This window comes from Emydura macquarii, unplaced genomic scaffold (assembly GCF_026122565.2).
Source record: "Emydura macquarii macquarii isolate MOO-44397 ecotype Brisbane River unplaced genomic scaffold, CSIRO-AGI_Emac_v2 contig_1253, whole genome shotgun sequence".
NCBI classification, from domain to species: Eukaryota; Metazoa; Chordata; order Testudines; family Chelidae; genus Emydura; species Emydura macquarii.
Window position 1 is genome coordinate 62,053,174 of NW_027131390.1, and position 72,089 is coordinate 62,125,262.

Genomic DNA, 72,089 nt, shown 5'->3' on the forward strand with positions numbered 1-72,089 from the left:
CTGTCTGTGGGACAGCCTCAACACTTTAGTCTGTTTAAAACTGGACAAAACACGTGAAAATATCTTATATAGAACCATTCTGCACTGAAAGAGGGATGAACAAGCTCCTTTTCATCTATGATTTCTGCGATTCTGTCACAGAATTTTATATTAAGAGCTTGTGGAATGGAACATTTTATTGAATAAATCCCTTTAAAATGTGTCACTTTCACACATTCCCTGTTATGCTATACTTTCATGCTGTCAATTATTCCTTTAGCCTGAATATTACCTCATCCTAGGTGTTTTTATGTGACAATTATAATGATTAATGTAAATGAAGCAATGGGTGTAATTTACCTGCTATGTCTGTGGCTGATTCAAGCACACTACCAATTTAACTTCAGAAGGGCACACGGTAATAGGCCAAATGAGTGCACACAACTTTTGTAGTTTCACTGTTATAAGTGGAATTCAAAAAAGGCTGATGAAAAGGCTGTGAAAGAGGCAGGGAGAAAGATTCATTAACAGCAAAAAACAGAGATGTGTGAGAGGACATCTTTTCACTTCTGCAGTTCCTGAACTTAAATGGAATTAAACAGACTAAAGGGCAAGATCACAAACTGCAGCGAGAGAGAATCTATGGGAGAAGGTAATTTAGTTTGTAGGATGGAGAAAAGAAAGTAACTAAACAATGAGACTTCAGAAAAGGCAATTTATGGAACCATAAAAATGTTATGGAGCAAGTTATAGAGATGTGAGTCTTAAAGGAGCCAGGAGAGAAGTAATAGAAATGAATGAGGAGACAAAAATGGAAATGAAATAGAGAGGCAGGATATGTGTGCCTAATGGCTTTTTCCTAAACACTTACACACAGAGACACACACACATACATGCACAAAATACAGCAAATTCTATCATGCAGGTATAAGGCGGATTCAATAAAATGGGATATGTAGCTGAAAGTCTCTGGAATTTCAGCATACATAGGAGACATAATATTATGGTAGATCAAACAGATACAAAATACTGCAGATTTATTTCATTAATTTACCTTTGTGATTCACACTACGTTTAAATGTATATGACTTTAGTTATGTTCCTGTATGCATTCGACTTTTGGATCAAGGCCTGATCCAAAGGAGCATATCCACTGATTTCTGTGAGCTTCGATTAGGCCCCAAATCTTAATGCTTTACTTGTGTGAAGAGTCCAGTTGACTTTAGTTGGACTGCTTCCATGAGCAAGGACTTGGGCCATGAAAAAAGGGATAAAGTTAAGAGTGGGATAAGGATCTAAGAGGTGTAATTTGGAGGAAGGATTTGTTAGAGAAGTTAGAGGATATGTAAGGGTGATGTGACAGAGATATTAGAAAGGCAGAGTTGAATATGAGCAGTGTAAACCTGGTGTGAAAGGAGGCAATTAAGTGGATGAGATAGGAGATGCTGAAGAGGGTCTCAGCAATGGATCATTCAAAAATTAAGTTATTTAAATACACTTGTTTGACACAAGTTACAAGTTACTTTGGAAAGTAGTTCTATCCTGTGCCCACTCTGGGGAAGACCCAGTGGAAGTCTTCTCCTTTAGCATACACTACGCAAAGCATGGCATGCACTTTAATCTGAATCACAATGAGCATCTGAAAGTCCATCAATGATATCTCCGGCTCCATCTAGATGTGAAAGGCATACTCCACCACCATTCTGCAGCTACTCAGTCTGTATTTAAACTCCCTTTTTCTTGGGTTAGCAATGTTGGTGTGCGGTTTCATGAGCCATGGTAGGAAAGGGTATGCAGGGATTCCCAGAATAAATGTTGGCACAGAAACACTCTTCATAATCAATCATGTCATTTCAGGGGAATAAAGACACCCATCCCCAGCAGTACTACCCCAATCTTCTTAGTACCCTGTCCTCGTGGACTTTTCCCATGTGTGCAATATTTGTGTTATTGAACCAATCCTTGTGGTCCACCAAGCCTTGGAGATGCAGTGTGCCAGTTCTTCATTAGCTGTGAGGACAGCCATTTCACCGTGCCAGGCATCAATGCTTGGTGGGGATTGACATTTCCATATTTGTAGCATACATTTTTTTTTAGTGACCAAAGTTGCATGTTGGAACCGTGCCACATTGTTACCAGGTAACCTCCAGGTGTCACGAATATATCCAAGAATTAAACCTAAGAGGGAGGGCTTCAATTTAGCATCCAATATCAGATTGGTTCTTTGACACACCTCCTTACAGAAATTCTTAATACAGGAGGACTCTGAAAACATATGAACTAATGTAGCACCAAGGGAGTTACATTTCCAAAGGTGGTCAGCACTTAGGCTAATGGTAATGGACCCCATGTGTGGGGACCATCTTATTTAAAATTAGTGTCTTTTGGTTAATATGACAGGCTCAGGCCTCTAGTTGCTTTTTTAACATTAGATTCAATTGTATTCCATTGGGTTGGAGAAAGTTGTGTATCCAAACCTCTATTCCGAGCAATTCTCAAATTATCAATCTTCAGCAGAGATTTTTGGTTCAGAAAATCAAAAAGGGATACATCTGGGTGAGTAAATCCAGGATGTTTTCTCCAAAACAATAAAAATTCTAGAGGGTCTAGAGTTCCCAATAAGTAAACGCTTTAACTGGATATATTTAAATTCTCTGGAGCAGTGCAAGCCAAATTGTTGCTGAAAATCTACAGATGGTTTAAATTTATCATTGTCAATTAGCTGTGACACGGTCATAATTCCTGTCTCCATCCAGTCCCTACACATCAAAGTTTTGCCATTGATTTTAAGGACAGAATTGTTCCATTGGACCATCTCTATATGGAAGAATGGATGGAAGCAGAACTTTCTAGCCAAGTTTGACTAAACTTACCTCACAGTCATTATTGAGGAAGCTCTGGAGACATCAAATCTATAATAATTCAACCCTAATGTCTGAAATGGGGAGCGGGTTTACCAATTCTCTTTCAAACTGAACCCAAGGTAGGGCATTACAGTCATATCTAACAGTCCTAAAGATGGCTGATTTAAAAAAAAGGAGTTATGGTAAAATGAAATCCCCCCCTTCCCTGAGACGGGGGAGGTGTAATTTGTTCAGATCAAATCTAGTTTCCTATCTCCACCCCAAAGGAATGTTCTAAAAATAATGAATTTCTTAAGTTTGAGGATGAGAAATAGGGAGGCCACACAGAACATACAAAGTTCTGGGAAGGACAATCCTTTTCAGTATATTAATTTTACCCACATAGTGCGGATTAACAAACTCCATCTCCCCAAATCATTAGCTACTTGAGCAATAATTAATTCTATATTTATCTTAGGGATGTCCTGAGTTTTACTGATGTTTTTCAGTATCAGTTTGAATAGAGTAGACAATTTTACAATGAATCTATTAGGACTTTGATGTTCAGCTAAAAAGGATTTGGTATTTAAAACATCTGTAGAACATACAGGTTATTGCTAATTTATAAAAGAGTGTTAATATAAATACATTCACATTTATATGCAATATCTAGACACTGCATTCTTTGGGCATAATGAATGGCCCATCATCTTCGCTCTTTACTCATTGATTGGCATTTGATGATAAATTGATTGAGTTTTGATTTTCAGGGTGCAGTCATGGTAGATTATCTAAACAAAATGATAGATTAAAAAATTGTTGGGCACTAGTTTTAAGAAAGCCAAGTCTTGTGGAATTGCAATTACAGACTATGTAATTAGTTCACTATAATTTCTTTAATAATGTTATATGATTAATTACATACATAGAAAAGGATAAATGAAGGAATTAGATTGCCTCAGCCGTGGTATGAAAATAAAACAGAAAATTATCTTTTTATTAACACATCTGTTGGAAAAGATTAAATATTCCTGGTGATACTCAATTTAACATCTGGCATTCCATGTAAGAAAATGAAAGCCCAGGTATTTTGCTCAGGTGCTGAAGATAAGATTCTCAGCTGAGGAAAGCAATCTTTGGAATTTTTCTTCCTTGGACAATGGAATGCAGAAACATCACAAAGATAAAATTTGGGGATTCTGCAAGTTATTTCTTAAATATTGGCTGGACTTTTGTATAGTTTAGAGGGGAGGTGGTGATATTTTTTTTTTTCAAGAAAGGAAGAAAGAGAGATATTGTAATGGTTATCTCTATTTTCAAATATTTAGGAACCGCTCAGACACTACAGTGAGTTACACCATATAAGTACTTACATATTTTTATTTATTCTACCATCTACCTATGTATCTGGTTTTCATTTAAAATTGTCACATTTTCCAAAATTCTCTGGGAAAGTTTTTCTATTTTGTAATGAAAACATTTTCTTGATGTTCACACTTTTCTTTTGTGTGAATGTGTTTGTGTGTATGTGTGTGCATCCTCCCCTGCCCCCTTCTCTAACTTCTCCACTTTTTTCAAGTGGCAAAAAAGGAATAAAAGAGAGGGGGAAGCTGAAAAAAATGAACCAAATATTTTTCCACAAAAAAATAAAATAAAAGGGCATTTTTCATTGAAAAATATTTTTCAAATGAAAATGTCTGCCATTCTAATAGAGAGACAAGGTGGGTGAGGTAATATCGTTGATTTGACCAATTTCTCTTGGTGAGAGAGAAAAGCTTTCAAGCTTACACAGCTCTTCTTCAGATCCTTGTGTAAGCTTGAAAGCTTGTCTCACCAACGGAAACTGATCCAATCAAAATATTAACTCACCTCACCTTTTCTCTCAAATATCCTGGGACTGACACAGCTACAACACTGCATACACCCACTCTAATAGATAGATAAAACTGAAGAATCCTTAATTAACAAAGCAACTGAAGGTCTGGGAGAGTTCAGTGGGCATATAAGCTGCTGTAGCAGGGGTGAGATGAGATTTCTTTGCTAATTTCATTGCTAATATTCATGCTTGCCAGAATTCCTTGTCCCAAATTCTGTCTCTGTTGGTCTGTGTTTTCTGCCATTAACAATTGATTTTTCTTCCTTTCTGCCTTCTGCTACAACCACAGAGATGAGGGAGTGATGGGAAGGGAGTGGAATCTTTGGTCAATGAATGTGGTTAATTAGGGCCATAGCACTAGACCTGCCTCTTCACGGCCTTTTGTTGGGATGCAGTTTCATGCAAGGATCTATTGGAATTGGACTAGGCCCACAAGTATCCAGGAGTGAATCATTATGTTCGCTTCTTCTTACTTGAAGCTGGGGAGTGTTTGGTCACCATCGGTAAGAGATGGTCAGCCTGGGATAGTGGAGGACATTTCTCATGTTCCTTATGTGCACCAGCATCCAATACATTAGCTCCAGGGTGTAACCAGCCAAGTGTAGTGTGTTCTGGTTGTTTTTGTTTTTCAGTTCCAGATAAAATTTGAACTGAGGAGAAGAATTGATTGCTAATTCTGGTCATTGGTGCTCATCCAGAGATGTAACAAATGCCCTAAATATTGCCAACATATTCAACAACCCAGGCACTCTACTGTAGAAGAGGCAAAAGCTCTTCTTCTGAGTGTGGTGATCCAGATATTTGGCTGTTTGGGGTACAGAAAGGTATAGCCCATGGCCTCCAGTCCTGCAAAGTTACATGTAATTCAGAAAAATCTTCATGTGGCAATTCAGGGTTCTGCTTATAATGATTCATTTGTGTCTTTCTGATGCATTTTAAAATATGAGACAAGTATCCTGGGAATAAATAATAGTGCTTTTGCCCCAGTAGCTCCAAACTCTTCAATATCTCAGGTTGGGAAAATATTAGTATACTCAATCTAGAATACTTTGCTTTTAACCTCTGATACAGTAGGCGTTGCCCTTTGGGAGTCACCATTAAACAGCATTTTTATAATGCCTCTGCAACACTGAGTGAGCAAACTGTGTAGGTATTGTTTATTTCTCTCATTCTCCCTCATGAATTTTGAACTGAACTGGAAATAACTTTTTGAGAGGTTTTTGGGGGCTTTAACAGATTCTGAATGGCTACTGTCAGAGGTACTTTGGAGTTCAATAAGTTTGGTTCTGTTCCTTGAATTTTAACAGCACTTACATGCAAAGACTAATGTTGTACACACATAGTAAAAGGAGTAAGGGAGTGCATAGCTCATTTACTGAAACAATGAACTGCAGTAAAATGCATGCTGAAGAAAAATATCATTTTTCATAAAATACTTTTATGAATACCTCACAAGACATTTATATAGTCAAGGAAAGTTTTTTATATTTCCTGGAAGAAAAATATTGTGACATTACCCATAAAAATGAGTAGCCATTTAAAAACACATAACATAGATTGTATTTAACATGGAAGATAAGAGTATTACTCAGAATCTTTGCTTTTGTTATGACTGTGTTACTATGACACTGAAGTTTGTTCTTTCCCAGCATTTACATCTGCCTGTATTGCGACGACTAAGAAAAATTGTTTTCTGTAACCTTTAAGAGTGAGATCCAGTTTCTTTATTTTTCTCAATGTATAGAAAGTGGACTAAACCTTTTGCCAATCAAGTGGAATGGGACTTTTCTAAAGATACCCACCACAAAAAAATCCCCACACTTATGGCCATACTACTGTACATAACCAGTGTGGGAACTTCCCAAGATCAATGCTGTAAAGAAACATGTTTTTTTTTTACCAGGTTCCAGCAGAAGGCCCCTGTTCACCAGGAGCCTCTTCATTTCTGATTACAGTCAGTGAAGGAACTTTCATCATCAGCTACCACCATGGATAAGTTGGTGTGTAGCAATTAGGTAAATACCTCTGGCCCTATAGTAATGCAATTCAACTTGTTTCCTCACAGACTCTTTTATTCTCTTCAGTATCTTTTGTCATAGTTTTCTTGTATGTACCAATAGCTTTTTGCTTTGGTTTTGGATGAACCATGTCCTCAGTTGATTGATGCTGTCACAGTTCAGGGCAACTGCACATGTATTTCCCATCAGTGGTTCAGCCAGGTCACTCACCATCAGCTTGCAGTTCCCTAGCCATTGCTTTCTGGGTTGAGACCTGCATCTCTCTCCCTTCTGACCATGGTGTTCTCAGGCTGCACAGTTCATGTCTTCATTGATTATTTCTCAGCACAGACAGGTTGCCTAACCACATTGCTTATTTTCTATTCAGAGGTAGATAGATAGTCAAAAGTTATAAACACCACACAGTTCTTTCTATGCAAGTCTATTTTATTCTTAAAGTACAAAGTACTACAGAGAAAACTTATTAAAACAATAGAAGAACCTATATGCTTGCTAATAAGCTTACCAGAATTCACCCCATCACTAACATGGATTCTGGCAGGCCTAGTCCTTCCAATCGTACCCTAAGGATTAGGGTTGTTCATGGACCCAGTATCCTGTCTGTTTGCTGGTTTAGGAAGAATATAATGAGCCAATTTAATACCAGCTATTTACCAAAAACCCTTGCTTTCTGTGTTGGGTCCTGGAGAATCCAGTTTGAACTAGTATATGCATACTTTCCAGGGATGGTTTCTCTGGAGATGATACAACCTGAATGAATTTGCCTACACATCCCCTGCTATTTACCCTGCCTGTGGAAATGCACGAAATTCCACAATAATACATATACAAATGCATTTTCAATATAATGGACTCCCAAAGTATTGACCTAATTCAATAAAGTCAATTCAGGATATTGCAGGAAAATTTCAGTCTGTCATAGATCCCATAGAAGTTTTAGATGAATCATCTTCTTACTCAAGAAATGAACTGTCTATAACTATGTGTCTGTATGCAGTGATTAGCATAGTGGAAATCTATAGTAGACGCCTGCAGATGCTTCCCTAGTATAAATGAATAATCATAATCATTACCTGAAAAACAGATTTGCCATCTCAAAATAGGCTTGGAAACACTGCGCACTACAAAAAGAGCTCATGAGATTTGCAATATTCAAATTCCACCAGGTTCACAGGTGATGGTTAATGGCATTGGAAAGTGGTTAGCTGAAACTGACGTGTAAGGTAAAGGTTTTTGCTGACTGCCAAATTACAACAATGGGTGAAGATCATGCTGTCCTTCCTTTCCCTTCCAATGAATTTCATCCATCCATCTACAACTCCACACAACATTTTAGGACAGGTAGTGAAAAATCAGTTTAAAATTTCAGGGGTAATTTTAGGTAGACAGATTTTAGTTATTCATACTGAAATTTGGCAAGGTTCTCAAAGCTAACTCACTTCGTAAATAAGGTGCCTGCCATGGGGTGAACATACTCCTTACTGGTTTAGGCTGGGACAGTATTAATTTCTTGCACAGGGAGACAGGCAGAGAGCTTACTCCACCAACTGCGTATGCCAATCAAGGAAGTAGTTTTCACCTGGGCAGGAAATCCGTTGAAGAAGAAACAGCTTTTGCTCAAGGAAAAGTTCTATTTCCCCCCTCAGTGTGTGTGTGTGGAGGGGGGTGATATCACAGTTGAGCATTTCCCAGGACTAAGGCGGAGCAGTGTGAAAACCTCAGAGGTGAGCTTGCTTCAATCTATGGAGAAACTAGCTTTGAGGGAAGAAATGAGTGGGTGTTTTACACGTTGAAATAGAAGGTTGCTCTGATAGTTAGACCAGAAGCCCACAGTAGAGAGAAAGACATACACAACACTGGTGACCCTTGTGAAGGGTGAGCGGCTGCTCCTTCTAATAAGGGGTGATGGAATATTTGCCAAGTTCTGGCATCAAAGGGGCAGGGTTTGGCTATTGCTTTCTATGTGGACTCTTGTGTACCTTGGAAGGGCAAGATTCTTCAGTTTAGTTGGAAGGCTAAGCTACTTGACCAACTGAAAGAGAATGAAGCAGAGAGGAGAAACTGAGGTAAAACTACACCTACTGAAAGAGTTAAAATGACCCTCATGCCCCAGTATCTTGTATGAATATGTGCAGTTCATATCTTGGTTTATTACAAAGTGCACAACACCTCCAGTCCTACAGTGTTGCTTGACACCATGCTGAGACATCTATTTAGTGATTCATTTCTGAGGAAAATTTGTCATACCTTTTATAGTTCTAGTTTAAAAGTGACTGTTCTATCTTATTCAACTGGTCTGCAGCCCCTGTTTATTCAGAATCATGTTTTCTGTCTCTAGTAATAAAAATAAGTGTTTACTACTGTTGATCCTCTACAGATGTAGTATGAGAGAATGAGTTGATCTCTGTTCTTGTGTATCGTCAACATAAATTATTTCTTGTGCAGCTCTCTAAATCAGCTCTTAACAAAAGATACCTGTAAAGAACCACACAAAAAGCAGCCAGATTGCCTATGTATCATGGTGTAATTTGGTAACAAGGGGACTAAACAGGTAAATGAAGGCAGTATTTGACCTCTAAAATCACAGTTACTGGTGATGATGCACAAAAAGGTAAAATCTCAGCTTACCCTTGATGCCCAAGTTGAATTTGCAGAGCTAGTGGTTGGAAAAGGCTTCTTTGGGACACAAATCCTGCCCTATCATTCTCTTCCCTGCTCCCCCCAAAAAAACATTGCTGATGTGGACCCCACTACCCACGTGGTATCTCATTTAATTTCAATGCTTTTAGAACTAGATAACATCCGCTTAGTGCTGTGAAGTGTTGTGCATTACGATATAACTGCATGCACTTAAATAGTTGTTGGGTTCAACCTTCCGAATGAGTATGTTTCAGTGACGTGTATGTAATTTAACCAACTTTATACAGAAGTGTGGTGTTTTTTTCATATGATTCTACAGATGTAGATTCTGAAACTTAAAAGTCAGATCTGGGACTCATCTGTCCCTTGATACCTGCAGGCCTTTGTTCAAAGCTTTGTGGGGCCACCATTTTTCCCTGAAAAGCTTTAGATGATGCACCTCAAAGTCCACTGAAGGGAAACTTGAATGAAATTGTTTAATTAGATGTTCACAAGACATTTTCAAAACACTTAATTCCTTGTCTTTTCTGTATAATGATTGTTTAAACTAGTTGTTGTTTGGCATCTCTAAGTCCTCATTTGCATACTGCAAATCCTAGTCATTTGCTCTTATTCTTCTGAATCTGAGCCTGGATCCTGTAAACACTTGTCCATTGAATGAATTGCAACTATTCTTGTGTTAATTTACTTGCATGTCTCAATGCTGATGGGATCAAGTAAATAATTTACATCCTTGCACAAACTGCATTGCTTTTCTAGGACTATAATTTTTTAAATATTGTGTGGTGATTAAAACATTCCATCGATTCAGTGCACCATTGCTGAACTACAGGGTAGAAAGCTGAAGAAATGGAATGACAAAGAAATTACTTTATATAGATTATCAATGAGATGTCCACAAAGCAGAGTTTATTAAATTAAATTTATTTTCAAACCAGTTTTAAGACTTCATCTTAATGAAATAACATTAAAGTAAATTACTGGAAAAAATCACAGCACACCTTAATCTGTACAAAATGTGCTGTGTGTCCATCTCTTTTTTTTGCTAACCAAATGAAATGCCTCATTATAGCTTCACTTAAATTTTAGTGCAAATTGTTATACATGAAGGCCCTTTGTCACCGCTTGTTATTTATGGCATTATGCCTCTTTAGTTATTTCTTTTACAGATACAGTATGCCTCATCTGTTGTTCCCATCACTTACGATGGATCTGCAGGTACATTTACAATAAATAATTTAACTACCCTTGATACTGAGAATCAACCACTTCAAGCCTTTTTCTCATACATCATAAGCTTTAAAATGACTTACCAATGTACTTTACAGTTTTGAAGAAATGAGTATTTAGTAATTGTCAGATCATGATGATGTAATGTGAAAAGAAAACCTAGTGTTCAATACAGTAAATGTAGCTATATAAATCACTTGAGACAAATGATGCTGACATACTACAGTAGTGACGAGTGTAATTTTATTTCATTATCCTGACAGTTTTCACATGTAAAGCTAGAGTGGACAAAACACTAGTAAGTGAGCAATCCTATGCTGATGGGGAGATATGTGATATTATCTAACAGATAGTTTTCTTCTCTAGGGCATCTGGGTTAGACCCTGGCCTATGCTTCAGTCCCTTTGCACCCCTCCAGCATTACAAAAGAGCCACTTAACTATCCTTCATGCCAGGGTAATCATTAACTGCCCCCTTAAGGCAATTATTTGTGCTCCTTCCCTTCCTAGCCCACTGGCATAGGGAGCATGTCAGGGACTTGGGTAGAAAGCACTATACTACAGCAGTCTCCAGCTGCTGAACTGCTCCTCTTCCAGAAACATAAAGCTGGTACACAATGAACTATTTACTCCCTTTGTCTCTTTACCCCACCCCCAGGTTCTGGCCCAAGCAAGTGTTCAACACTCCCAAGAGTCCAGTATTTATTAAAGGTAAATCTTAATTGAAATGTTTGTACTTGTAACTGTCAACAGGGAAAAGAGAGTAGCTGTCCTCATATAACTTACTCCTTGAGGGTCAATATGTGTCAGGGAAGCAAAATGCTTTGGGTTATTTGTCTAAATGAACACTTTCAAAGATGAAAATAAAAAATTTCTAGCAGTTCTATCCTAATGCTATGAGATAAACAAGGGGAAAAGATACAAGTAGTGCTATAGGAAGCAGAACTATGACATAGTCAACATGGTGGAAACAAGTTACATGACTGGACGGTTATTGCTCATGTTTTTATTTTAACACTTTCCCCTCCTTCCTTTGTCCAAATTCTTATACTATATTTATCTAATTAAATTCTTCAGGGCAATGGCCATAAAATGTTATAATGCTATAAAAATGTCCTTAATAACTAACTTTATTAGTTGTTAATAAACACCAAAGTTCCCGAGGAATGGCTGTGGCACTTACTACAAACCTTTACAAGAGATAAAGTGCAACTAGCTGTTTTTAAATCTCCTCTGTTAATTCTAAAATGATTATATCCTTCAGTGTTAACTTTTAAGTCATGCAACAAATCCCACCATATTTCTATTATGCCAGCGAAGTCATTCTTCATCGTGTGGCATTACCTCTAGCGCATCCTGTTTACTTCCCTTGCTGAGGTCCTAGCATTACTAAACAAACACTAGGGAAAATTTTATTTTCACTTGTTCAGTGCTGTATATCTCCAAACAGATGATAACCCAAAGCAATTCTGCTTTGTGACATGGATAGAAGCTAAGGGAGTGAACAGAATTGCCCAATGTGTATGTTGCTAAAAATACAATATTGCAACTTGGGGAGCTTTGGAACAAACTGCTCCTTTGGCCACAAAACTAATTCTACTGTGATCTTAGGTGAGTACGTATTCAGTGTCTTGTGTTGCATGAAGGTCCTTAGATGTAATCTGAGCTGGCTTGATTCTTGCATTTACTAAAGCGCAACACTTTAGCAGCAGGTAGGTGATTATAAGGATAGCTCTGTGTGCAGAGCAGATACAGAGTCAGGCCGGAAGGATTCCGAGGTATACAAAAATAAAAATATGGGGAAACAACTAGACAAGATTGCTTGTCATCTGTCAAAACTTGTAGAAATAAATAAGGAAGAAGAAAAAGATTAAATGAGATTTCTCAGCCAAGAGAAACAAGAGGAACAAAAATAGATAAATGCATAGGGGCAAGAAGAACACAAGTTCAGGGTTTACAATTAGTCCATAAAGAATCTCTGATTAACGGGAAGTCTGTGAAGATTAATATAGGTAGGGTGGATTAGCCTATTCTCTGTTCCCATTAACATCTTTGGTAAAACTCCTGATGATTTAAATCGAAGCAGAGTAAGACTAATGTCTAGCATTTCTGAAAAATCTCTAATTTTTTTAATTGGATCTGTATGAAAGTAAAGAACCGTAGACCCCACCAGATTATCACAAATCCATTAAAGATGCGTTATCCAACTACCATGAAGTACTTCAGTGATTTGCATGGGGTGCACATTATTTAATGCAAAATAAAGGGAAGGGGAACTAAGTAGCACAAATCAAAATTTTGGAGAATTCAAATTAGGAATGAGGGTAAATAATGAAGGGAAATTGCAGAATGAAAGCCTACAAAGTTGAGGTTCAGTATGGCTAAATGTGAAATAATGCAAAAATCCTAGGTGGTCAAAAGAGGGTATAATAAGTGGGGGGAAAGCCTGGATCTATTGTACACTTGACAGGTTTTTTAATCTAATATTTTTCATAGAACGCCTTAATGTAACTGATTATGTTATAACAGTGTTGCACGTTGAGAGGAGTGTGATATGCCTGGCTATAGATTTATGAATCTCTGCCATGCCTGTAAGCAATTGACTGAACACTGCCAACTATTGGTAGATAAATTGTAAACATTACTCCCACAACATGAGCATTAACATGCCATATGCCACAAGCTAACATATTTAAGCTTGTAAAATTGCTGTACAGCATGAGATAAAATACAGTAATACGTTACCCAATGCATTTCTGTTTAAACTGTAAAAATCCTACCAATCAATATTTTCTTATTAAATATGATTTTTTGAGATGCAATTAAAAGCACTAAGAAGAAGTGAATATTTTTGTATTGTAAGCTGCTATATAAGGCTGGTAGTAGATGTTAAAAGGCTCAGTTAAAATCTGTACTGCAGTTTGGAATCTACAGGACGTTTCAAATAGAATAGCAGTTAGAACAGATGTCCGTACATTCAGCTGTCGATGCTATGGACAGCTGAAGTTTATTTCCAGGCTTGTATGGAGTCTCAGTAGAATGTGTGATAAGTGATCATTTTGAGTGAAGTAGGACACATTTATATTTTTGCTTGTTAAATTGAACTTTCTGTTTGAAAATGGAATTTGGTTTAATGCTTATAAAAGAATTCAGATTAACAGCTCTGAGGCCTTTTTTTTACTCACAGAGCGTTGATGTAAACTTCCTCAAGTAGCATCCCCAACGTTCTTCAGCCTTGACCAGGAGGAAACACTTCTGAGGGTGGGAAGATAGTTTGCTTTCCATGCCTGTTCCATGATTGCCAAGAAAGGTGTTTATGGTTGTGCTCTCTGATATGTGCATTTTTTCATTAGCATAAGAATTGGACTGCAACCAAAAGCTGACAGTCGTAGACTGCCACATAAATTTTGGTTACTGCACTGGGCTTGAACCTGCAATTTTAGAAGTGAGAAGCACTGTATCCTATTACCACACATCCAGTCTTGTTCAAAGTGAACTTACTATTCATGAATATAAAGACAATACTTGAGAAGTGCAGTTTTAATGAGACTTAAAGGAAGTATTCTTTATTTATTTTTGAGAGAGAGACTATGGAACCAACATTTGTTCCATAGCTTGTACTTTGAGAGAGAGGGTAATTAAAATATTTTGTTATTTACCTAAGAATATGAAAACAAGAACTCTTAGCAATGTTTTATTGTAATTGTAGGCTTGTATTAAGAATCCTCTTATGAGTTGCCACTAGAAACTAAAGCTAAAAACAGTCAACACTTTAAAGTAGATCTGATAGGATTTAGTAGGTATTAAAGGTCATATTTGCAAAGAATCAATGGCATTCATGTAGTGGTTAATTGAGGCATATGCTTTTCTGCAGCCCTAGCATAGTGCCTATTTTCAGAAGTTCTATAAAGTGGACCAAAAATTGAGCCTGACAAGAGGCGTACACATGTGGATTTTAGTCCCAGTCTTCATCTGTGGCTAAGTAACACATGTACCATCTCAAGAGTTAATTGCAAATGGTTACAGTCTGCCTTTTTTGGTTCCCTAGAATTCGGCTAGTTGTGCACTAGTCCAGTTCCCCAGAGCATGATAACAGACTACTGAAGGATAGCAGCAGGTATACCTTTTATTATGATATAAATCTATCTGCAACAAGAAACTGTGTTTGGATCAGTGTAGCTAATATATGGTGTCCTGAATTGCTGCTTGCTATATGAATTCAAATGGGGGTGGTGGTGGAGGGAATTGTAATCCTGCACACCAGTTAAATATGGCACTTAATGGAAAGTTCATTGTGTTGTATTATACAGCATACTGTACTCCACATTAATCAGAGAAGAGATTCTTTTTAGAGACAAAAGAAGCCCAACTCCAACTGAAAGTTAATTGGAGATGGGCGCAGCCTGAGTAGTTAGGCTGCACCCAGGGAAAAGCAGATCATTCCGTATCCTAGTGATAATAGCAGGTAGAAGAAGAACAAGAAGAATCTCTCTTCACCTACCTAGAGGAAACAAAATAAACCAATACTAACTCAAATTATAAGTTTATTTATCCCTTATAATCTTAATAGGGTATTGTGTGGTATATAGTGCATCCTTAGGGTTATAGAAATAAGATACAATAAAAATAAAGATACGGTTAACCCAGAGCATTTAGATAAATCAAGAAGTGTAGCGATATTGATTTTTTTAAAAAAAGTCATACCATCTTTCTATAAAGATAAATGTTTTCCTTTGTGGTGAGGAAACAACTTCTTGGAGGAAGGCAAAACAATAGGCAGGGCTTTATGAAATGTGGTAGCTTTGGTTCATAGAGATTTACATGAACTTGTATTCCCATTTAAATTCAAGTGTCTGTACCCCTTGAATGTTGCTTTAAGTTTGTGTGCTTGTTTGAATTAAATTTCAAAGTGAATTTGGCTGGAATGGTGGATGGAAATTGGACAAAACCACCAAGAGTCATTTGGAACTGAGGATGACCAGATACCAGGGTGACCATCTAGCAAGTGTGAAAAATTGGGACGGGGTGGGGAGTAATAAGCACCTATACAAGACCAAGCCCCCAATATCTGGACTGTCCTTATAAAATCGGGACATCTGGTCACCCTAACTGAGACCCAGTTCATCCAACACTCAATTCCAGCTCAGTTGAAACCTCTTTCTTTCCAGCAAACCTCATTTTAGGTTAGATAGACCTCTGAGGCACAATTCCTTCTTTGCTGACCTACACCAGAAGCACAGTACAACATCCTTTGCACCAGCTCAAGTGAGCCAGACAGCACAATGGTGGAGCGATGTAGGCTAAGACTCTGTCCATCTCTCACCCATCTCCACCTGTTCAGGAGGAGCTAGAACTCAAGGCCCAGGTAGCCTAGGCAGGGTTGTAAAAGGTGTCTCTATCGCTTTCAATGGACATGTAGTCTAAATCACACTGTAGCCTTTAACAATCTTGTTTTCAATTTAAAAGTCAAAATCCTTTATGTTAATAATGGAAAGCTAGGACCCCAGCCCTGCTGCACAAATTAGTCATGTCTTTTTAAGCCAAAAGATTTTTCTCTTGAAATTGATCTTAGTTTTTCAGTCTAACATTCAGTCTAATAATTTTACATGGTCATGTGACACTTCACCACTGCAACTAATCTCCAGTGTAAAACGTTGTCAAGCACACTCAGCAAATCTATAAATCTGTTGAATTACACATGTCTCTTTGTCAGTAACATCCTCAAAGTGCTTCAATAAATTAAAAACACTCTCATTTCTGAAACATGTTTGCAGTCTTTTTAATTAGGTCATATTTTTCCCAAGTATTTCATTTCCTTTAAGACTTCTGTTCTATGTATTCAGATACATTCTGTAGACCATTAAAATATCCAGCACTGGAGGTAGATTATGAATTCATATTCTTAGAATGATAAGAGAAGCCAGTGAGTACTTCATCTAAACAGAATGATAGCATTTTTTGGTAAAAAGGCTATATGTCACAGTTAAATTACCTTCAAGCGTTTATTGTGCATGGATCATAAGAAAAAGTGGTACTGTCAAATGGTCTCATTCTTAAAATGTATACATAATCCTGCAGTTTAATTTAAAATATTTACAGGGAATGGTGTTGGGCCCCCTTTTCCTTACTCAGCTGCAAATCTCTGTCTTTATTTCCTGTTTTCCCCCACTCAGCCCACCCTGTCTCTCTCATCCCATCTTTGTTTGTAAACTTTCTATCATGTTTTTCTCTAGTGCCATTACTGACATATGACCCACCAAATATTGCAATGCTACTGTTACTTTGTCTGCAATTTTTTTCATTTGATTTGCTATGAATTATAATCTATCTGAGTTCTAATCACTAACCCACAGGGATGTCAATACCCCTGGAAACAAAAACACTGCACATTAAAATTGAAATTCATACTGTGAAGAGTCTGAAATTTTCACAAACACCTCCTATGCATTCATAGTTTCATAGTATAAAATTAGGTGGGAAAAAAGTGCCTGATTTTTTTTTTTTTTTTTTTTTTTGTATTTTAAAATCTGCAAACAGAATATACCTATTTTCATCCCCATCATTTTTGTATGAGTGTCTACCAAGAGCCAACAAAACACTGATCTCTCTTTCTCTGTTTCTCTCTCCTTTCCTGTCCTTGTAAGCAACAGGTATGTTTAGTCTTTTTAATTATTATTTCATAGAGAGTGGGAGTATTGGTGTGGGTAAGAGTAGTATAGCAGGAAAGCTAGAACAAAGGATTAGGTTTTGAATTTACATTCCGATGCTGTGAGGTCAGATGTAATTTAGCAGCCTCAACTTTTATGGTGTAAACTAATTACTCACTGTAAGCATTCTGATATAGGTCATTCTATATTAAAACACTGTATCCCAATGGCACTGGAACCTTTTCTTTTATTTTAATAACTTTTTTAGGTTAATTTCTTCTGTAATGGATGACATGTCTTTTTCTTGCCCTCACACATTAGAATAATCCAGTATTAGTAAATAAACCATGAATTCAGGAAAGCAATTAAGCATGTACTTTGTCCAGACAGGGACAGGGATGCTTTCCTGAATTGAGCCTTGGACACTAATGGAATAATTTTATATTCTACCTTCCCCAACAAATTAGAGGAAAGGAATCCCTGTACTCTTCTGTATCCCTTCTATGCTGCTGTACCTAGGGGAGAGAAGTATGTCTCCTATTGTATAATACCTTCTCTAAATTAGGCCTTATAATATCTATTACAAAACATTAAATAAAGACCAAATTAAATATCTATTCTTTTGAATATATTTATAATACAAGGCTAAGGTGGCAATCTGATGTTAAGTGGACTTCACAAGTATAATGTATTTACCAATCTTCCTTCTCCCGACCCTCCCCCCCCAAAAATTTTTTTTTGGTCTGCATATCTGTAACACCAATCTTAAAACAAGTAAAACTGAGCTAAACTGGGTCAGTATTCAAAGGCAGAACCTCCGCTGTTTTAAATCCATTGGCATATCTCCAAGAAAGTTAGTTTAAACTATCTGAGGATCTGGCTCTTAAAATTAAGCCAGACTGACTGACTAACAGTTAGTATCCATCAGAGCTGAGTAAAATATCACAAACACTTCAGAGTATTCATTCAATTTTAAAAATGAGTTTTCTTGGCTATATTTGTGTCCTTTTAGTGTTTACTATTCACAAACATTAAAGCAGCTGAGTCTTACTTACATAACTGTTCACTGAAAACTTACTCTAGGCACAAAAATACCTAAGTGCCTGGCACTCCCTAAATTTTCATAACATTTGTGGATTCTTTAGAAACACATACAAGTTCGATAAACCTTCTTCCGTGCTACTCCCATATACTGATTATCCTCTCCAAACTGTTCTGTAAGATCTTTTCTTCCATTAAGTACCTCCTTAAAGCTCACTTCTTCCATAATGCCTATGAAATGTCCCAGCTAATAATGAATTTGTTAAAGGGTACATAAGTACAGTTAATAAATATTACTAGTTTTTAAAATTGTATAAAATATTGTGCAGCTTTTTATTTCTTTATCTCCTGCCATTTACATGTTGATTGTCCTGGAACTGGATCTGCATGGGCTGAAGACAACAGACACAGGACAGGTTAAAGATATAATTCCAGTGGGTGCCACAGGGAAGCAAGGGTCCACCTTTCAGATCAAAGCATAGGTTAAGAACTTTACATTATAAGCTCTTGAAGGGAGGGAGTGTGTCTTCCTAGCCCATGGTGGTCTGTACTGGAATAAAAATAGTAAATATGAATAACTAGCTTAGAAATGCAGATATGAGTCTCTGATGATATTGTGTGCCTTGATTCAGGGTCTAGACTCAGCTCAGGGAATCCCAATAATAGCCATTGAAAACAAGGCACTTTCTCTGTTATCTTAAGGTTACCTGTAACACAGGGGCCTGTCTAGCCCCGCAGTTGTGGCCCTTCTTCGGGCCTGGCTCGAAGGAAGGCCACTACACCTTCCAAAAAGGGGAATGTTTGCTGCAAATAGGAGTCTGGTGCCTCGGCCCTGAAGCAGGGCGGGCAGGCAAAGCAGTGGTTTCAATTTGAGTGTGCAGGGGACGGTGCTCACTCTCTGGGTGGCAAGGGTAAGGGGGAAAGGAGGGGGACACAGGCCCACCCAACTCCACCGCTTCCCAGGGCCCTAGCAGTGGAAAAGGCGTGCCAGTAAATCAGCGGGGTTCTTGTCACAACATGCCGAGTGGGGCTTGCCCCTGTCTTGGCCACAGTTATGGCCGCCCATGGGCTACTTCCTCCCCGTATTCCCAGGTACCTGCATCTGTGGGTTCCTCAGAGCTGCTGGGGTAGACAGCCCGCGGCAGGCTCGCTAGTCCCTTGGCGTCCACTGGTGGTAAGGCAGGAAGCTCCTCAGCTAGGAGCAGTTCCTCCAGATCCCAGGGCTCGAGGGATGGCTCGGCCTCCCGCAGCTCCTCTAGGTCATGTCTGGCCTCAGGAGGGGTCTCCCAGCCCTCCGTCTCAGGAAACTCCATCCAATCGCTAGGGCCTACAGGCTTGGCCCAGTCCAAGGGGCCTGTAGGCCTTGGCCAGTCTAGGGAGCCCGGGGGCCCTACCCAACACTTAGCGGTTGGTCTCTTGGGCCGCTCCCGGGGTCTCCACCCCGGAGGGCACTCGCTCCTGTCAGTGGCCGGGCCTGGTTCAGGCTTCAGCTGTAGCCGGCGGGGCTGCATGTCTGCCTCCAGCAGCAGCTTCCTCCCCTCTGAGCTGAGGGGCCTGCTTTTTGTATTCTCAGCCCTGTCTGAGACTCTGCCCCTCTCGTGCTGGATTAGTTGGCCAGCAGGCCCTATTGCGAGCCGGGCAGACTGGGCTGCCAGCCCTTTCTCCGTCTGTCGACCCAGTTGTGGCTCTTCTTCGGGCCCTGGCTCGGAGGAAGGCCACTGCACCTTTCTACACACACCCCCACTCTAGTCCAGTCCCCAGTCTCTGGGGCTGGCCTGCTCTAGTGGGTCCATCCAGGATAATGCATCCGCATTAGCATGGTTCCGCCCCGCACAGTGTTTGATGGTAAATGCGAAGGGCTGCAGGGCAAGGTACCACCACATTACCCTGGCATTGATGTCTTTCATCCGCTGTAGCCAGAGGAGGGGGGCATGGTCCATGACCACAGTGAAAAGGCTCCCCAGGAGATAATACCTTAAGGCCTCCAGTACCCACTTGACCACCAGGGCCTCCTTTTCGACCATCGCGTACCGCTCTTCCTGGGGAAACAGCCTGCGGCTCAAGTAGAGGATGGGGTGCTCCTCCCCGTCAAACACCTGAGTCAGCACGGCTCCTAGTCCGATGGCCGAGGCGTCCGTTTGCACCACGAACGGGTGAGCGAAGTCCGGGCTGTGGAGGACTGGCTCACAGCACAGGGCCTCTTTCAGTGTTATGAAGGCCTGGTTCCGTTTCGGGGTTCACTGAATGCTGAGGGGTTGGTCCTTTCGGAGGATGTCCGTGAGTGGGGCGGCGAGAGTGGCAAAATTCGGTACGAAACGCCGGTAATAGCCAGCCAACCCTAGGAACTGTCATACCTGTTTCTTGGTGACTGGCCGGGTGTACTCTCATAGGGCTTGTACTTTATTGATCAAGGGTCACAGGGTTCCCTGGCTCCGAGTACAGCCCAAGTATGTAGTCTTTTGCCATCCAATGCGGCACTTCAAGGGGTTGGCGGTCAAATCCGCATCGCAGAGAGTTTGCAACACAGTGGCTACTTGATTAAGGTTGTCGCCCCAGTCTCGACTATAGATGACAACGTCGTCTACGTAGGCGGCGGCGTAGTTTATGTGGGATGCCAGAAGCTGATCCATAAGCCTCTGGAAGGTCGCGGGGGCCCTGTGTAGCCCAAAGGGCATTCAGATAAAATGATACAGGCCGCTGGGGTCGTGAAGGCTGTTTTTTCACGAGAGCACGCTTCCAGGGGGATCTGCCAATACCCCTTTGTCAGGTCAATAGTGGAAAAATATCAGGCTTCTCTGAGCCGGTCTAGCAGCTCGTCAACGAGAGGCATGGGGTAGGCGTTGAACTTGGAGATCTCATTGACCCGCCGGAAGTCGATACAGAAGCGCCGGGATCCGTCAGGCTTGGGCACTAGGACCACCGGACTCTGCCACTCACTGGTTGAGGGCTCGATGACTCTCAGGTGTAATGTGGCCTGGACCACCTCCTCTACGGTCGCTTGGAGGTGGCGGGGCGGTGAGCATGTCCCCGTCCGCACGACCTCACCGGGTTGAGTCTCTATAACATGATACACCCGGTCGGTCTTCCTGGGAGTTGTGGTGAAGATGGAGGCGAAGGTCTCGATCAAATGTCTGGCTTGTCATAGCTGGGGTCCGGTAAGCGTGCCCCCAAGCTGGGGTTCCCCCAGCTCCTCTTGCGTGGGGATCAGTTGGCCCAATTCTGGGTCTGGGGGTTGTGGGTTGATCAGTAGGCCCACTCGTTCCCGCCAGGGTTTTAGCAGGTTGACATGATATACCTGTTTCTTTTTCCTCCAGTCGGGTTGGCGGATTTCATAATTCACAGGGCCAACCGCCTGGAGGACCTCATAGGGTCCCTGCCATCGGGCGAGCATCTTGGATTCTGCTGAGGGCAGCAAAACCAGGACCCGATCCCCAGGCTCGAAGGAGTGGGTTCTGGCTCCCCGGTTATACGTCTGGGCCTGGCTTTGTTGGTCAGCTTGGAGGTTTTCCTGAGTTAATTCGCCGGCCTGGTGAAGGTTTTCTTGCAGCGTGAGCACATATTGGAGCATCCCCTTAGATGGGGAGTGGGTCTGCTCCCAGTGTTCTTTCATTAAGTCCAGAATCCCCCGGGGTTGACGACCATACAGGAGTTCAAAAGGGGAGAACTGCGTGGAGCCCTGCGGGACCTCTCAGATGGCAAAGAGCAGGGGTGGGATTAATTGATCCCATCGCCGCAGGTCTTCTGACGGGAATTTTCTCAACATGTATTTAAGGGTGTGATTAAATTGCTCGACCAGGCCGTCAGTTTGTGGGTGATAGAAGGAGGTCTGGAGCTTCTGGACCCCAAGGATGGAGCACACCTCTTGCAGCGGCTGGGAGGTGAACTTTGTCCCCTGGTCGGTGAGCAGCTCCCGGGGGAGCCCTACTCGGGCGAACACCTTGACGAGCTTGCTGGCCACCGTTCAGGCGGTGGCATTTCTCAGGGGGATAGCCTCTGGAAAGCGGGTGGCATAATTGACCAGGAGGTAGCGGAATCCTGCTACGCTTCTTTCTAAGGGCCCTACCAGGTCTACGGCCACCCGTTCGAAGGGCGTCCCGACCACGGGAATAGGGACCAGGGGGGCCCGTGCGACTCCTGCCGGCGCCACTTTCTGGCATTTGGGGCAGGAGGCGCAGTAGTCCCAGACCTCCCAGTGTATGCCCGGCCAGTAAAACCAGGAGAGGACTCGGGTGAGGGTCTTGTCCACGCCTAAGTGTCCTTCCGCGGGGATGTCGTGGGCCAAACATAGGACGGCCTTATGGTGCGGTCACGGCACCACGAGCTGGGTGTGGGGATTCTGCGTCTGCGGGTGTCTCTCCAGGCGGTCTCACTGTAGCTCGAATCGAGGCCATTGGGGCGCTCGTTGAGGGTTGGTTATGACGCCGTCTACCACCGACAGCTGTTCATAGGCCCGGGCAAGAGTGGGATCGTCTCTCTGTTCCCGGCAAAAGTCGGCCAGGGGATCGTTGAGCTGCGGTGGGTCCTCGTCAATCGGGCACATCCCTTCTCTTGGTTCTTCCGCCTTGGGGTCTGCCTCCGCAGTGGGGTCCGGCTGGTCCTCGTCCTCTGGTGGGTCAGGGGCATCGGGGGGTTCTTCCTCGGGGGCCCCGGCGTCTGGGTCCTTGGCGGTATTCGCCTGTTGGAGGACCCCTGCAAAGTCAGGTCAGTCCCGTCCTAGGATCACCAGATACGGTAGACGGGGAGCCAGCCCCACAGACAGGACTTGGGTCCGGGACCCTATAGTTAACGGGACCTGCATGGTTGGGTAGAACCGTAGGTCCGCGTGGATACAGCGCAGACCCACTTTGCCCTGTCCTTGGGGACCAGGGCCCATAGGATGAGGGTCTGCCCACATCCTGAGTTGACCAGGGCCTCGACCTGCCTCCTGGCGAGGCCCATTGTAATGGTGGTCTTCAGGCCCGAGGGTCCCCGTGCCCACCCTTCACCAGCGTACACCATACCGTAAGTGCAGCTCAGGTTTGGGCACTGTCGGCAGAGATGGCCCCGTTGGCTGCAGGCGAAACAGGGGCCTGCGTCCCCGGGTCCCGGAGCTGGTCTGTTCGGGGGTCGGCTGTGGTCAGGCTCCCGGCTCTTCGGAGGTTGAGGTCCTGGCCCGGGTGCAGGCTTTCCGGCCCCGGCCAGTCCGGCTCAGCCAGGAGCTGGGGTTGTGGTCCCCATAGGTCTCTCGGCAGCGAGAAAGTCCTCCATCAGATGGACCACTTCTGCCAAGTAGGTGGGGCGGTGCCTGAGCACCCAGGTCCTCCCCTGGGCAGGTAGGATGTGTAAAAATTGTTCAAGAACCACCTGCTCGGCTACGGCTGGGGCTGTTTGCTGGTCCGGTTGTAGCCAGCGCCAGCCAGCGTCCCGGAGTTCCTGCGTCACAGCCCGTGGTCGGGCTCCAGGGAGGAAGGTTTTTTCCCTGAACTGCCGTCTGAACGTCTCTGGGCTAATATCTAGAGCGTCCATTATCACGGCCTTTACCGCCTCATAATCCTGGGCCTCTTCGTTGCCCAGGGCCCGATAGGTGGCCTGGGATGCCCCAGTCAAGTAGGGGGCCAGAAGGGTCGCCTACTGGGCCAGATCCCAGACTGCAGCCGTGGCCACCTGCTCAAAGGTCACCAAGAAGGCTTCTGGGTCATCAGCGGGTCCCATCTTGGTGAGGCGCGGCTGGAGCCAGGCAGCATATGGGCTTTGGCCCGGTGTCTCTCTGGGCCCGGGGCTTGCCAGCCCGGTTCGGCCCCCCAGCTATTGCAGAAGCTGTCACTGTAGTTCCTGTTGTTGAGCCCCTAGGTCTCGTGAGAGTTGTTGCTGCTGAGCGCCGAGTATCTGCAGAAGTTGCTGCTGCTGCTGCTGCAACTGGGCCGTCTGCTGCTGCTGGGCTTCTGTCCACCACTGGATCAGCTTGTCTGCTTCCATGGTCAGTTTCGTCGATGCCTGAACTCTTCAGGAGTGTCGACACTGGCAGCCCCCCCTCAGCTTCAGGGGGGAACTGCCTGCGTTCTCTACCACGTGTAACATGAGGGCCTGTCTGGCTCCGCAGTTGTGGCCCTTCTTCAGGCCCTGACTTGGAGGAAGGCCACTACACCTTCCAAAAAGGGGAATGTTTGCTGTGAATATGAGTCTATCGCCCCGGCCCTGAAGCAGGGCGGGCAGGCAAAGCAGTCTATCGCCCCGGCCCTCAGGCAGGGCGGGCAAGCAAGTAGTGGTTTCAATTCAAGAGTGCAGGGGACGGTGCTCACTCTCTGGGTGGCAAGGGTAAGGGGGAAGAGAAAGGGACACAGGCTCACCCAACTCCACTGCATCCCAGCCCAGGGCCCTAGCAGTGGCAGAGGCGTGCCACTAAGTTGGCGGGGCTCCTGCCACAACATGCCGAGTGGGGCTTGCCCCTGTCTTGGCCACGGTTATGGCCGCCCTTGGGCTACTTCCTCCCCGTATTCCCAGGTACCTGCATCTGTGGGTTCCTCAGAGACACTGGGGTAGACAGCCCGCGGCAGGCTCACCAGTCCCTCGGCGTCCACTGGCGGCAAGGCAGGAAGCTCCTCAGCTAGGGGCAGTTCCTCCAGGTCCCAGGGCTCGGGGGATGGCTCGGCCTCCGGCAGCTCCTCTAAGTCCTGTCCCATCTCGGGGAATGGATCAGCCTTGGGCAGCTCCTCTAGGTCAGGTCCAGCCTCAGGAGGGGTCTCACAGCCCTCCGGCTCAGGGAACTCTGTCCAATCGCTAGGGCCTACAGGCTTGGCCCAGTCCAGGGGGCCTGTAGGCCTTAGGCAGTCTAGGGGTCCCGGGGGCCCTACCCAACAATTAGCGGTTGGTCTCTTGGGCTGCTCCCAGGGTCTCCGCCCCGGAGGGTGCTCGCTCCTGTCAGTGGCCTGGCCTGGCTCAGGCTTCAGCTGTAGCCGGCAGGGTTGCACGTCTGCCTCCGGCGGCAGTTTCCTCCCCTCTGAGCTGAGGGGCCTGCTTTTTGTCCAGGGCTCTGCTCCTCTGGTGCTGGATTAGTCGGCCAGCAGGCCCTCTTGTGAGCCGGCCTCCCAGTTGCCGGGCAGACTGGGCTGCCGGCCCTTTCTCTATCTGTCCCCGAAGTTGTGGCCCTTCTTCAGGCCCTGGCTCGGAGGAAGGCCACTGCACTTTCTACATTACCTCTATGGATTTTTAACACTGTGGTTTATTTAACACTTGATTGTCAGAATGGTAACTTTTTTAGTTGTTCATTTTAGTGTGAATTTTTATGTAGAGTTTAGAATCTTTTTATTGTGCCATAATCATTTCTGCAAAGAACTACTTTGGAATACAGAATTACTGCCCAGAGCTGTGAACTGTTGGAGCTTCATAATGACAATTAAAATTTCTTTCTAAACTCTAATTTTTCTTTAGATCATTAAAAGGTGCCAAATAAAGACAAGCACAGCTGATATAACAAAGACTGAAACAGCAGTCTTTATATCTGACTTTCTGAAAGCTCATTAATATGTTGCAGCTGTCATGTCTCTGTCTTAGAGAACAATATATACCACAAATAACTCTATTATCAAAACTCAGTAAATGCCATTGGTGTTATAGGTGAAAATACACTCCTACAATTTTAGTTCAAAATACAGTACCTTTCACTCTTGTTTGAGCTGCTTTATATTTCTACATACTTTTTTACTAACACTGAAAATATTGCACAATCAATTCAGTAGCATTTTGCATAAATATTAACCTGTTTGAAAAATAATCTATTTCCTTCAGGAAAGAGATCATTATTTCAATCCATTTTGCAAAGCACATCTTTCCAAAGTGAATTTGAGCTCCTCAGTCCAGGGCACCATTATAATGATTTCACATGTCCAGTAATGTCAGTGAATATTAGTTAATATAAATTGATGTCGTTGACATAAATCAACATGATATTTGATACTGTGACGTTGCATCAGCACTGCAAGTTGGGAGGAACACGGCATCCATGCCTTTCTGAAATGACCTGTAGGCATCAGGCAAACAAACACCTCAGATATGTAAGATTATTTGTGTTGAAGGAATGGGAGTAGATGATCCTTTATAAATCTGTCAAAGATCAAAGACCTGATTCTGCAAAATTCCAAGCTCCTCTTGGCACTGTGAGATGCTGAACAGCCTCAACTTCTACAGGATTTAGTATTTCTCCAATGGTCAGCTGCACCTTTTTAAAACATTAAAACATTTGAAAAATGTTTTCCCTCCCTATCTCGTGTAGCTAATGTTCTTTTTATCCGCATAATATTGAATCCTATTAAGTTATTTGTCTCAATTTTATTGTATGGCAGGTTAACTCTGTGTGCATGTATGTGCCCACAGGGAGTGCTGGAAGCATGTATTTGGTATCAGTTTTAACTTGTCTCCTTTCAAGACAAGAGCTGGGAGACATTCAATGGCCTTATGTGAGGGTAACTGGGAGCATCCGACTACTCTTCCCTGTACCAGTCAGAACTCTTGCGTGCATATTAAGTCCTGTTGTCTTGTTGCCTGTTAAGTTAGGTGGTATGCTCCAGGAGCTCCTTGCTTGACACAGGCATACCTGACACTGCCTCATCAGTGTTAACTGCAAATAATAGGTATGGGTTACAGAACAGCCTCTGTGGTGGAGATTGATACAAAGAAGCTATTGCCATATTTCAAAATCCATAATTTATCTATTGCTGAATGCCATGTATGTACTCCAATTATCATTTTGTGCCAGGATTTATAAATGACAAGACAATTGCTGCTTGGTTTCATTAGGAGGTAGGCCCTGAATTATCAGTGGATTTTGTGCCACTGCTTATGACATAACTACCTGTTTTCAGTAGCTTAAACTTTGCCATACTGTATTTGTGAGTTCTGAAATTCTCCATGGCAATCTTCTCAGCTGAAACTAATACAGTACATATACTAATACATTAATAGTTTTGGGTCAGCAGAATCTGTGTTTTTTTCCAGGTAATAAACTATCAATCTGAAAAATTCTGCCTAACTCTACTTGTTAAAGTAAAGTATCATTTATCTACAACAAAAGCATTTAAGAGAAAACATATCTAAAAAAACAATAAAGCATACTGACCCTCTCCCTCTCCCCTTCAGAAAGACTTTTTATTTTTTAGTTGTTGACCTTTAGTTCTCAGCCCAGCAAAACAAGGTTTGCAATCAGTTAGAGAATCAGAATCAGAATACATCAGCTCCATTTCTGTCACATACAGAACTTGGTGAAAAGTGATTGGATGCTTACAGGAATAGCATTAGTTGTAACAACTCTGAATATTCTTGTTGGTAATCTTGGATGGATGAGGTATTACAATTCAGGGTTTAAATTAATCTAACTAGTAGGGATTGCACTTTTCTCTGAAGCATCTGGTGCTCACCACTGTGGATATAGGATACTGGACTGGATGGATGATAGGTCTGATCCAGTATGGCAATTCTATGTTCCTGCATTACAGAGCACAACTGAACCACCTTCTGCATCCAACTTGCAACTTTAGAAGGAAGAAGATTGTGAGGTTTTGAACAGAAGTAGTGTAAAAGAGGAGACAGTAACGGTGTCCTTGAGAGATATTTGAATAAACCCTTTTCACCATCTATGGCTTTCACTTTTAATTACCATAGGACCCATTGATTCTAGAGGATCATTCTCCCTCCTCGTTGTTAGCTTAGGGTGGTGACTGTCACTTTCGTCTCATACCAAAAAAGGAACCTTCTTAGAATAAAGAAAATAAATATCACCCTTAAATTGACTGTCTTTTTTTCCCCACTGTTGAACTTGTCTAGATCTTTTCTCTATGGTCTCTCCTACTTCTCTAATGGTTAGAGTTTTAAAGAAATAGTACACAAATCTTGCATGCCTCTCCCCTTCCACAACTCTTTAAAGAGCTGTTTTCTTGTTTTGGTGTCTGTAAATGAGGTACAGTCAATATAGTTGGGGTAAACTCTTTTCTAGTATATTCCTTTGGGTGGCTTAGCTTCAGCCATTTATAACAATGATATAATTCTACAAGTTATATGTGAATTTTGATCCCGTAGTAATGATTGAAAAGCTGTCACTAGTGCTCAAAGTAATGCTTGGTTCCTTGGAGGTTCTGGTATTTGAGCTCTCCCTTTCTTTTTACATTTTCCTTAGATCATTTCCCGAATTTGTGAGAATACTCATTCTAAATAAATGAAATGATAAGCAGACAATGGGAACCACTTACTGTTGTTCAATGGCAGCATTTGACTCATAGTCATTGTCCATATTTTCCTTTTACATAATTTATTTATAGTTGCAATCACTTTTTTTCCTCATTTCTTTCTCTAACGCATTCTCTGTTAGTTTCCTATATTACATGTAAAGTGTTAACAAGTGTTTGGATTTTTTTCCCAAGGACGCACAACAAATTAAACTGAGTGCAGGTTAACTTGACTCTAAATGTCACAGGATTGCTTTTCAAAACTTGCTTTCTTTCTAACTGGAGAAAAGACTAAAAGATAATCCCTTCTTCCAACCAATTTGCATCTCAGCCTTTTTGCCTTATTAGAGTTATCATTACACTCATAACTGGAATAAATGTGGATTATCTCTATGCCCTCAGAGGCAAGGAATTACATTTCTGCACTACAATATTTTGATATTAAAAAGCATGGGAAAATAAAAGGGAGAAGCTAAGTATAATATAGAAACCAATTACACAGTTTTAACCCAGGCACAGATATAAAAAGTAGGTAAAATAGGTATGTCAAAGACAGTTTCTCTAAACAGGAGTGATTTACAGGCAGCTGATATTCCTGTATCTGCAGCTAGGTAGTGTGCACTGCTGAATTAGTCTTAAGTGCACCATATTAGAAACACTAAAGTAAATTCTGCAATCAGTTACATCAGTGCAAATCTGAAGACGCGCTACTGAACTCAGTAGTACATCTCTGGTACAACGGAGACCTAAATCTGGCCCCTGAAAGCCTCAGTATTTGAAATGAAAATTGAGTTCATAATTAAATGACATACTTGTGACCACAAGATGTGGATTACCAAATGTATTTAACCAAGCCATCATCTACTCATATCATAGAAGCATATCCATCCAGAAGAGATGCTCAGGCCTGGTCTACACTGTCAGCATTGTCAACAGGAGATACGCAAGCTACATACTGAATCTTGCGTATCTCCCATCAACTTACTAACATTCCCTTACCACAGCGTCTCCACTGTGCTGCGTTGACAGGAAATGCCCTCCACTCAACGCAGTGTTACTCTCTTTCGGGGGTGGATTTACTGTGTCAGCTGGACAGCACTTCCGGGATCGATTGTGTGGGTTGCCACTTCCCACTCAGTTGAGCCCACTGCATCGAACCATGGAGCCTGACGCAGTACTCACAGTGTAGACATACCCTCAGAGTGTTGCGAGAATAGCCTGAGCCCAAACTCTTGACAAGCACAAAGACACACTCCCTTTATGTAAACTGCATGACAGTCTGGAACGCTAAAGGGAAGGCAATATTTTATAATATTCACACACACACACTATTCACAAAACTCTTGCATCCTATTCCTGGAGATGATGACGGTGATGAAGAAATGAAATGTAGATTCATTGTGTGGCTGAATGTTCAAAATCATTGAAAGGATCTGAGCACCGAATAACTATTACAATTAGTAGTCATCCAGATCCCTTAGACAACTTTGAAAATCTCAGCCTTTGTAATCAGGGCTACCGTACATAAAGGGTGGGAATTTTAAAACTGGTTCAGTGTTGGTCTAAGTCCCCACTGAAGTGAGCAGGGAAATTCCCACTAGTGTCGCAGGGATCAGAGTTTGGAGAATGCTGAGCATTCTTGAGAATTTTTCTCATATTGCATAGAGAGAGAGTAAATTTGAGTGTAGAGCCATCCATAATCTGTCTGGTCCATCCTCTGTGTGTGTGTGTGTGTGTGTGTAGATAGATATATATTAGTATTCCACAGACATACCAAATTACAGACAATCATTACTGCCTCTCCCCCCACATAGATCCAAGTTCAGAGGGTCCTTTATTCAAATGTTCTTCCAGGGCCTATGTGGAGGGAGACGAACCACCAGCTCCATGACTCAGTGTACCCTCTTTCCCAGGAGCCAACTAAGTTTCATACAGATTGCATTATGTGTGTGTAGAGATGGGGATGCATCTCATTGTACTTCTTAATCTCATGGAAAATTCAGCACTATAGTATCCCCACCTTGCAAAAAGTGATTTCAGGGGTAGTGTCTGGCTGGGATCTGGAGTGTGGACTGGAGAACTAAAAGCCAGTGTCAAGCCTCTAGCACTTAACCAAGATCTGTATAGAAGTCCGAGGACCTATAGGATTTAGAGGCCAAATACCCTGATGTTTCTGAAAGAACTGGAGAAATTGCATCTTTCAGACATACTGCAAAACTGATCCTATCAAGTGTTTAACAATTGTCACCTGCTGCAAACTGAGCTAGTTGTAATCTAAAATTGGAGGCTGCTTGATGGTAATGACCAGAGGCTCAGGTTGTATACAGATTAATAACCAGACAAATGGGTGTTGCTTTTTGCCCAACCAAATTGGCCATCAGCTGCAGTGATTCACCAAACTGAGTTAACAAGTCAATGTCATTGGGGTATTCAAGATCTTGAAGCAAAATAGGGTTTGTTGCAATACTGCTAACAGTTACATTTTCAAGTTTTTCTCTCAGCTAATCAATGCTGATATTAAACACTATTTATGACAGGGTGCAGTCTTGCCAAACTCCTGTAGAAATAGAAGCCATACTGTGTATCGGCGGTTGACTCAAACACGGCTTTCAATTCCATTTATAGAGCTCTTCTATCAATGACACTATCTTTCTTGGGACTCAGATTTGCCAAATCAGATCCCACAAGCTTGCCTGATGCACTGAATCAAATGGCTGAGAAAAGTCTACAAAAGAAATGCTGCACACACTGTATTAAATTCACACATCATCTCAAAAAGCTGTCTCAAGGTAAAGATTTGGTTGATATTGGACTGATCAGGTCTAAAGTTGCATGATTATCCTGGCCTTTGACACAAAGTTATTTGCTGATGTGAGACGTTAAAACAGAAGTAAGGAGGTGCTCAGAGCAGTTGGACCTAAGAAAAAAATGGGATTATGATTCGTCTTCAGATGTGTTTCTCGAAAGCAAAAGCTAAATGGGTTGCTAAGTCATTGCATAAGAAAGATAAGGAATTCTGGTGGTCGATTCAGGCAGGCAGTTTAGAACAAGCTGCTGCCAAGCATGATCTCTGCAGTCTATATTCAACTTAGGGATGTCTGTAGGGGAAGGTGATACCAGCCTGTTTAGTAAAAAATCAGAATGGCAGCATCAGCCATAGTCTGCAAGATCAGCCTCAATAGATAGATAGATCATTTCATGATGCTACAACTGTCTGACACCTCTCTTCTTCTTGAAGAGGAACAGGAAGCTCCAATAGAGTCACCTTCCTTCATTTGAGATGAAATCCAGACCACAGTCCATAAATAGAAATCTGTGAAGGCATTAGGGGTTTGTAACATCACGCTTGAGTTGCTGAAGACAGGTGAGAGTATTGTTGTGTCACAGCTATGTAGGCTCTTCCAGATCATCTGGCACACTAATATTATCCCAGATGACTGGAAGAAAGATGTTATTTCACCTCTGTTCCAAAAGAGGGATGAGGCCAAGTGAATCAACTATAGAGGTATTAAGCTGTTGTCAGACCCAGGGAAATAGCAATGAATGCACAGTATCAAATAATTCTGTTTTAAGAACATGTATTAAGTATTTTTAGTTCATCTGTTTTAAAATACCCTAATGAGTATTTTTAGGTGATCTCTAATCAACTAGACCACTTCCCCATCCCACATTAGTGATTAGAAAGGGACTGATGCTGGCTCTTACAGCTGTTCAAAACTCAATTTCTATTCTTGGGGAATTTTAAAATTTTTGAATTATTGTGTTGCTTCTGAATTGGAATATAAAATGCCTTTTCAATCACCCATGAAATTAAATTAAAAATAAATTCAGAATGAATCTTTATGAGCATTTTGACAATCAAAATATTTTTTTCTGTTTGTTTTACTTTATATCATATGAAAAGTTGAAACAAAGTAATTTCAAAGCGGAAAACTGAAGCATTCCAAAAAAAAGGTCAAAATGGAACATTTCAATCCTATCAAAATGCTTTACTTTTCCTAAATGAAATTTCATTTCACTGACCTATTTCCACTAAATGTTTTTATTTTGGTAAAATAGTGTTTTCCAACAGAAAAACATTCATCAGAAAATTTCAAACCAACACTGCCAACATTGGTATGATGCTTGCTTGTGGCAGATGATAACACAGCGCCTACATCCGATTCTTTAATCCTCCTCCTCCTTTACATCAGAGTAGTTTAGGAGTGACTGGTTGATCTTGTGACATTATATTTTGGACTGAATTTCCCATCAGCAAGGAAGTGCTATCTGTGGTAATATTACAATACAGAACTCACTGTTTTAATGATTATTTTGAGCCTTTTGAGGCTCGGGCGGCTTTTACTGCTTCTTCACTATTCATGCCCAAACTGGTTTTCAATGATATATTCTGGCACTTCGGGTCTAGTCCAGTGGTTCAGTACACACTAGAACTCTAAGTCTGAGCATAGCAGGAACTCTACTCCTTGCTACATGCTACACATAAAGAATAGGATTACAATTAAATTAAATTAAATTACAACAGCATAGGGTGAAATTGTGCTATAATTACACTGGAATAAAACTGTAGTAACACCGTCTGCCTTCAGTGAGTTCCTTTGCATTTATACCAGTGTAAGTGACTCATAGTATTCTGGTGAAAAAGTATTACCATAGAAAATGATTCTGAACACAATTTAATATTTATGAATATTTATGGTGCTATCTCACACTAAATAGACCTGTAGCTCGATATTTCTTTATTTCAAAGTATCAATTAAATTATGCTGTATATGCCTAATGTTTCCTAATGCTTAGATCACAGGTTTGCCTCACTTAACTATGCTTTTTAATTCTTCTTTGTGTTTCTCAAAGGAAAAGGTACGTAGGTTGTCTTAGTATAAAATAATCAGTTTCTCTTTGCTTTTGAATTGACTGTGGGTAATTCATTCCATTCTGTGTTATCCTAAAACATAAATACTGTTTTTTAAGGTTTATAGAAAGCAATTAGAAAACTGGAAAATATGAACTACTGAACTGCATGCACCAGCGCTGTTGGCAATGCTAAAAATGGGCATATTAGAACTTTCTGTTTGAAAAAAAAATCTAATAACTGAAGCAATAGTGTTCATTAACTTCTATTTACACCACTTTAATTTGAATACACAGTGCGTATGTTTGTTTTTTATTTTTTAAACAATAGACTATTAAAAACCTGGTCAAATTTGTGTTTTGCTGCAAAAAAAAAAAAAAGGCCAGGCTTAGTGTAAATTATACTTGAAATATCAGAAAGAGTTTCATCTCTATGCATTATGATAATCATAGAAATGTAGTACTGGAAGGGACTAGTCCAATCCCCTGTGTTGAGGCAGGGCCAAAGTAAACCTATATCCTCCCTAACTGGTGTTTGCTCAACCTGTTCTTAAAAATCTCCAATGGCAAGGATTCTACCACCTCCCTTGGAAGCCTGTTCTGATGTTTAACTATCTCTATATTTAGAAAGTTTTCCCTAATATCAAACCTAACTCTTCTTTGTTACAGACGAAACCCATTACTACTTTTCCTACCTTCAGTGGACGTGGAGAACAATTGATTGCCACCCTACTTAGAACAGCCCTTTAGGATATTTAAATAAAAGTCCTCCCTCCCCCCCAGTCTTCTTTTCTCAATACTAAAAGTGCCCCCCCCCCTTTTTTTTTTAACCTTTCCACATAGGTCAGGTTTTCTAAACTTTTTTTCATGTATAGTATAGTGATGATGGCTTTGTATTTCTTGGGTTGAGTGACACAGCAACTAATTCCGCCCAAACGTGGCGCCATATTATCCAGTGTATCACCATTGAAACCAGTGGGAATCTTTCTATTGACTTACTGCTGATATAAGCCCACTAAGAATATAAAAGGATCAGATGTCCAAACCTACAAAGGCTTAATCATGTCAGTTGAGAACAAACTGAGTCAAGGGGAAGTCACTGGCACTATTCATAAGAGTGAAGTCATTTATATTTGTAAATTCCTGCAGGATTGGGCCATCCTGTGATTCTAGTCACCTGTACCTGTGGGTCCGTCCAACCCATTCTCACCTGTATTTAAAACATCAAAATACTGTACTACTCAGTACTTATGCTCAGTTGACAGTATTTAAAATATCATGATCTTTGGGGACTCTTCTTCCCCAGACTTAGAACTGATGTGTTACTCAAATCACGGTTCCAAAAATGGAATCTTCCAGACATTCCAATAACCAACAGGGATGTTGCTTACTAAAATGTTCTTCTAGCAGATGTTCACTCTTTTTAAAGCCTTCTGATTGAAATAAAAGGGCCTACTGTTAAGGCCCCCTCCCTCAGTTCTTGGTTCGCTGAGAGAAGCAGAAGTCCAGAGTCCAGCAGCAGGTAATACTGTGGGTTTATTTGGGTAATCAAGCAAGAATCCCAATTCTTCACACCAGTAATTTTCCTTCTTCCCACCTTACTTCCTGTTTGACCTCAGTTTTTAAAGTGTATCTTAACCAATCATTTTCTTAAAAATATTACAAGATAATTCTTTAACCAGTCCTAACATATTGTAACATAATTCTCTAACCAATCATACCCCATCTCCTTAACTGATTACAATTAGTTATGGACAGACAGAAGCAATTAAAGAATCAGACAGAAATTATCAGAACAGTGGGTACCATAATGACCAAACAATATGAAGTGTAGATTCTACAACCACAACTGTTGACAACTGTTTAAAAACCAGACAGAATGCTATCAAACAAAAGTTTTCTTTAAACGTTCTAGGATCCTTCCTTTATCTGGAGATGTTTGACTGGACTGCCTTCTTAACTGCCTGGTATTGCCTTGTTTTAAGGTAATTTGTTTGGAATGTGTGGAGGTGACCACACGCTTCCCAGTTTATGGCTGCCTCTGCTGCTTAGCTGAAGTACAAGGCCTCAGACTGTTACAGTGAGAGAAGTCCCATAGGTGGCCTGTGATTTTTATTCTTTGTTTCTATACCCCTATAACTAGCTAAGTGATAAAAATATACTTTAACAATCATAGGCCTTTACAGGCAGGCCTAAATATCTATATTCTAACACATACCAATTTTTTTTTTGTGTGATGACAGTATATAGGGCAGTAATATACTATACTGTTATGCAGTTTCCACTCAACGAAGTACAGATACAGTTAATGTATAAAGAATGATAAATTGTATTGGGGAATAAAACATTTTGCAGCTTTTGTTTTCTGAACTCAATATACCAAGATAAAATACTGCTAAGCAATAACACTTCTTCCATTTTGAAAAAGTGAATTGACATTTTGCAGCCAGTACTTTTTCAGAGCCAACAAAATAGTTAAGTTTCAAAGTAGCAGAGAAATAATTCTGAATTTAAAAACTTCTATCTTCCTAGTATCTATAATTACATAGAAATGTCTTAGGTAAACATTTACACATGGAAGTATATCATTCATAGGTACAGTAACTGGAAATAATGGCTTTTGCCATATTATGTTCTTAAAATGCCAATTAGTGGTTTTGGATTTGGACCCCGATTCAGCTACATATTTAAACACGTGCATTACCTTAAGCACAATCATAGTCCAATTGAAGTCAATGAAATTAAGCACATAAATAAAGTAAGAGATATACTTAAATATCTTGCTAAATCAGAGCTATGACACATTGCATTTGTTTTGTAATATGTAACTCCAGTTTCTTAAAGATTTAATGAAACTCTTGGTTAAGCGTATGTTTTATGTGCTAAGCATAATCTTAAGACTATAGTTATTACCAAATAATAATGTAGTAATACCCATTTTGTAACTGTCATTCAGGGGGTTATGGTTTAGTGACCTGTGATTGCCTCAAATTTCTATTCATCCAGAGAAAATTAGGTCTGTACCAGTGCCATTAATAAATACCAGAGACTGTGGGTTTGCAACTTTCCAGACTGAACAAAGGAAAGAGCTGTTAGAAGAAGTTAGACTATCAGAATTTGGAATTAATAGCGCAAAATGTGTATAAACAACAAAATAAAGAAAAATAGAGAGGGATGTTGGGAAGACTATATTTAAAATTTTCTTTGGTACAAGAGCCCTGGCACAGTGTTTCAGCTGGCACATATCAGCACAGGTCCACTGACTTCAATGTCGCTAGCTAATTTTGCACCAGCTGAGGGGCTGGCCCTGCCAGTGCTTGTGTAAATAGTTCCCTTTACAAGGATCTCTTTTTCATTTCCCTCCCACCCCCCTCAGAACCCTTTGATTTATCTCTCTTTCTTTCCCTCGATATATTTTTCCTGAAACTCTGTGTAATGTGAACGCTTTTACACTTGACCTGGTAACCTTGTAATGCCAATAAATGTGTTCTGATTCTCATGTATTAGTTAACTAATTGTCTTAATCTTTTGTGAATGTATGAAATATGAACTGTTGCTTGATGGCAGCTATTGAGTCCTCCTTGAACAAAAATAGAGTTGTTCTGCAGGTGTTACATTGGTGCATGACCCAGAACACGGTTCCCGTCGGTGCAGTCCAGTGAAGATGGCACACAGAAGAGAGGCACAGCAGTCGATGGGAGTTATGCAAGTTTTCTGCGTAGTTTGCGTAACTCCTGTCGACTGCTGCCGAATCGCCGGGGTAAGTGTAGCCCAAGCCTAGGGCTAACTAAGTATTTCAGTACAAACTATTTCAGACAGGAGCAGAGACTCCATGCTTCTCCACAGGTACAATGATCAAGGAAGTTGGGAAGACCATGCAAAATTATAATCGGAGTTTCAAGATGGTCTGCTGTTGATGCGTGCACACACTTAACTGAAGGCTGGAAGTGGTTCTCAGGGATGTAGAAAGAACTGATGTCAGGAAGCTGTTTGAAATGGTAATCATTTTATAAACAAGATTATATGAATTCTGATTAAAGAGAGGACTAGCAAATAAGCAGTTTGTGCACACTCAATTCCCTACACAGTTGTTTTAGCCAAAAGCTACAATAGAGAAATGTACAAGTTAAACTATTCATAAAGGGTTTGTTCAAACTGTTTGAGAATCAGAATTTATAACCATTAGCTGGGTTTTGGAGATTAAAATGCATGTTTGTGGAATGACTTAATCTAATTGTAAAGGGGTGTGTTGGTGGGGGGGGGGAGTCAATACAGGCTCAATGAGAGCAAGACTCAATTAACCATATGGTCCTCTTCTGTCCAGTAAGCATTTCTTTGCTTCTTTGGACTCCTTTGTGAATTCTTTATAAACTCACTACCACACATACTACTGGGATGGATCCAAAGTTCATTCTTTAGAGCAAGCAGATGCAGAGTATAACTTACACATTACTCCTGTCTGAAGAGAACTGTAGAGGATTATTTGCTAGTTATGATAAGAGATTTACAGGAAGATATTGTCACTGTATTTATTCTGATATTGAAAAGGGATCATGTATGGCAGGGAGTTAGCAGAAGGTTAGAGTTGGATGAAGGTTAGTGTTTTTTGTTGTTGTTGTTGTTTATTTATTTATTTGCCAACCAGTTGGTAAGACTTGTGACGCTTTTTGCCATAGTTGCTGGATAGTATAAAGGCTGAGTGCAGATGAAGGTAGTGTGGTTCAAAATGTAACAGCTGCATGTGCCAAACTACTGTAATTAGTTTAAAATTAGGAAAAGCTACTGTAAATGTCCCTTTAGCCATTGTTGGTTTGCCTGTTTCCATCTAGTCTGAATGGCTACCTCTCAGAGCAGTGACTGCAATCAATTTCTAACATTAAACTCTGCCCCTAGAAAAGCAGGTTTGCTTGGAATGGCTTTTTCAAAGTGTTTCAAAGAACAAGTGTTTAAAATCTTTCTTTAAAAAATAAATCAATGAGAGAAATGAACATTTCTCATAACGTTGAGCCATAGGAAAGCATCTGCTCCATCGTCTGTATTTCTACCGAAGAAAAGGCAACCTTCACAAATGAGTTTTCCATTATCGTGATCAAATGGTGCCAGCCTTATTTGATTTTAAAAGTCTTATTGAACAAACAAAGCTATTCTTTTCTTAGCTTCAATCTTTTCAAATATTTTTTTCAGGAGATGGTGATTCTTCCTCATTATCGCTTTTAAAATAAAGTAATACAGAGTTCAGTGAAAATACATGATCTGACTCTGAATTAGCTGTTTTTCCAAAATGATTATGGACTTCTAAGGTCATTTTGAATGCATTAAATTTGATCCTAAATCCTCATTCTTCCATCTAATAAAAACTGGAATGGTCTTTTAACCAATTTTCAGAAATTTTGAACCAAGAAAATGCTGAAACCCCTTGGCTACCAAGCAGACAATTTAACTTTTGAGTCTTTTAAAGGACTATTTTCATTGTCAATCTTATATTAAAGATAACAAAACATGAATACCTCTTTTATATATATGTGCATTTGGGGCTTACTATTTTAATTTAGACTGCTTTGCAGTTTCAGAAACAGTTGTAAAGTGGAACTGTACAAATGGAATATGGATAATTTTCAGTCTATATAATTACTCCAAGATGTATGTGGGGACTTGGAAAGTACATCTTAGAGCTGTTAATGTTACCTGTTACCTTGATCCACTGGCATGCCATCTTGCATTTTAACAGTGTCAAAGTACATTTAACCTGCCCCAAATATGTCATGATAGAAGACTAAACGCACATGAGTCAGTGAGACTTCAAGTGATTCACAGAAGAAGGAGCCTGTGATTGTCTGCATAGCATGGGTGATAGAATTTCCCTAAGATAATTCCTGTTTGAAGTAGAACATATCTTTTAAAACATATATGTAAAATATCCAGTCTTGATTTTAAAAATCCCCACAATGGAGAGTCCACCCCAATCTTTGGTAAATTGTTCCAGTGGTGAATTATTCTCACTGCTAAAAATGTCTCTTATTTCCAATCTTAGTTTGAATAGGTTCAGTTTCCAAGCATTGGATCTGGTTGTATGTTTGACTGCTAGATTGGAATCTATGACCAAACATTTGTTCCCATGAAGGTTCCAGTAGACTATAGATAAAATCACCAAAAATCCTATCATACGTGTCATCACTGTATTTTATACGTGTTTAACTAATACAAATTAGTTCTTTGAAAGCCTGTAGCAGAATGTAGACATGCAGTCTGATGAGTTTTCTTCAGAAGATTTTCTGCTATTAGAAACCTCCTCACAGGGGTTCCTACTCTTATTTTCATTGAGTTGACCACATCTTGATAGAGATTCTCATATGCTTCCCATTCGTAAAGTTGTGGAGCATCACCTCTCTTATTAACAACTGAGTAACAGCCCAGTAAAAGCTATAGTTGTAAGGACAATGAATGTTAGGAAAGTGTTCAAGGACTTCCCTGAATACATGGATTCAACAAGAGTCAGTACTATCTGACTAGCCAATTTCTTACAAATCACTAGTAAATGATCCACTGACAACTGGTGGACTGCAGATCATAGTTAAGGAACCAATGGACAAAGAGGCATAGAAGCCTGTCTAGTCAAAGGGATATTATCATCAATGCATTTGTCTGTGTTTGTGTTTGTGTTTTTTCTTCTGACTGCACTAAAATGTTTTGTTATCACAGAGGATATGGTGTTAACTACATACTTTCCATTTAAGATACTAAGCAGCCCTCCCTATCATCTTAAGAAAGTGTCCTCACACTTTAAGATTCAGGAACCTATTTTTACCTCTGGAATTGCTTCCATCACTAAATTAGGCAGTACATTTTATTACGTGCCCAGTTTTGGTCCATTGTGCATCAATTTCATCAATGTTAACCAAATTCACACTAGTTTTGATATCATGCTAGAGGGCATAATTCTGAAGGAAACATTTTAGTTCATATTTGCGGTGTCTTTTTGGAGATTTGCTCACAAATGAGGAGGTTTTCAATTTTGAAATTTCTTCTGCTGCTTTTTATTTATTTATTTATTTATTTACTTGTTCCTTCTTATCTCCAAAACTGTGTTGCCTGCAAACACCCAGCTTTATTATGTTTGGCCTGGACAGGGGCAATGAATTTGAGTAATGTTGGTGGATTTTCGCTATGGAAATAGAAATATTCATGTATTCAAAAGTAAATTCAGAGGCATCCATTGATTTTTTTTTTCTTTTTTAGAATACTAAAATGTATCTCCTGTACATATTCTGGGTTACATAGCTATAGAATTAAAAATGCCTTTCTCCCACAGACTCATCCCTTCACCACATCCCAGTGACACATTTCTGTTGGGCCTGATCTTATAAAATACTGAGCAACTCCTAGATTCCGGTGAAGTAAAGGCGAGTTGAGGATTTGAACTCCTTGGGATATGCTTGGCAGCATCAAATATTTAAAGCACTGTGCATGAGATCTTCAAAAGTAGTGAGACTTCAAGAGAGAAGAGAGATGATCCAGTGACTAATCTGGAACTTGAGGGACCTAGGTCAGGCTTCCTGTGTGACACCAGGTAAATCACTTATTCTCTTTGTGCGTAAGTTTCCCATCTGTAAATTGGGGATTATAGTACTTCCCTACCTTACAGGGGTATCATGAGGATATATATTTTAAAAAGAAAGTGAGGCATTCAGATATTATGGTAATGAGGGCTGTATGATAAGCGGGAGAAAGGTAGCAAAATTAATGCAATGCCCTGAGCACTTTTGAAAATTTTACTATTAGAACCAGACCATGATTCTTGCTGCATACTCATGCAGGGAACTAGGGGTCAAATTTTCTGTGTTTGCCACCTGTATCAGATGTAGCAAAGTGGCAAGGAGAGCAGTAGGAGGGAAAGAGGTGAGGTGTTGAGTTGAAGGATGAATGTTTTTAAAGATATCTATAATTTGCTATTGCATGTAGTAACTCTCAAGTCTCTTGCAACTTCAATATTCTAACACGTGTGTGTGTGTGTGTGTGTGTGTGTGTGTGTGAGAGAGAGAGAGAGAGAGAGAGAGAGAGAGATCAATATACACATGCATCCTGGTATTCCATTTGTCTTTCTAGAAAAATAAGATACAAGACATGTGACTTGGCCCTTTCCATCACAAGTATCCTCAAACTTCAACCATCATTGAAACAATTAATTGGGTAAATCGTTGCCAGTTTTAAATTGTGCCCGTGTACAATGTATAATGCAGTCACTGCTTTTTTTCTGCAGTGCATTTCAAGGCAGTAGGCAAGTAAATTAAATATCAGTAAAATAACATTGTAACATCCAACATGTTCACAAATTCCAGCAAGCAATGCACATTTAAATAAAAAAGTTAAGGGTAAGAAATTGGAAAAAAAATGTCGAAGATACCTAATGCATTTATTAAAGTTCAATCACTGTACCAATGAATGTAAGAAAAATATAAGATTTTATTCCCCAACCCCTTGTTTTTTAGTAAAATGTCAACCTCGGGGCACAATGGCACAAGAAATTGTTTTGTTGACACTAAAGCACTTTTTCCTCTCTACCGCTACTACCTGCTATTAAAATACACACAAAAATTACCTGTTCTAAATAATCAGTTTATAAACAGCCAGTAGTACAATTGCTTCCAGCTGAGAAGCAAAAATACAAACAATGCACAGTTTTTACACAATAGAATAGAAGTCATTGAGTTTTCTGATTAAGTTTCTGACAGCAGAGCTCATGAAGGATAAATAAATAAATATTAAAATAAATAAAGGAATAATCTGGGTTTTGGACTTTTGGGTATGAACACTAACCAGCTGGTTCTTCAAACAGTTTTTCTTATATTATTCTTTCCAAAGAAAATTTTGAATTCTTTATTCTGACTGATTGCTATTCATTGGTACTGGTGGAAAATCTTTTTTTTTTTTAAATTGAATTTTTACCCCCAAATAATTTTGGCTTCATTTTTCTTAGAAAAAACAAAAGTCTTGTGTGAAATCGTTGCAAAAATGAAAATCTTCTGAAATTTCCCATGGGAAAAATAATTGGCATTTTTCAACCAACTCAAGTTATCACAATGCAGTTGGTCATAGTCCTATCATATTCTGTTTGTTGGTTCTTTGCTTGGCTGAGTCTAGCTGCAACAAAGAACAGAAGGGTGTCATCAGTTAAATCTCTCAAGAAGTGGTTGGAGACAGGTTGAGTTAGAAATGACCAGGTAAACAGGACTAGTAAGTGGAGAAGCATAGAAAAAAATGTTGTTTTTTATTTATTTACTTACTTTTTTATGTTCTGTAGAAATGGGCTCAGGATGGCAAGTTTCAGTTTTACAAGTTTTACAAGTTAGTCAATGTGATTAGGTCGATGCAGTGTCTGCGTGGACTCTGCCTTGTCTGTCGATTGCTACTGGCTTTCAGGCGCCATCCCACAGTGCCCACACTGACAATACAATCGATGGAAGTGCACTGCTGCACACGCACAAGTGATTTAATAAGTGCCATGGCTGTAGGCCAAAGTAAGTTAGATCGACGTAAGTTTGTAGTGTAGACATGGCTTTAGCATGCCTCGTGGCTGGTTGTGCAATGTGGGTATCCCCTTGTGACACTTTCAGCCGTTATGCTCACTCTGCTGTTCCTCTCACCCAGGAGGGATTATTTTTTGCAACCCTGTAAATACTAAGAGAAGGATCTCTCTAAGGCTATGCTATTTCCTTCCCTGATATGTTTCAGTGCTGGCAGGCAGAGAGAAGCTACTCCGGCCAAAGTGTCCTCTTACCAGACAAATCCTCAACTGCCTTCTTAGGGCATGTTTAAATCCCTTCTGTTCTGCCAGGGAGGTGCAAATCAGACTTTAGTTTGAACCCAGATCTGGATTATATTGTAAACAGAATACGTGTGTAGATAAACTGAGATAGAAACATAACATGAAAGAAATGTATGTGCATTTATATTTTAAGGAGGGACACGATAGATAGCTGGAATTGGAACCTTGTGGATGCATGGGGCAGTGAGGTTATAGAGTTTAGCAATTAAGCTTCTATTTTTAGAAGCTTGCTATTCGTGCATGCCAGGCTTCATGTTGCATACAAAACAGCAAGATATGCAATGCATTTTTTTATTCTAGTTTATGCTATTTTCAGATTATATATGAGTTGTATATTTCCAAAACCTGTTAAGAAATACATAAAACATTTAATTGCCTGTGACATAAAAGAATAGTTGCATCACTTATAATTTTTAAAATACACTCCATGAATGTAATGAATAGTTCAGTTTTGCATTTCATTTTTTTCTGTTTCTTTTTTTAATTTTTAGTGTGATTGTGAAACATCTATTTGAAATTGTAATGGAAATAAAAGCAAATACACGAATAAAATAATCTGGCCAATAGGGTATTGCAGATATCTAATTTAGCAAGTGACATTTTGGGGTATGGGATCAGAGTTTAATAAATGAAATGGCTACAATACAATCAAAAACAGCAGGGATGAGAATTGTTTTTAATTATAGTTTGTATTTCATTAGGGAGTACTGGACAGATTGGAAGTTGAAGCAGACTTTATTTGTGGATTGCCTAAGACACTACCCAAAATTCTCCATGAAACAGGCAACTAACCACAGTAAGTACTAAGTAGTAGGGCTTTAAATATGATCAATTCACTGATAAAGGCACAAAAGCATAATTACTTTTTACAAAAATTATATGGTGAAATGACAGCAAAAAATGTCAAATGGAGACAAAGTGGACTTCTTTCTGAATAAGACAGATTTATTCATTATTACTGTTAAAGATCTTCAATCCCTGAGGTTTCAGACATTTAAATTATATGATTTAAATAATTTAGTTAGCTCTCTAATTTCTTTACTACAGATGGGCTGACAAATTTTAAGTACTCAGAACATGGGAATAATAGCAAACTTCTCAGGGATAAAATGGGATTTCTTTACTAGAAGAGCATAGGCCAAAATTCCCTGTTGGTGGCAAAGGACATAGAAAAATACTCCCTTCTTCCGCCATATATGTGAACTATCCGCCAATCAGAATTGTGCATACATCAAATCTGGTCACCATTTAACATGAAAATAGACGTAAACAGTTGTGTCCAATACTTGTTTTATGACTTGTAGAATGTCTGTCTCTGCATATATATATATATATATATATATATATATATAATCCCAAACAAAAAGCTACCCTGATCTGAAATTAAGGTTGAGAGTATGTCAATATTTTAGACTAAAATAACATTTTTAAATGATCGCCAAAGCAAGCATGGGGAAATCAGGATTTCAGTTCAATTTAAAGAAATCCAAATATGAAAAGGGATGAAAATGTATATTTAGGACACTCAAACACTCTTAACTCTGCCCTGCAGTGACACCATGCAAATACCATATGATTACCATATGATCACATTAAGGTATTTTAGGTTCTCATAGTCCCAGATTTGATTATTTTTAAAGGTGCCTTAGATTTTTTTTCTTTCTTCTCCTTGTTTCATTACAAGGCAGACTCCCTTGTTCCTCTTTCAGATTTCTGTTGTTCTCCCCCCCCTCCTTTCATTAATTTCCTTATCCACTTCCCACCCGCTAATGAAGTAAATCTAAGGTGTTTGTCAAGCTAAAGTGATTGTAGTTTCATTTTATTTTTTGGGGACAGAGAAGGTAGTGGTAGTTTACACATTTTAGCTAAAGTTGATAGCTATCAGCATTCTGTCATTTGGGTTAACTTCTGGAATATTTCACATATATAAGAACAAGTAACCAACTATCTTTTGGTCCAAATTCTCCTCTTCCTTCTACACAAAAACTGTGTGTTGTGCTCGATCATTTTCTCAGGCACTGGTGCAGAGTTGCACCACCACATGGACGCATTCTCTAGAAGCATGTTCTCTTTCTGTGTCCCAGATGTACAGAGAGACAGAATTTAGGATAGTGAAGTCCACACTACCTGAGCAACTGCCCTACTCCCTTTGGCTAAAATGAGCTATACACCCATCCTCCTTGTCCACTTAAACTCCTCTCGTAGTTTCTCTGCCATCCACCCAGCCAAAGACCATGATCAATCTCAGCCATTATATCTAGGGGTGGATCTGAACAAAATCACCAGAGGCCAGATCCTCTGCTGCTGCAAAATGGAATAGCTCTGTTGAACTCTCTGCTTCTGTACCATCTGAAGGTCAGTTCACAGTTATAAAGTGCCTCTAACTTTGAATACTTTCAGCTTCAGACCCAAATTTTGTCGGTGAGGGTCATCTGTAATTATTTTAATTAACTTCTGTCACATGAAACAGTATTTGGCCAATGAACCCATCACTTCATTTGTTCATATTACTTTTAGAAGATCTTTTAGAATGAGATAATGGAAAAGAAAGCAGGCAAGAAGTTCTTGAAAAATAATTAAAAGTTTGACATTTATAGATTAAGTAGGAAAATATATAAAAGAAAGAAACTTCTTTTTAATATAAACATTTAATTAAAAGTCCCTGAAGGGGTGGGATTAGGTGAAATTGTGATGCAGACTTGAAGCTTAATTGTTAGGTTAAAACTGAATAGAGGCAAAATCCCTGAGGATGTCAGTCTTTTATGTCTAAAATTGGCTACAATTCTTAGTTTTCTCAGTTAAAGCCTATATGATAGTTGACAGACTTCACATTTTGTGATGTATTTGATGCTTAATCTTTCCCAGGGAATCTCTGTGTTAGAAGTGTTTTATGTGTCAACACCAAGAACAGATGCTCTTCAACCTTTATATTTGCACAGCGTGCAGCAATAAAAAAAAAAAAATCTTTTAAACGTTTGAGTTGGGCTTGTTTGCAGGGAGCCTGACTGACTACACCAGCAGAGCCCAGGCTGCAGACAATCTGCCTGGAGAGGGTCGGGCACCCTGATGCAAACTGCCCACAACTCTTTATTTGATGGCAGGTGTGGGGACAAGGAGCTGGACAGCATTCTCACAAAGTGTACAGAGCTGGTCAGGGGTGAGCTTAGGATGGGGATTTAATACATTTCCTAATCAGCTTCTGACATTGGAATGCCAAGCAGAAATTAGCTGCCTTCCGCAGATGGAATCCCATGTGCCACTGACTGATCTTCCAGGGGTTGAATCAAATGTGGTGCCAGGTGCCCTGCAGATGAGCGGGGTGCCAGTGCCCATCACACCTAATAAGCAGTTTCAACATTCTGAAGCTTCCCTGATACCATATGACCTTCATCCAACCCAAAGAGAACTGTCAGAGGAAAATGGACCTTTGGTCCATCTATTTCAGACTTTGTCAGTGTCTCTGAATGATGCTTCAGATGTAAAAAGATGCTAACACATTTGGAATGTGAAAAGAAAAAACTTGGGGCAATACATTTTATAGAACTCTCTATGCATGTAAATGAATAGATCGCTATTGGCAGGTCATTAATATGCAAATGAACAAGCCCTACTTCTAGCTCTTTGGCAGAGGCATAGTTCAGGGGTGAGTGTATTAGAGGCTACACAATTAATCATAAATACAAATATGAAAAGGATTAAAAATTGGACAGGTTGGTCACACCTGTCACACATACAGCTGAACCTTTCGCACACAAGTGTTTGATGGAGGCTTGTTAGCCAGATTTTTGAGGATATTAGCAACACAGCTGTTACATAAACAGAGAAAAGGAAATGTGAGTTACCCACTCTTTTTGCTGCTAATAATCTCTCTCCTTTATAATAGCCTCAGCAATTGAGCCAGAGCTATTACTTCCAATATCCTGCAGAGTTTTACAATCTAGTGTCCAACAGCTCCAGAGTGCTGTAGCTCAATGGGTTACTAAATAGTGTTCTGGAATTAGCGACAGCATCTGATGTCTCCTGATATGAGGCCCTCTTATTTACTATTTGTAAAACTCACTTGGATCCTAACCTATTTTTGACTCTACTACTTTCATTGGAAGGGCTTATCTTGTGTAGTGGTATTCTTCCCAAAAACTGACGCCTGGTTTACATTAGAAAATTAAGTCGGTTCAACTATGTAGGCCAGGGTGTGAAAAATTCACACACCCCAACTGACGTTGTTAAACTGACCTAAATCCCCATGTAGACAGTGGTAGGTCAGGGAAGTAGATTTACCTACACCGACAAGAGAACCCTTCCTTTTGATGTAGGTAGTGTCTACACTGAAACAGTACAGCTGCAGGGGCACAGCTGAGCCACTAGTATTTTATGTCTAGACAAGCCCCCCCAGCACAGATATAAATAGCAGTGTTGACAGTGAAGCACTTCTTCAAGTGAGCAGGGTAAAGACATTCATGAACCTTAGAGTATATACCCTATATGACTCTGTACATGTCCAAGCAGTGCCTCCCACATCTACACTGCTGTTTTTAGCAGTGTAATGTCCTACCTCCTCTCCACTGCCAGAACCTTTCCCCACTGCCAGAACTTTTCCCCACCTCAGGGAGCTGCCGGAGACCTTTGCCATTGCAGGGAAATACAGGGGCAGCAGTAAGCCACCAAGAGCCTTTCCCTGCCATAGGGAAAGATACCAGCAGTAGGGAAAGGCTCTGTTGGTGGTGAGGCAGAGAGGAAAGGGCTCCAGTAGCCACAGCTTCCCCCCTTGCCCAAGCCTTTCAGTCCCACAGTTAGCTGTACACCTTAGTGTGGATGCAGCCTGCTTGTCACAGCTACACATACCCTACATGCCACTACCAGTATAGACAAGACCTAAAAAGGAAAAGGGGTAGTAGAACAGTCAGTTTGAATGGAATTTGGACACAAGTGGTACACCAACTGCAAGCTTCTTGATTCATGGTAGGTAGCCTTTGTTTAAAACAGGTTCCAGTATCTTCCTCTACCACATCTCTCTTGCTAGTTCTCAATACTACTTCTAGGGCATGCACCCTTTAAAATGGATGAGAACTCTAGCAAAACACTCAGAATACCCATCAATTTTAAGTGTGAATTTTTTCATCAATTCCCAAACCTTCTGGTTTCTCCTCACACAGTTTCACATAGGAGGTTGCAGCAGATCAGTGGCGTCCAACATGTGACCCTCTAGGCCATCTCTGTTAAGGGCACTTGTATGTGATTATGAATTGAAAAAATCTTCCCAGAAGACTTGTCTTTATGGTGAGTTACTGCATGGTAAGCCAGGGTGTGGATCTACAGTGCATCAACTTGCTGTGCAGTAACCCTTTATGTAGACAAATGCTGATCCATGGGTTGCATTCTTTTTTAAACTGAATTGTTTGAGTTACTCCCAACACTACATGGAGGCCTCCCCATCTGCCTCACACTGTTCCTCTGGAGCCCCAGGAACAGTTATGTGAGTTGATTCCACTTGAGTGTCCGCTGTTAATCCTTGCTGCAGCTGCTCATCAGCTCCCTAGCTGGTGGCCTGGTGTTTTACTAGGGAATGAGAATAGAGCCACTCTGGCTATTACATTGCTTGCTTTTCTCCTGGGATCTGGGAACCACAGGGAGAACACAAAAGGAACTTGATTGACTGTGCCTGAGTGGATGGTTCTCCACAGCAACTCAGGGCAGTCTGAGGAGAAGATGAAAGGAGAAGTTAAGAACAAACAACTTGTTATAGCTTCCTGATTTCCTGCCCTTGCACCAGCCACAAGTTAGATTTGCTCCCATGCTCTTCTAGTTTGGTCCAGCTGGCTACGTCCCTGAGGGACCATGTAGGAACTGGGGATCACTTGAGTGCATCACACTGTAGCCACTACCCTGACATGCTCAAAACAAGGCCCCCGCATTGCGGAATGCAAGTAGGGAGTTAGAAAGGGAGCTAAAGTAGGGCAGAGAATTGGCCCCCAACTACTGCATGGGATCTGTTCATGAGTTTGAAACAGATTTTTTTTTCCTCCCTCACTTGAGTTTACTTTATACCTGCACAGAGGGCTTCTGCACAGGGGCTTGCCCACATTGAGTAGCTAACAAGATTGGAGCCTATTTAGTTACATCAGCATAAAACTGTGAGAACACAATAGTGAATCAAGGCCAACATCTATAAAGACATGAAATGTACTTTATTTTTGGCATGTGATGGTTGTGAAATATTTTGGGTTGTCAGGGTTTGTGGTGCAGTAGCCAGTGCACAAGTTATTTACTTTTATTGTAGGGATTATTGTAAACATATATTTATTAGAAAATATTGCTTGCTCGCAGCAACCTGCTGCCTTGAACCTGCCTTATTTTTCTTTGCAAATGTTCTAACATACACAATGGCATATCATTGTTCATCTATTTCATTTAATTACATGTCATTCTTCTTTTCAGCTTTGTAAGACAATTAGAATATACTTTATTGAAAGAAACAAAAAATTAAATTAGTTGAATTAGTAAATGACAGCAAATTAGTAGTAGTTTAGTGATTTAATTAACACAGCTTTTATTGCAGCACACTAGTTAATGAAAGGAAAGTGCTAGGCCATCTGGTACCGTTTCAAGAAATGTGGAAACAGAGCTGCCTCACTTTGTACCTTCCTCTCATTTGTCATTTACATTTTGATGAATCCATTGGTTCTCCTGTTTCAGATGATTATTCATTTTACCTGTGAAGTCTATAAAGCATTTCAGGGTCCTGCAAAATGAAAATTGCTTTATGAAGATAAGGTAGTAGTATTCCTGCTCTGTTTTGTGAGACTGTTCTATTTTCTAAAAGCGATATGGAAAAAATAAGTACAATCTAACTACCAGGTCTGCAGCCATCACCCAATGCTAAAAATGAAAAGCTGCATATCCTGGCTCCATGGTGCTCAAACTTATTTTGTCCAGGTTAGTTTATTGTTTCTGTTTTCAAGGTTTCAGGGAATGGATAGCTGTTATTTATTTTTTACAAAAAGAAGTCATACAGATTCCTCTTCCATGTTGCCTCAAAATGATAGAATCAGGATGTGACATTATCTTATGTGCTCACATCACAAGATTCCAAAAGCATGCCCAGGACAAGTCACTTCATTTCAGAAGCCACAGTTTTCTGTACGTAATTCTGACATAGATGAAAGAAAAGGAAGGGATACAAAAGATTCTGGTGGGGGAGGAAGTGAAACAGAAGGAAGGAGCTAGTGATCAGCAGCCATGAAGAGGATGCAGTTCATTATCATATGCATAGATAGAGCTGGGCAGGAAATGGTTTTCCTGTTCCATGAAAAATTTCAAGATTTCAATTTATTTTCCTGTTCCACATGAGGACAAAACTGAGAGCTTTTGAAACTTTCTGAATGGGAAGGGAGAGACACAATAGGCTGATGGGTAGGGCATTCACCTGGGATCTTAGAGACCCCCTGAAGTTCAAGTCCCTGATATGCCAGGTGATCACCCTAATCATTGAGCGATTGGCTGTTCCAGCTAGTTTTCAGCAGAAATTCCATCTGGGACCTGAGAAATCTCTCCAATGAAAGTTTAATCAAAACAGACCCTTTCTCGTGAAACATTTCAAATGGAACAAATTGGCATTTTCCATTAAAAATTGTTTCCTTGAAAAATTCCCAACCAGCTTTATTCATAGGTCCATGAAAATTGCTATACTGGATCAGATCAATGGTCCATCTGTCTTAAACTGTGTCCATTACTAGATTCTTCAAAGAAAGTGTAATGGACAACTATGCAGTAATATGCTTATAAAGGCAATTTCTTCCTCACAATAGCCAACTATTGAGTGCTTTATATCGTGAAGCATGTGGACTGAGATCCTTGATTCATTTTATTTTAGTTAGTGTAACTGAGGTATTTTTAGTCATAAACAAACCCTAGTACTTTCTTTTAAAAAAATCCTGCTATATTCTTGATCTCAACAATATCTAGTAGCAGTGAGATCAACAGTTTAATGAAGGCTTTTTAAGTGTTTCTATCATTTTAATATTCACTTATTTCTTAATTTCATTGAGTATCTTCATTTATCTGTTTTTATAAAAATGGGGAAAGAAAAGCTCTCAAATTACATTCTATGTACAGCCATTTTATGTATCTCTCTCTCATGTATGTCCCCAGTCTAAAATAAAGACTCTTTAAGTCTCTATATGGAATTTTTTTTGTAACTTTAATTTTTGATTGCCTTTCTTCGGACATTCCTATTTGTTACATAGCTTTTGAGGTAGAATATCAAAACTGGAGAGCCTCTTCCAAGTGAGGGCAGACTGAGCTGCTTTCACTTCATACCCAGCCATAATCAAGGGCTGGTGCACAAACTACAACAACTCAGGAGTAGCCCGTGGAGGTATTCTGATCAAGACACCCATTTGAGTCATAATTCCCCCTTCTCCCCTCACTTGTTCTTCAGATGGAGGGGTATACTAGTATATCAGCAGCAACTGAAGAAACCCCTACAATGAGGCCAGGTCTATGCTGTAAACTTGCATCAGTATAACTATGTCACTCAGGGTGTGAACAATCCACACCCCTGAGTGACACAGTTATACCAACCAAACCCCTGGGTGTAAACCATGCTATGTTGATGGGAAGGCTCTTCCCATTCACACAGCTACCGCCTCTCATGGAGGTGGAATAACTACGCCTAGTAGCATCTTCACTGAAGCTCTACAGTAGTGCAGCTGGGCTGCTGCAGCTTTCTGAATGTAGAACTGCCCTGACTCAGCTGCCCTGTCCAGTGACCAGGCTGACATGGAGCCAGAGCTCCAGACATTCTGCTCCCAGCTGCCTCAGTAAACCCAAGGTGTTAAGGGTGTTCTTGATACCTCTTTGTCCTTCACTAAATCCAAGTTACAATCTAGTCCTTAGTAAATACAATAGGAGAAATCCTGGCTCTATTGAAGTCAATAGCAAAACTCCCATTGACTTCAGTGGCACTAAGATTTCACCCAATATCTTTATTATCAAATAACAGTTTAAGGTGAGAGGGAAGAATATATTGTCAGAAAATAAAATTAGTTTTATATTGCTCATGTTTTGGAATAACATTTCCTACTCCCAGTTTAGGCCCATATTCAGCAATACATTTAAGCATGAGCTTAAATGTTAAGCACACGTATACTCCGCAGGAAATCAACAGTATTATTCGTGTGCTTAATGTGAAGAATGTGTTCAAATATTTCAGAGGAGATGAACAAAGCAGGTCTAGATTTATTAAATGTGTTGTAAATTTCAGAACCAACAAAGAAAGGATTCAACTGTTACTTAATCAATAGATAAATAAGGAACTATTTAAATACAATTAATTGAGTTAAATGCATAATATATCATGTCAGTCAGTTTTCATGACACCAGTGACATTTTTCATTAGGGGTTTTTAAAAAAAATTTTGGTTTTACAAAATACTTATTTCTCCCCCCACATCTTTCCCACCAGTTTAAAAAAAAAAGTACATAAGGCTTCCAGTCCCCATCTGGTAAGGTTGCAGGTGGGTGTGGTTAGAGTGAGTGACTGGAGGACTGGGATTTGAAAGAGTGTTCTGGTTGGTGGGTGGAGGTCATTTATGATCAGCTCAAAGGGAAGCAGGCACTGCTGTGAAGGGCTCTGGGTGTATCAATTAGTTGGATTTTTTAGATAATGTGATTTATTTTTGTTTTCTTCATTCCTTTGGCTATCCCAATGAAATGAATGAAAAATGTGAAATTTAAACTGTGATGATAGATTTCCAAAAGGCTTTTGTTTCTTGAACCACTGTGAGGAAAGTTATCTGTTTTAAAGAGCTCCCATTCTGCCTTCAGTCTAACAACTACCACAGCTTAATTTTCAGATCTGTAGGAAACCTGACTCTTCATTGTGCGTCATAAATGGCCAGTTTTTTAACAACCCTTAGTCATGCCAAGTAGCATGTATGCATAATGTGACTCAGTGTGAGTAAGGGTCGCATAATCTGACCTATATATATATTAGCTTTATGTGTGTAGAACATTCTATTTTGGGTGTGTTTTCTATAGCTTGTCTCAAATAGTGTTTTTTCCAAAGACTTTTTTTTCCAGTGGAACATGTGAAATACACTTCATATTGCTCACATACATAATGGAATTGATTATCCTATTAATTCTGTTAAAGCAATTGTATGTTCTATTCTCATGCAATACTTTATTAATTTTGGAATAATAGCTGTGTTAGTTTATTACAGTATTTAACACTAAATGTCATTATTCTTGGTCCCAAGAACCAACCTAAAACTGAGTTCTGGATTCTTGTACCTTGGGAAAGACTCAGACTAATGATTTAAGCCTTACTCTGTTGTTTGCCTGGTGAAACTTGTGGGGTGGAGACATATTTCCTTCAGTACCTAACATTTTATTTATATAATAATTTATGGTAAAAACTTGATCATTCAGGGCCATATTCTGATCACATTTATTTTCCATGTGATGGAAGTCAAAATAATCAGCATTAGTGTTCTTGGTGAACTAACATAACAGATGTTTTATGCACATTTTGAAAATCTTGTCAGGTGTATGAGGAAAGTGCAAATAAGATTTTAGGTTTTACTAAAATTAATAGAAAATTATACTAAAAATATAACAACATTATATAAATTGATGGACTATAAAAGAACTGCGACACGATCAGCAGAGTAATTTTTTAGAAGACTAAATAGCTTCCTAAGTAATTCAAAAGCTGTACAAATCTATGTATATATACACCAGATCCCAGAATGGAAAAGTGCGTCCTGAGAAAGAATTTTGTGTGTCCTAAGAGAGAATATTGAGAACTCCTGTTTTATGCTATGGTTTAACACTGGAATAAATCCATACTGTAGCTTATCATAATGTGAAAGATGTGGAATGATGCATTAAATGTGGGTGACCATGTAATATTCTATAAAGGGAAACATTCTGTGTGACAAGGAGAAATTCAACATGAAATTAATACTCTGTGATGTAAATCAGTACCTTAATAAAAATGATGTACAATACATGCCAATGTATTTTTACTGCATAATGAACTTGGATGAGTGTTTGTCTGACTGGCATAGAAGAGCTTTGCCAGTTAGTATTCTATGACAGACTTTTGATTCTGAATGAAAAAGGTGTAGAGTTTAATCAGAAGTAAACACATAACACATCTGAAACTCTTTTATTGTGTTGGGTTTTTTTATATCAGAATGCTCTCTTCAATGGTCATGGGATTTGGCCCTGAGTGCTTTTGAAATTTTTCCTCAAAAACACTTAATATGTTACCAAGTAAGGTACCCATGTTATTGGCCAAGAATTTGCCAGTAATGTTTGAAGATATGTAGGCAAAACTCACTTATAAAGATAAGCTCAGAGCAAATCTTCAGTAGATGATGACAATCCTACTGCATCTGACTGAAAACAGGGTAGGCAAAGATTGCTCCTATGGCTTTTCCTACTTCAGCAGAAACTTGTTAAAATGGATGGCTGTCTACTTATCCAACTTGTGGGTCAATAGGAGCCAACTAATAACCTTTTCGTTCACAATTTGTTCACAACTATGCATTTAACAGCTTTAGAATGTTTTGGAGGTGAGCTAAGTGATATTGATTTTTTTTTTTTTTGGATTGGATTGGATTGGCAATCAAAACTACTTGCCTGTAGTGAGAATCAATAATCTTTTTGGACATTCACAGGATAAATCCTATGAACACTCACGCAGTGAGAGTGAACAAACCAAAATAATTTTCTTGAAGTAAATGAATATCGTGACGCTCACACAATAGCTAGTGTTTTCAGAACTAATCATTTCCAGTTATGTAGTAATTTTGTCTTTAGAACTATGCTAGCACATACTACCACGTCATATATGTAGATACATATTTTAACTTATGCTTGGACACACGTCATTTCTTGGGTTTGACTTCATTGGGAATTTCCTCCACTAATACATTCAGATGAAGAAATTTGTTTATTAAATAAAATGTAAATGTAGCTTTATAACTTTTGCCTTGTTTTAGAAGTGGAGAGCCAGCTCATGCTTTATAGAGATCCACAAGTCCTTACTGGGTCTGGTCAAAAACTTTCCAACAAAAATGTTTCATGGGAAATTGGGTTGTTAACTGAACAAAATGGGGAAGAATAGGAGCATCAGGCAACCAAACTACAACTTCCATGATGCACCACTAATGCATTTCCAAACCAAACTTTTCAGCCAAAACATGTCAGTTCTCATTTTTGTGAACAAAAATTCAAAATTTTCCAGGAGGTGGGGCAGTGCATCATTTTCCAAACAGCTCTAATCTTTAGGCTTCTGGCAAACTCCCAGGGATCCAGAGACTGCCAGGGAATTGCAGTTGTACTCTGCCTTTCACAGCTCAGGTGGGATGGCGCTTTGGCCCTTTCCTCTGCTTACCTCTCACAGACCCCTTTGCAGAGGATCCTGCTAGTCTTGTGTTGTCAAGCAGATGCCTGAGCACCAGAATTATGATTGTGCCTGGCATCTGTGCTGGTGTATAATGTAATAAGTATCACGTGCCTGATGCCACCTGTCTCACCTCACACATGACACATCTATGTGGGATCAGGCACAAGTGCATGCTATGTGTTCATATTCCATGACCTGATTATTACAGCAGGATATATTGGTCTGAATCTGTTTTATTAATGGCCTATTTGCTTGCCAAACTGCTCAGAAGGTATGCTTTATGAAACTATAAAAAGTGCTTACTATTTTAACCATGACTAATAGAATATTTCATTTCTTCACAGAAGCAGTACAGTAAGTTAAATTTCCTGGGCAGTCATCATTTAACTGATGTGCCTCTCTAAACTACCTTAATTTGTTATCTATTTGTTTTGGATTTTTTTTCTTCAGTTTTTATACTTGCACATGTGGAAACCTCACTAAAATGCTAATTATGTAGTGAGTGTAATAATATTTCAGCAGCTTTTTGGGTAACACTGAACAATAAATATCCTCCTCATTCTTCTTCTTTATCCATTCTGTATTCATATTTGAGTTCTTTAGGTTAGTTTACCAGCTATGAAGGCCATTTCACACCAGATCCCCATTTCTTTGCCGGTTATATTACATCTATTCTGTTTCCTGTTCAGTTTCATATACTGCCCTCATCACCCTAATGTAAGAGTGCCTTCCAGTTGTGTGCTAAGTGATGTGACTAACATCTGTGGTTTCATCCTTTCATTGATCTCCTCTTCTGGGAGATAATTGCGTGTGCAGTGTGTTTTTGTTTTGGCAAGTGTTTTTTTGGGGGGGAGGGTTTTTTATTTTTTTATATATATGCTGCTATGTACCAGACACAGTGGTTTTTGTTTGCAGATGTTCAGTGCTGCCCCTCTTCCTCCCACCCCATGCCCCATTCTTTGTTTCACCAGAATTTTGCTTTGTTTCAGGATCTGTTATGGAAAATTCACAAACCTTTAACCATGGTAACATTTCCATATTACATCACTCCAGTATGTCTCACTTTTGGGTTTACTTTTAGGCCTTTACTTGTATAATCACCTTTGGTTTTCAGCTATGCTGTATTCAAATAACAGAAATCTTAGATTAGTAGTCACAATGCTGAATATTACATAGTGCTAGAAATCTTTTCTGTTATTTCTTATCATTTCCTTTTATATTCCCAATGTGTTATGTATCATTCTGAGCAGATATAATAGATATCTTATTAGCCTTTGTTGTTCTCCATCATGTATTCTTTTGGATCAGAATGGATAGATGGCCATCCAGTGTGAAAGACTGTTGTTTCATTTCTGATAGGTTATATCAAGTCACCTCACATTATTATCACTATTCAAAAGCATACATGCAAATTTCATTCAATACATACTTTGCTTTTCAAGATTCTATAGATCAGCAAAAAGGTACAAGCCCTCCCAATAGAAGATGTATGTAGACTTGTGTTTTTTTAATGTATTTATGTATTTAATTAATTAGTTTATTTTTGTTATTGGTCCCAGACATGGAAGTCTTTAGCTACCAGAAACCTCTAAGAAAGAGTAGCTGCACCCGAAGATTTACAATGTAGTTGTCAAGCAGGAGGATAAGTCTTACTAGCACAAAATATTTGTAGGATATATGAAAAAAATCAAGCAACTAGAAGTATTGGGGAAAGTTCTTCTCTTGTTGACTGAATCAGCTGGGAAAGATTCTTAAAAGTCTAATGTGACCTGAAATAAAGGGTCTCTTCAGGGATTAAAAATGTCTGTTTTTCCCAGTGATGAATCAGTCATCCACCATCCAAAGATTTCAGACAAGAGGTGACCTAAGCGTTTCTCCTCTTGATGAGTATTTGAGGGGCAAGATCTGCAGGATTATGATGGGAGACCCCACCTCCTAATGATAAATCTATTTCTCCCCCTAAATGTACACAAAGGCCTGGTTTCCCTCCCTTCTTTCCCTCACCATCACAGCAGATTCACTATTCTTCCCCGCTCATCACCAGGTCAGCCCAGTGATCAGTTGGTTTATTCAGCCTTCCAAAGCTCCTGTATCTCAGAAAACCACTTGGGCCTGATTCTCCTGTCAGATTATTTTTACACCAGTATAAATTCATTAACATCAATGTAGTTACTCCTGATTTATGATGTTGTAACTGGGATTAGAGTCAGAGCTAATACTACTAGGCTAGATATGGCTATAGATAATATGTTTAGAAAAAGATAAAAATGATCTTTTAAATCACTTCTTAAGAATAATTATGTTATATTAAAGTGGGAACGACCCTTGTACAGTATAAAGTGGGAGGGACCATATGTTCTATGAAAGTGGGAGGGACCACTGTACAGCACCTAGCGCAAAGGAGTCCTGAAGCTGGATTTCCAACGGACCAGGAAGTGCCCTAACCACTGGACTATTGCTATAGTGAGATGGATGTCTCTTTCTTCCCCCCCACACCTTCCATAGGTAGGGCTCATAAGAAATACAGTAATATAAATAATTAAGAATGATTGATTGACAAAAACAGTTTAATTTCTTTTAATAGACAGGAGAGCATCTTACTGTAATCAAAGATCATGACATAATGTAGAGTTGTTATCTGTAATACTGTCTCCTTTTTTTTTAAAGGACTGCGAAAACATAACCATATTTTCTCAGTATTATCAATATGTTGGGTATTTCAACTGTATAATATTCAGCAAAGCTGGTTTAGATTCTCTTGACTTATATTGCTCATCAACATCCCTCTGTTTCTTTCTGTGATTCAGTGACTTTTCAGGATAGAAGTCCAAAAATGAAAGTGTGAATTAGGGCTAGCCAGAAAACATGAATTCTATTTAACACAAAAAATTAAGGAATGGACTATTGCTATTGTTAGATGGATGTATCTTTCTTCTCTCCACACCGCCAATCTAGTTTTGATCAGACATCCCAACCCAAAAAATAAAAATTTCCAAAAAAAGGTTTAGTAAAACTGAAAGATTTCTGTGAAAAGTTTTGATTTTGATGAACCTGCATTTCCCCATGGAAAATAATTTTGTCAAAAAAATTCTGACCAGCTCTAGTGTGGCTGTCATAACATTGGGATACCTTGCTTAACAGTTTCATGATGGCTTTGAGGCCTCAGCTGGATGGCTTAACATTTAAAAAATCTGAATACAGTAGACAAGTGTTGGAAAAAATTGAATCAATTTGGAAAGCTACAACAGAACTGGTAGACTAAGATTCTGATGAGAGATAAATCCACACACATTCTCCCTATCCACTCTCATCTTCCTTTCCCACTCCATCCACCTTTTTCCCTCTTGACTTTGATGTCTTAATTTTTTTTTATGACCATAAAAATCGGTGCGCTGAGAATATTTTGTTTAATTCATTGAGACATTGGATAAATATCTTGGTCTTTTCTGATGGATAATAGTTTTGTATTTGTTCTATATGTTACCATCTAGGATTTGTTTGGTTAGTAACAAGAAAAAAGACTGAAAAAGTTTAATAAATAATAATTATAAAAACCCTTCTAATATTTTACATTGCTTCTATTTATCAGTATATTATCAGCTTTCCTGCTAGCCTTTCTGCAAAAAGGATTATTTTAGCATTTTATTTATATCATTCATTTCTAAATGCCCATTGTGTTTGGGATCCCATGCAGAATCAAAACAATTATTAAGCCAAATCTGGATCCAGTGGTTCAAGAGCTGCCACTTAGCAAAAGAGAAATGGGCAGAAATAGAGTCATCCAAGTTTTATCTTTGTTTTTTAGGAAAAGAAATGAAGGGGCATATTTTAAAAACTTATTAGCCCTTAACGTATTTGTGCCAACAGTTATTTATAGGCACAATTTTAAAAATTTTAATAGCTGTTTGATATTTAGAAATCTTCCTAAAGAGCTAAAGAGCAGACTGAATGGCTCAGGTAAATTAACATTAACTTTAACATATATAACATTAACATATATAATATACAGGGCTAGATTACCAGTTAGGCACAGTAGGCACATGCTGAGGAGCGCTGGCGTTATAGGGGTCCCTAAACAGGGACCATGCAGGCCAATTTCATTACTGTACAGGCCAATGGGGCCCTGGCCTAGGGACACATGCCAATTTGGGGGCCCCACACCAGTGCCAGAACCCTGGCCCCTGCTCCTCTTCCTCTCTCCCAAGGCCCCGCCACTCTGCTCCTCCTCTTTCTCCTGAGCCCCATCCCTCCAGGCAAGCTGGAAGCCGGAGCCCAGGGGTTAGCATATTCCCCCCCTTTTCTTCCCAGAACTGGCCAAGCTGGTTGCCCCAGTCCCTTTCACTGCCCCAGACCCCACTGCACAGAGCTGGCCAGGCCAGCCTCTCTCTCCCCTCTCTCTGCCCTCCCCCTAGACAGAAAACACAAAGGTCAGCTTCCAGTTGTAGGCACTTGCCCGAGGAAGCCAGATGATTGTGCGGAATGGATTACTGTTTATGTATATGTGCATGAGTTAGTTAAGGAAATATGAGTAGAATTGCTTGGCTTACTTTATTGATGTCACTTTGGTTTGTTTAAATATTTATCACATTATAAGATTCTAACTGAATTCTCTTTTATAAAGATGAGGAATGTTGCAGGGACTGTTAGAATCTCTCAAAATATTACACGTTTTAAGTACACCATTGGTATGTGATTAGAGCACAAGGCAAGATACTGAGGTATTACACTAGCAATAAGGCTGTGAATAAGCAGACAATAGGGGACAATTCTTCAGAGAGAGTAAATGGCATCGCTCCACCAAAATCAATGGAACAATGTCATTTACACCAGCTAATATACCCCAATAGTTTTAGCATCTGAACTGTGTATACAATTATTCTGTTCACCTATATATGAAAAGGTACCACGGTAATTTTCCTTGTATTTTGTTTGTTAAATGATAGGCTGTCAGATCCTTCAATCTGGTTGAGCTAAACTAAGTATGGGACTGGAGCGCAAGGTGGTGGTTTCACTATACCCAACTCCTGGGAATAGATTAAGGAACAAGTTACATCACCTTGTACAATGTTTCTGGCAAGTTTTACTACACAGGGGATTTTCAAAAGTGCCAAAGGCATTTGGGAATACAAGTTCCATTATTTATCCCTGGGACTTGTAACCCTAAATCACTCTGGCGCTTTTGATGATCAATCCCTGTATCCTAATCTATAAATGTACTTTTATCAAATAACATTACGAAAACAAGCATTGGTAATTTCAAAGAGTCACTAGGCAGAAAGGAGAAAGAAGTGGCAGTAAAACTGGAGTTTATTCAGAGTCTGATCACCTAATCATTGCCAGAGCTGCTTTTTCAGTAATTTGCACTTATTCCCTTTTCTGTTGAAATTGATTAATTTCTTCCTATGTTTTAGACATCTTTCCATTTTAGACATTGATTTTCAGGCAAGACGCAGTATTATTTATTTCCCCTTTTACCTTAGTGTCTAGTTCTTCTAGAGATTAAGCAATATCGCTGGAAAAGATTTTAAAGATATTGGCACTGCAATTTTAAAAAAAATATTTCATTGCTATTTATATTTGATTTTTTTTTCCAATATGACTCAATATGAGTTTTCCTCCAGGGTAAAATTTAAAGATCATTTACAAAAAACAGTATTTTTTCTAGTCTTGACTTCTGACAGCAGCTTAAATCTCCAAAGCAGTTCATAACATCATATTTGCAAATCATAAGCATTTTCTTGGGAAGTGCACAACATCTGAACTGATCTTATTTACCCTTACTGTAACTGTAATGTCTACAAGTATCCTGATGTCTACATTGGCACAATGACCCTGGAGGAACATTATCTGAATTTTCACTGAGAACAACTGTAATTATAAATGCATATGTACAGAAAGTTCCAATCATCAATTGAACAGAGCCACCTAAAAATTCCATATACTAAACCCATTTGTCAGTCCATTTCAATTACAAATGAAGAAGTTCTATTGCATTTTCTAAGTATTCACCTTCCTTCTTTTACAAAGACTTTGCTTAAAAGCTATTGAAATGGGACTAAACTTTCATTGATATTCTCTCAAAACAGCTTTTATTTTTTTTAATTTGACAAGTAGAATAATAAAAGTGGACCTTGAATAGCATGAGAGAAGCTTTGATTTTATGTTCTGCAGGAAAGTTGTCGGATGATCATGTTGACTGCTTAGTTAACCCACTATGTCAGTCCTTTATCCCTTAAGGCTGGATTCCGTGTTGACTTACACACCATTGATCTCCATGCTCTTAAATCAGTGTAGAACTTCGCCCATGGTTTATATGAGTACAATTTTCTCTAAAAATCAAAATCCAGAAAATTTACATTCATGTAGTAATGACTCCTTTCATGATAATATTGCCTCAGTTAAGCACAATGAAAAACTAATATACCTTACTGAGAAGAGACACAGTTTATCTATAAACTCCTAAAGGAAGAAGGATCAAATCAAAAGCCCACTGAAGTTGATGGACTTATTACCTCAATGGGTTTTGGATTAGATGCCAATTGTGTGTATGAAACAAAACCTGGCATTATAGATTCCAAGAATATGAATAGAAACCACCTGCCAGAAATACAGACCACCTCTCTGCCCTGTCAATGAGTTGCTGTTATTTGCAATATTATTTTAACTCTCTAGCCCAGTCAAAAGTGAATTTTCCCAAGTAATGTTTTTTTTTTTCATGATGAGGCTAAATTTTTCTTTGCTTAAATTTCTCCAGGTATTGCTAATTTATACTCTTTCCAGACATTTCTCTACTCATAATTTACTCAAAGTGTTTGCTGTCATTGTGTAAATAAGTCCCACTGAAAAGCCTAGGTATAAACTCTACAGTATTTTTTGGAAAGAAAGAAGCAGGAAATACATATGGGCTAAATAGTAGTTATACAATCTGTCCTGAATGTACATAGATGCACTTCCCTGGGACAGACCATGCTCCAACCTTACTCTGGGGAGAAAGTAAGTTATTTCACATCCTTTCATGGAGCAACTTTCTCCTCCCCATGCACTCAGCCAGCTGCTCTGATAGGGAGTGAGAGGCAGAGCAACTCTTTATCTAGTAGGTATTTCATAGATGCACATCCAACTGAAGAATCTATTTCTTGACATTTTGAATAGTTTAAATCAGCCTTGCAAAATTCTACCTCTCCACTCACCAAGTGAGCAAATTTTAATACCAAGTGAGTAAAATATCAAGGTTTTTTCATTATCAAGCATTGTGGTATAAAGTAGTTGTGTACCTTCTGCCTGGACTGGTAATTTTTTTCATGGCAGTTTTGCTGTGCTGTTTTCCCTTCCTCTCCCCTCTGCTCCCCCCCAGAAGCTTACCTTTCTTACTAATTATTTTGTAATTCTGTAGGAACAGACAACACAAGGCAAGTAGATGTAGGGTTCTTTTGCAATCTAAATCCCATGTCAACAGGATCAATCCTTACTTTTCTCTTCACCTTATTACACAAAAAGATGGAAGATGAATAAACTAACTCCAAAATTAGAAGAAATTAGAAGCAAATGAGGTAGACCATCACTCAACCCACCATCCCTCTATTCTCAAAATAGCTAAAAAGCTTTAAAAACTTCTCCACCCCAAAACCAAGACAGCAGGAATGTAGTTTAAACAGGCCACAATTTTATTAAGTAACAACTGAGAACTCTCTCACTTGAGAGTTAAGGGAGTGGGGGTTGTCTCTTTTGCTGTACCAATCGTTAGGATCCCCACTTTCCATTCCAGTTTATTAGAGAACCAGACCCCCTAGTGAATGAATATATGCACTGGGCACACACCAAGTTGCAACAGAATAAATTTTACAACCTAACCTACACACTAGGTCCTTGGGCTGCTGAGTAGAAGGTGGAAAAAACCCACCCTGCCCCATCCAATCTGGAAAAGGAGTGAAAGATTCCTTCCCAGCCTCACAAGATGACCAGTGTGATTGGTCCCAGGTAGGCCCCAAACCCTGTCCTACTGGTAACCCAAAAGAGGGGCAGGAGAGGAGATTTTTCTCCCCCCTTAGAATGACCCTGACATCTGGGTGAAGGGCTTATAAACCCATTTATTATTTGTGTGGAACTGTAGGATGGGTGGCCGTCCCTCCCTGTCAGTTTAGGAGGGAGGCCACACCCACTCCCTACCCTGCTCCAGCAGGGATTGGCCCATACCGGGGCAGGGAAACAGTCTCCGGGCTCGGGCCAGGCAGCCCAAAGTCGATAGCCCAAGTTCCAACTGGCAGCAAATAGTCCAGTGCTCCAATGGGCAGCCTACAGTTCAAAGACCGCCGGGGTGGTCAGGGAAGGGGAAGGGGGATGCAGACCCACCTGACTCCAGTGCGTCCCAGCCCAGGTCCCTAGCCATGGCAGAGGGGTTCCAACCGCAACACACTGACTCACTGTTTGGTTCCCTAGTCCCCGGACTGGGTGGCCCCTCCCCGGGCCACTTCCTTTCCTCTTTCCCTTGCTCATTCACTGGCACCCGGACCCAGGCCCTGGTCCGCTCACCCAGGTACCAGGCTGCAGGCAGCTCCGGAGAGCAGGGAGGGATGTCCTTCCCCTTAGGGAACTGGCCGCCCACTGAGCTCCTGTGTCTCTCTTTTATACTTCCTGTCCCACCCCCTCGCTTCCAGATGGGCGGACAGACAGTGTCTGGCTTCGCCCCCAGAGGCCCAGCTTGTTTCTCCCTGTCAATTTCGGAGGAAGGCCACACCCACTCACTACAAACATCCCCCCCTCAAATCCAGCTCTGAGACTGCGGGGCTGGGCAGGCTTCCCTCACCCAATCAAGACAGTCCATCCGTGTTCATGTTGTCCTTACCCGGACGATGCAGCACCGGGAACACGAATGGTTGGAGGGCAAGATACCATCACATAAGGCGGGCATTCGTATCTTTCATGGTTTGCAACCACTTGAGGGGGTCCATAGTCCATTACCACCGTGAAAGTGGTTCCCAGCAGGTAGTACTGCAAGGCCTCCACTGCCCATTTGACTGCTAAGGCCTCCTTCTCCACCGTGGAATAGTTCTGCTCCTGGGGGAACAGCTTCCTGCTAATATAGAGCACCGGGTGTTCCTCTCCCTGGATGGTCTGGGAGAGGACTGCCCCGAGCCCCACAGCGTAGGCTTCGGTCTGGACCACAAAGTCCTGGTCAAAATTGGGGCTGTACAAGACCGGCTCCCTGCATAAGCAGCCCTTCTGCGCTTGGAAAGCTGTGTCACAGTCCAGGGTCCATCAAACTCTTTGCGGCTGGTCTTTTGTCCAGAGCCCACCAAAGGGGCCGCAACTGAGGTGAAGTGGGGAATAAATTGGTGGTAATAGCCAACTAGTCCCAAGAATTGCCTCACTTGCCGTTTCGTAGTCGGTGCCGGCTGCTCCTGTATGGCTTGGACCTTTCCCACCAGAGGTCGTACCAGTCCTCGCCCCAAGGCATACCCCAGGTAGGTAGTCTCCTGAAGCCCGATCTTGCACTTCCGGGGATTTGCTGTCAACCCAGCATCTCGGAGTGTCCGCCACTCAAGGCAGGTGGTCTTCCCAACACTGTCTTTAGATCACATCATCATCCAGATAGGTTGCTGCGTAACTTGTATGCTCCTGCAGCAGGCGGTCCATGAGACGCTGGAAGGTTGCGGGGGTCCCATGGAGGCCGAAGGGCATCTGGATAAACTGGTATTATCTGCTGGGGGTGGCGAAGGCCGTCTTTTCCTTTGAACCCGGTGCCAGTGAGATCTGCCAATACCCCTTTGTTAGATCCAGGGTGCTAATGTATCGGGCTTCACCTAACCGCTAGAGAAGCTCACCCACCAGGGGCATGGGGTAGGCAACAAAGGTCAAGATCGCATTGACCCTCCTAAAGTCGATGCAGAAGCATCTAGCCCCATCGGGCTTTGGGACTAGCATGATGGGGCTGCACCATTCACTTTGCAACATCTCAATCACTTTCAAGTTGAGCATTACCCGGAACTCCTCTTTGATGGCTTCCCACATTTAGCGTGGGAGCGGACAAGTGGTCTCGCAGATTACTTCCCCGGGGATTGTCTAGATCATGTGCTGTATTCCGGGGGCTCACTCTGGCACAGCCGTGAAGGTCCGGGGAAACGCTTCCAGGAGGCATCGGACTCTGGCTCATTGGCCCGAATCGAGGGTGTCCGGTAGGATGGGTTCCTCTGGCCTGGTTGGGAGGGGGAGTTTGGGACCCATCTCTGGTTTGGGTTTGGGAAGGTACGGGGCAATCATCAGCCCTTCCTGTTCCTAAAGCCAGGGCTTTAGGAGGTTTACATGATATATCTGCTTGGTCTTTTTCTGGTCGGATTGATGCACCTCATAATTGACTGGCCCGACCTGTTGGGAGATCTCACAGGGTCCTTGCCACTGAGCCAACAATTTGGACCCCTAGGAGGGAAGTGGGACCAGAATCCGGTCTCCCACAGTAAAGGTCTGGACCTGAGCCCCCCGATTGTATGTCTCCTCCTGGACCCGTTGTGCCGCCTGCAGGTTTTGTCTGGCAAGGTCCCTGGCCCATGTCAGGGCGTCATAAAGCTGCGTCACATACTACAGCAGACCTTGACTCATGGACGGGGTGTGTTCCCAGTTCTCTCTCATTAGGTTGAGCAAGCCCCGGGGTTGTCACCTATACAACAGGTCAAATGGGAAGAACTGGGTTGAGGCTTGAGGCACCTCCCAGATGGCCATGAGTAGAGGCGGTATCAGTTGGTCCCACTGGCAGAGCTGGTCAGGTGGGAATCTTTTGAGTATCCCCTTCAAGATCCGATTAAACCTTTCCACCCACATATGCCAGCTGGTCATAAACCTGGCGGAGGGTGGGATCCTCCCTTTGGTCCTGACTACAGTTGACTCAGGCCTCTCTGGGTTCCCTTCCCTCATGCCCCGGCTGTCGGGAGGTACCTTCTGAGGGGTCACAGGGCGTGCAGGGCTGGCGGAGTGGACTTTGGCGGGGTGCCTCTGCCCCTTCCTTGACAGGATCCTCTGGTGGTCCTCCTTCTAGGGCCATCTGCTCCCTGGGGGCCTCCCATGTGCAGGGCCTGGTTGAATCCCAGCCAGTCTCGAACAAGGATGACGGAGTAGGGGAGGCGGGGTGCCACCTCCACCGCCATCTTGTGTGTTCGTCCTCCCATGGTGAGGGTGATCCACGTACTCAGGTAGGTCTGGATGTCCCCATGGATGCACTGCAGCCGGATAGCACTAGTCAACGGACGGCCTTGCTTCCAGACCAAGGTCTGTCCGCAGCCGGAATCCATGAGGGCCTGGAGGTGCTCCCCCCACTACAGTCACCGGGACGTTCACCAGCCCACCAGAGGCCCAGTGGGTTCGGGTCTCGGCGGCACAGACTTCCCAAAGGAGCACTCCATTGCAGGTGCCCAAAGCGGACACAGGTAAAGCAGGGCTCTCCTGCTGCACACTCCTTGGGCATTGGTGGGGTTCGCGCCATTCCAGTGGATCTCTGGGGCAGGCTAGCCCACTTTCCTTGCCCCCCATTTACCGATCCCCTCATTGCTCTCGGGGTGGATCAGGTCCCCCCTGGTTGTCATTTGGTTGGGGCTCCGCCAGCCTTTAAACTAGTGGGGGTCCCACTCAGGGCCCCACTGGGTCGGGGGGGCCAGCAGAGCAGCAGGGGTGACCAGGGTCTCTGTGGCCAGGAAGTCCTCCATGAGGCCCACAGCCGCTGACAGTGTCGTCGGTCGGTGCCGCAGGACCCAGGCTATCCCCTGTGGAGGCAGGATGTGGATAAACTGCTCCACTATGACCTGTTCCGCTACCTCAGAGGCAGAATACCGGTCGGGTTGGAGACATCTCCAACAGGCATCCTACAACTCCTGGGCCACTGCTCGTGGCTGGGCTCATGGTTGGTAGATCTGTCCCCGGAACTGGCAATGAAAGGTACCTGGTGTCACATTTAGGGCATCCCGAATGGCAGCCTTGACCTGCTCATACTCTCAGGCCACCTCATTCACCTCTTGTTCTCTATGCACTTGTATATGTATATGATGATCCTATGTTTCTCATTTCTACCTCTGCATCTGACGAAGTGAGCTGAGCCTCACGAAAGCTTATTCCTGCTAAAATTAAATTTTTTAGTCTTTAAAGTGCCACAGAACTCTTGTTTTTTAAATTTATATCTAGTTAGACATGTTTGTGGCTTCAGTGGACCATAGCTACCAGGAAGTTCATGATTACAGTGGCAGAAGCTTACTTTGCATATGTGCTATTTGACAGCCCAGTGCAAATCTCTGCTTTTTTAATGAAGTAGAGCAAATTGTTGTCTGTCTAGCTTTGTGGACATGCAGATTGTGTGTCCACACATCCAGTGTTGAATACAAGTGCGTAGTTATGAATTTAGGATGAAATTCACCTCTGTACAGAAGTGTATGAAGGCCTATGAACCACTTCTAGAACTTACATGAAATTTGAGACCTTGTGAAGGTTCTCTGCAGGGGATGTGTGAATTTTACTTTTGCTAAAAACCAAATGATCAAAGAAAATAATTTTAACTCTTTCCATCTATCACACACTGCATGGTGTATTGAAAGGGGTATGCTTTGTGCTTTTAAAACTGAAATAAGATGCATTATGCTAATATGATAGAAACATGTTATTCAAATTGTATCATCAGTACGATGTGGTCTATCCTCTTAAATCTAGTATAAGCTTACCCTAATTGTTCATTCTCCTAAATTAAAACTCACCTGGAATTCAAATACTGCTAGTACTGAAGGCATCTCCTTGCAGTACTCTTGTTTCTGTTAACTACATTTATTATTTCTTTTAATTACCCTTTTCACAGTACTTGTTACAACCTGCTGGTGTACAGTACTTAAAATTTTCAACAGAGCTCCTTTGGGACCTCTTCACACAAGAAGCCTCATGTTTAATTTCTTGCTTCATCTTGATCAAATAGATAAAAAATATATATATACATTATCATTCAGTTTCATGAAATAGTTTTAGACAAGGGAATCCAAAAACTAAAGTACCGTAACTTGAAAAGTGGAAATAATTCTACATACAATATCAAGAAGGTTCATTATTTGCTTCTTGGTTTCTTTTCAGGGTTAAATTCTCCCCATGTTATAATAGCAAAACAATTACATTATCTCTCTCTCTCTCTCTCTCTCTCCCTCTCTGCACCTGAGTTTTAAAAGAACTGGCCTTCAACATTCTTTACATTATTGACCTCCATTACATGAAGAAAAACTAAAGTGAAAAGGTGACATACGCATGTGCTATTTGAATGAGGTGCAGTCATTCCCCTCCCCCCCCCCATACATGTCCTTATTACTTTAATGTTTATGTCTTAGGGTTGCTCCTTTCTGTTACCTTTTGGTAACTCTCTTCCTTTTTCATGCAATTCAGTGGATTGCTGATCAGAGATATGTGTCTCATAGTGTTGTATGTTGGTCAAAGATTGCATTGTGCTTTTTAGAGCAGTCCTGCAAGGAAGGGCAGAAGCCTACCATCTTGGGGGAATTCTGGTGGTCATATTACTCCTGAAATCTTCTAGAGAGTTCAGCCTCTGCAGAGAAAAACGTGGAGACTTAACCCCATCAGCTCAACCCCTTGTGCTTGTTTTCTGTATAGGGCAAAAAGGAAGGAGTCTCTTTGTGACTTTTCCAACTTTGTGCAGCCACACAGGGTTAAGACATGATCTGGCACCAAATGGTTTGAGAGACTGTACAATGTTTTCCAGTCAGTCATTGGACTTTAATGTAGAAAAGCATACTGAAGTTTTCAGACAAACTTCTCACAGGCTTCTCAACACTGTGTCTAATCAGTGTTTGTCCCTATAAACAAAATGGATGCTTCAGTCTAAACTCTACTTGCAGACATGTCTTTTCTTAGCTCTAAGCCAGTGGTTTCGCCAAGTACTGAGCAGCTACTACTGCCAGCTTCTATAAATCAGGCCTTCCATCAGGAAAGACCTGCCCAGGTACCATTCATTGGATGCTCTATTTAGAATGTAGCCAGATCTAGGGAGGGATCTGCCCCATGTTTGCAGAGACTGTGGAGAAGCAGCAGCCTGCATGTAGCATTTAATACTTCTGACGGTTCAGCAGCATTGATCCAAGAAGTCTTTTCAGAGGTACACTCTTAAATATGAATAGGAGGCAGACAGAGCTTTACTGTGCAGTTGGGTACAAAGCAACACTATACAAAAGAAAGCATAGACAGAATCAAAATGTGTGTATTTGCTTCATCTGGGTCCAATCCTGCAAGATATCGAGTTCTTTCAACACAACGGCACCTACACTTGTTTGAAATCTCTACAGAGGCCCAAGGGACTGAATGTACATGGACATTTAATTACACACTCATCTTTAAAGGTGATGGGATGGGAACTTTGAAATCAGTGTTAAAGCACATTGGTAGTTATAAATTCCCATTTAAGATGTAAGCGTAATGAAAAACTGCTCCTGTTTTATTGGGGCACTGAGAAATCTCTTCAAGAAATGCCAGCTTGAGCACAATTCCTGCCCAAACCGCCGTGCCTGGAATCGAAAGCTGTGCATATACGTCAAAAACTAATAATGAATTTCATCAACTGTTCTACTCAAAAATAGTCCAAGAACAGAGTGCATTTTCCCCAGATATATTTATTATCCAGAATAACTGAGCAAATAATTTCTGCAACTAAGTCATGGTCTATGCCTTGTTCATGAACAATTTTTTGGGAGATTTTTATATTGGGAATTTAATCTATGAGTCACATGGCATGTTTTTATTAATTGAATGGGTGGGAGCAACCCCTAGAATTAAGTTGATGGTGGCTATAATCACAAAATTGAATTCAAAATCTACTTTCTGCAAATATTCAATAGTATTTGCTTAAAATCCACTGCATCAGCAAACATTCTGCTAGTAATTAATTTACTAGAATAAATTTCAAAAGCAAAAGCAAAAGGGTGTGAAAATAAAATCAAAGCACATGTGTTTAAAAATTCAAATGAATATTCACAAAATATTCTCCAGCATTTGTGCATTTCTAGTGTCAGATCATTGAAAACATGCCATCCTCCACTTTCTTACCTAGAGAAAGTGTAATTTATGTTTAAAATCTATGCAAATGACTGCAGCTTTATCCATGTTCAGAGAATCAGAGACTTTTCTGAACTGGCTCTGATTGTCAAAATGTTTCCATGGTTTTTAGGTAATCACCTGCTGCATTTTGAAGTCCCTCTATAGAGCATAAACCCAGCTAGAGTATGTATAATGATACACATCTCCCTAGAATCTCTCAGAAAAGAGAAATAATTTGTTAGTGTAAAAACAGATCTGCCAGCAGAAAGACTTCAAGTAGGATGGCTTTGATCCAGAATAAATTATTCCTTAAATTGCTTAGATCTCCTATAGACAGAACAGAAGCAAAAAAAGTATGCCTTCATCTGGCATTTTCCTTCTTGCCATCCCATAATACGAGCATTTTAATACAGTTTTCCTTCATACACTCTCTTTTCCTCTCTCCTATACACACACTTTACCCATTCATTGTAAACAATCCATAGTCATCCTATTCTATAACTACACTCTTGGAAATAATTAAAAATTAGAACACAGAGTCAGTGTACTTCATATTCTAAGAATACTTTGGTTGTTAAAGCAGAAAGACATTGATTATATAAATGGAAATTGTACTCAACCTATAACCATTTATTAAGTGATTATGGCTAGTGGCTACCCTTGCTAGTTGATTTCCTGGAAGAGTTTATGTATACATTTTCCTCTCTTGACTATTTTTTTCTTTTTTTATAGTCTCTTAGGATGACTATAGATATTGTATATTGCTTAGACTACAGATTTATTTTACATACAAATATTATCCAATTTCACAACTTCATTAATCTTTAATAAGGCTTTATAAACTGATGGTACAAAAGACTATATTGTATCAGCAAAGCCTATATAATGACGATTGAAATACAAGATCCAGGAAAAGATGGGGAAATAACTTAAGTTGTAGCACTGTTGGTAAGCCTGAAGATGTCTTAAGTTTATTTTAAGTTGTAATGGTTACAAAAGAAGTGTAATGTGTAAACCTCTCAAAAAAGTAAAAGGCAAGAGTGAATTGTTGTCTCTGATTTTTTTGGTATGGTATACTTGACAATAAATGCTAATTGTATTCATTTATATGTTGTGTGTTTGTTTCTCAACTGATATAATTATCATAAAATGAAATTCAGTCTGTGAGTTATAGTCAGTGTTGAATTGAATATAAGAAAAATGCAGTGTAGTTATAAAAAAGCAAATATAATAATAAATGTTAAACTTGCTGTAACTGCAGGCGTATCACACAGAAGAATTTTACCCATTAATTTTACATCAGATATGCTTGTGTAAATCCTGAGTAAATTGTAGTCAATGGAGTTTTTGTTGTGGTTTTTTTCTGGATTTACATCAGTGTAATTGAGGAAAGTATCTGAGATTTCTACTCTGCTCTGACCAGTATCAGTTAGGTTTCTTTTGAACTAGTGATCCAATCTGGATAATTAATTAAAAAC